The sequence below is a fragment of the Schistocerca gregaria genome, chromosome 6 (genome assembly GCF_023897955.1).
Source record: "Schistocerca gregaria isolate iqSchGreg1 chromosome 6, iqSchGreg1.2, whole genome shotgun sequence".
NCBI lineage: Eukaryota > Metazoa > Arthropoda > Insecta > Orthoptera > Acrididae > Schistocerca > Schistocerca gregaria.
Window position 1 is genome coordinate 580,141,727 of NC_064925.1, and position 72,089 is coordinate 580,213,815.

At 36.6% G+C, this 72,089-nt stretch overlaps 1 long non-coding RNA gene across 3 annotated transcripts; it reads right to left on the reverse strand.

Moving 5' to 3' along the window:
* Positions 1-9,139: 9,139 nt before the first annotated feature.
* On the reverse strand, positions 9,140-51,964 carry LOC126278324 (uncharacterized). Of its 3 annotated transcripts, none has more exons than XR_007550689.1 (3): positions 51,938-51,964; positions 33,287-33,364; positions 9,140-9,214 (listed from the first exon to the last, which is right to left on the reverse strand). It is a non-coding gene; the product is annotated as an uncharacterized LOC126278324 (long non-coding RNA). The 3 variants fall into 3 exon arrangements; XR_007550688.1 differs by lacking the exon at positions 51,938-51,964 and adding an exon at positions 46,802-46,828; XR_007550687.1 differs by lacking the exon at positions 51,938-51,964 and adding an exon at positions 41,666-41,692.
* Between the last annotated feature and the right edge of the window lie 20,125 nt (positions 51,965-72,089).

Consider the following 72,089-nt stretch of genomic DNA (forward strand, 5'->3'; position numbering starts at 1 on the left):
AGGAAACACCTAGCAAATGAAAGCAGTATTTCTAATAACTCCGATCGTCAGAACGCTCGGAGTGGTGAATTCCATCCAACATAATCACACTCGATGTTTGAATAAACATAGGAGTCATGAAACGGAATCTCCCTGTTGAGAGAGAAGAACCATGTACCACAATTTGTGCAGCACATTGATTATTTTTAGTGACCATTGCAATAAGATTTTTAAAAATTTAAAGCAACTGAAGGAGATACGAAATCAAGAATATTTATCAATTTCCTAACATTTGTTATTCAGTAAAATGCAAGTGGTGTCCAATCTGCACTAAAAACCCTTTGAATGGAGAATCTGTTTCTGGTCATACAACCAGATGACCCTGCTATAAACAAAAAACATTTACACACATTTAACGGTTCAAATACATTACTCCACTGCGAAACAGATGAATATAAGTTATAAGGGTAACAATCAAAAGAAGCAGCTAGGAAAAGAAACAGGTCCTTCCTAATAACTCCAATACTCAGGATGCTTGGAGTGGTAGTTGCCATCAGACAAAATCACACTCGATGTTTGAACAAACATAGCAAACATGAAAGAGAATCTCCCTGTTGAGAGGCAAGAAACATGTACCACAATTTGTGCATGTGGTGTCAAATATGCATCAAAAGACGACTGAATCGGGAATCTGCTTTCTAGCCATACAACCAGATGACCCTGCTGTAATCAACAAACATTTACCCACATTTCACAATTCAAATATATTATTCCACTGCGAAATTATTGAATATATGTGATGAGGGTAACAATCAAAACAAGGATTCAGCAAAAGAAAGAGGTCTTTCCTAATAACTCCAATTTTCAGAATGCTCGGAGTAGTGCTCGCCATCCAACAAAATCACACTCAAAAGTAGAACAAACATAGCAGGCATTAAACGGAAACTCCCTGTTGAGAGGGAAGGAACATGTACCACAATTTGTGCATGTGGAGTCAAATATCCACCAAAAGACGATTGAATGGGGAATCTGCCTTCTGGCCATACAACCAGATGACCCTGCTGTAACCAACCAACATTTACCCACATTTCACGAATCAAATACATTACTCCACTGTGAAATTGATGAATATAAGTGATAAAGGTATCAATCAAAGGAAGCACCTAGCAAAAGAAAACAAAATTTCTAATAACTCCAATCGTCAGAACGCTGGGAGTGGTGATTTCCATTCAACATAATCACACTCGATGTTTGAATAAACATAGCAGTCATGAAACGGAATCTCCCTGCTGAGAGGAAATAAACATGTCCCACAATTTGTGCAGCACATTTATTAACTTTTGGGACCATTGGAATAAAATTTTTAAAAATATAAAGCAAATGAAGGAGATACCTAAACAAGAAGATTTATCAAATTCCGTATAGCCGTTATTCAGTAAGCTGCATGTAGTGTCCAATCTGCACCAGAAACCGATTGAATGCAGAATCTGCATTTTGGCCATACAACCAGATGACCCTGCTGTAAACAACAAACACTTACACACATTTCACGATTCAAATACATAACTCCACTGTGAAATTTATGAATATAAGGGATAAAGGTACCAATCAATGGAATCACCTAGCAATACAATGAAGTCTTTCCCAATAACTCGAATGGTCAGAATGCTCAGAATGGTAGTTCCCATCCAACACAATGACACTCAATGGTAGAACAAACGTAGTCATGAAACGAAATCTCCCTATTGAGAGCGGGGAAACGTACCACAATTTGTGCAGCACATTGATTATTTTTTGTGACCATTGCAAGAAGATTTGTAAAAATTTAAAGTAATTGAAGGAGATACGAAAACAAGAAGATTTATCAAATTCCGAAGATTCGTTATTCAGTGAAATGCATGTGGTGTCCAATCTGCACCAAAAACCCACTGAATGGAGATTCTGCTTTCTGGCCATACAACCAGATGACCCTGCTCCAAAAAACAAACATTTACACATATTTAACTATTCAAATACATTACTCCACTGTAAATTTGATGAATATAAGTGATAAAGGTATCAAAGGAAGCACCTAGCAGAAGAAAAAAGATTTTCTAATAACTCCCATCGACAGAACGCTCGGAGTGGTGATCCCCATCCAACAAAATCACACTCGATGTTTGAACAAACATAGCAGCCATGAAACGGAATCTCTCTTTTGAGAGGGAAGAAACATGTACTACAATTTGTGCAGCACATTGTCTATTTTTAGTGACGATTGAAATAAGATTTTTAAAAATATAAATCAAATCAAGGAGCTAGCTAAACTAGAAGATTTATCAAATTGTGAACATCCGGTGTTCAGTAAGGAGCATATGGTGTCCAATCTGCACCAAAAACCGATTGAATGCAGAATCTGCTTTCTGGCCATACAAACAGATAACCCTGCTGTAAACAAATAACCCATAACCACATTTCACGATTCAAATATATTATTCCACTGTGAAATTGATGAATATATGTGATAAGGGTAACAAAAAAACAAGCACCTAACAAAACAATGAAGTCTTTCCTAATAAAACTCCAATACTCAGGATCCTCGGAGTGGTGGTTCCCATCCAACAAAATCACACTCGATGGTAGAACAACCTTAGCAGTCATGAAACGGAATCTCCATGTTGGGAGGGAAGAAACATATACCACAATTTGTGCAGCACATTGATTGTTTTTAGTGACCATTGAAATAAGATATTTAAAAATATAAAGCAAATGAAAGTGATACCTAAACAAGAAGATTTATCAAATTCTTAACAATAGATATTCAGTAAAGTGCATGTGGTGTCCAACCTGAACCAAAAACCCATTGAATGGAGAATCTGCTTTCTGCCCATACAACCAGATGACCCTGCTGTAATCGACAAATATTTACCCACATTTCACGATTCAAATATATTATTCCACTGTGAAATTGATGAATATATGTGATAAGTTGAAGAATAAAAATAAGCACCTAGCAAAACAATGAAGCCTTACTAAAAACTAATACACAGGATGCTTGGAGTGATACTTCCCATCGAACAAAATCACACTCGATGGAAGAACAAGCATAGCAGTCACGAAACGAATCTCCTTGCTGAGAGGGAATAAACATGTCCCACAATTTGTGCAGCACATTGATTACTTTTTGGGACCATTGGAATAACATTTTTACAAATATAAAGCAAATGAAGGAGATACCTAAACAAGAAGATTTATCAAATTCCGTACAGCCATTATTCAGTAAGGTGTAAGTGGTCTCCAATCTGCAACAAAAACCCACTGAGTGGAAAATCTGCTTTCTGGCCAAACAACCAGATGATGCTGCTGTAAACAACAAACACATAACCACATTTCAAGATTCAAATATATTAACCCACGGTGAAATTTATGAATATATGTCATAAGGGTAACAATCAAAACAAGCACCTAGCAAAACAATGAAATCTTTCTTAATAACTCCAATACTCAGGATGCTCGGAGTGGTGGTTCAAATCCAACAAAATCACACTCGATGTTTGAACAAACATAGCAGTCCTGAAACAGAATGTCCCTGTTGAGAGGGAAGAAACATGTACCACAATGTGTGCAGCACATTGATAATTTTTAGTGACCATTGCAACAAGATTTTTAAAAATATAAAGCAAATGAAGCAGATACCTAAAAACGAAGATATATCAAAACCCGAACTTTCGTTATTCAGTAAAGTACATGTGGTGTCCAATCTGCACCAACAGACCATTGAATAGAGAATCTGCTTTCTGGCCATACAACCAGATGACCCTGCTGTAAACAACAAACATTTAAGAACATTTCACGAAAGAAATACATTACCCCACTGTGAAACTGATGAATATAAGTGATAAAGGTATCTATGGAAGCACCTAGCAAAAGAAAACAGTCTTTCTAATAACTCCAATCGTCAGAACGCTACGAGTGGTGATTCCCATCCAACAAAATCACACTTGATGTTCTAACAAACATAAAAGTCATGAAATGGAATCTCCCTGATGAGAAGTACGAAACATGTACTACAATTTGTGCAGCACATTGTCTATTTTTAGTGACCATTGAAATAAGATTTTTAAAAATTTAAAGCAATTGAAGGAGATACCTAAAAACGAAGATATATCAAAATCCGAACATTCGTTTTTCAGTAAAGTGCATGTGGTGTCCAATCTGCACCAAAAGACCATTGAATAGAGAATCAGCTTTCTGGCCATACAATCAGATGACCCTGCTGTAAACAACAAACATTTAAAGAACCAAATACATCACTCCACTGTGAAATTGATGAATATAAGTGATAAAGGTATCAAAGGAAGCACCTAGCAAAAGAAAAAAGTCTTTCTAATGACTCCAATAGTCAGAATGCTCGGAGTTGTGGTTCCCATCCTACACAATCACACTCGATGGTGGAACAAACATAGCAGTCATTAAACGGAATCTCCCTGTTGAGAGGGAAGGAACATGTACCACAATTTGTGCAGCACCTTGATTATTTTTTGTGACCATCGAATAACATTTTTAAAAATATAAAGCAAACGAAGGAGCTACCTCAATTGTGATATTCTGAACAATCGTTATTCAGTAAAGAGTATGTCGTGTCCAATATGCAGCAATAACCCATTGAATGGAGAAACTGCTTTCTGGCCATACAACCAGATGACCATGCTGTATACAACAAACTCTTAACCACATTTCACTATTCAAATTCATTACTCCACTGTGAAATTGATGAATATAAAGTAACAATCAAAAGAAGCACTAGCATAACAATTAAGTAATTCCCTATAACTCCAATAGTCAAAATCATCGGAGTGGTGATCCCATCCAACAAAATCACACTCAATGGTTAAACAAACATAGCACTCATGAAACAGAATCTCCCTGCTGAGAGGGAAGAATCATGTACCACAATTTGCGCAGCACATTGATTATTTTTCGTGACCATGGAGTAACATTTTTAAAAACATAACACACATGAAAGAGATACCAAAATAAGAAGATTTATCAAATTCTGAACATTCGGTGTTCAGTAAGGTGCATGTGTTGTCCAATGTGCACCAAAAATGCATTGAATGCAGAATCTGCTTTATGGCCATACAACCAGATGACCCTGCTGTAAACAACAAACACATAACCACATTTAATGATTCAAATATATTAACCCACTGTGCAATTGATGAATATATGTGATAAGGGTAGCAATCAAAAGAAGCACCTAGCAAAACAATGAAGTCATTCCTAATAATTCCAACACTCAAGATGCTCGGAGTGGAGGTTCCCATTCAACAAAATCACACTCGATGTTTGAACAAACATAGCAGTCATGAAACGGAATCTCCCTGTTGAGAGGGAACAAACATGTACCACAATTTGTGCAGCACATTGATTATTTTTAGTGAACATTGGAATAAGATTTTTAAAAATATAAAGCAAATGAAGGGGACACCTAAACAAGAAGATTTATCAAATTCTGAACAGCCGTTATTCAGTAAGGTGCATGTGGTATCCAATCTGCACCAAAAACACATTTAATGGAGAATCTGCTTTGTGGCCATACAACCAGATGACCCTGCTGTAAACAACAAATACGTAACCTCATGTCACAATTCTAATACATTAATCCATAGTGGAATTGGTGAATATAAGTGATATGGGTAACAATCAAAGAAGCACCTAGCAAAACAATGAAGTCATTCCTAATAACTCCAATACTCAGGATGCTCAGAGTGGTGGTTCCCATCCAACAAAATCACACTCGATGCTAGAACAAACATAGCAGTCTTGAAACGGAATCTCCCTGCAGAGAAGGAAGAACCATGTACCACAAGTTGTGCAGCACTCCGATTACTTTTAGTGACCATGGAATAATTTTTTTTTTAAATATACAGCAAATGAAGGAGATACCAATACAAAAACATTTATCAAATTCCGAACATTCGATGTTCAGTAAGGTGCATGTGGTGTCCAATCTGCACCAAAAATCCATTGAATGTAGAATCTGCTTTCTGGCCATACAACCAGATGACCCTGCGGTAAACAACAAACACATAACCACATTTAATGATTCAAGTATATTAACCCACTGTGAAATTGATGAATGTATGTGATAAGGGTAACAATCATAAGAAGCACCTAGCAAAACAATGAAGTTTTTCGTAATAACTCCAACACTCAAGATGCTCGGAGTGGAGGTTCCCATTCAACAAAATCACACTCGATGTTTGAACAAACATAGCAGTCATGAAACGGAATCTCCCTGTAGAGAGGGAACAAACATGTACCACAATTTGTGCAGCACATTGATTATTTTTAGTGAACATTGGAATAAGATTTTTTAAAATATAAAGCAAATGAAGGAGATACCTAAACAAGAAGATTTATCAAATTCTAGACATTAGTTATTCAGTAAAGAGCATGTGGTGTCCAATTTGCACCAAAAACCCATTGAATGGAGAATCTGCATTCTGGCCATACAACCAGATGACCCTGCTGTAAACAACAAACTCTTAACCACATTTCATGATTCAAATACATTACTCCACTGTGAAATTGATGAATGTAAGTGAGAAGGGTAACAATCAAAAGAAGCAATTAGCATATCGTCGGATTGTAGATTATTCAAACTTATTTGTTCATAGACTTTCCATTTGGCATTTGTTTACTTTCAGGTAACGATTGTTTAAATTCACTTAACTCGTTAGATTACATCCATTGTAGGTTCATTATCTTACTGATTTAAGAATATAGTTTGTTGTATTAAGAGATCATTGTTTAAATTTTATTACTGTACATTGCCATGAGTACTAAGTGTGGAAGCTGCCGTAAGGAGATAGAATCGGGTGTGGTATGTGGAGGATGTGGGGGTGTTTTTCATTGGGGCTCATGTAGCGGGAAATTTGACGAGATTATGCTTTTGGCTCTTCCATGGAACTGTAGGTTCTGTAGTATAGAAAAAAGATTCGTACAACAGGAGGAAAAGATGTGTGCCCTTCAGGCTGAACTAGATTCGGTAAAAACTGAATTAACTAAGTTAAAGGGGGAAAAAGCCTGCGGGAAATGGGAATTGGTAACAAGGAAATCGCAAAAAGGGACCAGCCATGTAGATGTTGTCGAAGTTCCAGTTATGAATAAATTCTCCTTGTTACCTGGAGTAGGAAGGGAGGAGCCAAAAACAGGAGTAGTTGAAAGTAGGGTGCAGCAGACTACTAAAATTGGTAACAGCATTAGGTCGGGAAAATCTAGTAATAGGAAAAGAAAAGTCTTGCTGCCAGGGAGGGGTGTAGGCCAACTAGTGCAGGAGAAATTAGGAGCAGATTACCAGGTCACGAGTTTGTTTAAGCCAAGTGCTAGGCTTAGCCAGGTGATAGCAGAAATAGGACCACTCTGTAGGGACTTTGACAAGAATGATGAGGTGATAGTAATAGGTGGGGCAGGAAACAGCCTGGCTAAGGATAGGAATTATGATATTAAGAGTGACCTGGATAAAATATGAGCTGCAACAGGATGTGCGAATGTGGGTTTTGTTGAGGTATTGCAGCGTTACGATCAGCACTCGGTTAACCCTTCTGTGTGGCGAGTTAACAGAGAGTTGTGCGAGCAGCTGCTGGACGGTGCAAAAACACACATTTATACAGTGCCTGTTGGTAGCATTGGGAGATGGGGATACACTCGACATGGCCTGCACCTAAATAGTCTAGGGAAGGATAGATTAGCTGATTTAATTGTAGGTCGTCTAAAGGGGGCCACTAGCACTCAAGGCAAAACCCCTGTGACCCAAAAGGGCATAGGAGCACCTTTTTTTAGGTTGAACAAAATGTCCAGACGGGCAGCTCTTAAAGGTAAAAAAAATAAATGGTTCGAATAAAGGTAGAGGAAACAGTTATGTTAATATATTTCACCAAAATATCAGGGGATTAAGGAACAAAACAGACGAACTAATAATTTGTTTTGAGAATATTAAAAATACAACAGAAGTTGATGTACTGTGCCTGTCTGAACATCATATAACTACACAAATGGAAAATGGAAATATTAATGGGTATAAACTAGCAACTTATTTTTGTAGAGACAATATGGAGAAAGGAGGAGCTGCCATTTATGTTAAGGGGGAACATAGTTTTAAAAACAGAGAAACCGCAAAATTCTGTGTAGAACAGCACATTGAAGTATGCGCTTGTGAGCTTAAATTGGACAGTGGTAAATTCATAATTGTGACTGTGTATAGGTCCCCACTTGGAAATTTTCAAATGTTTCTTAAAAACCTAGATCTCTTGCTGTGTTATCTGTCAGAAAAGGGAAAACACATTATCATTTGTGGAGATTTTAACGTAGATTTTCTTAAACACTCAAGCAAGAAGAACGACCTTGAACTATTACTTTGCTCTTACAATCTGACATCAGTCATTGATCTTCCTACTCGTATTGTACAAGACAGTAGCACCCTGATAGATAACATTTTCATAGACCAAGATAAATTAAAAGAAGTAAGCACCTATCCTATTAAGAACGGGCTTTCTGATCACGATGCACAGCTACTTTCAATTCATGACTTTGCTCCATACAGTAATGTGAAAACAAACAAACAAAATAATACGCCCAATTAACCATATAACAATTCAACAATTTAAGGAAAGCTTGAAAAGGGTAGACTGGGAGGATGTTTATCGGGAACCTGATGCAAATGTTAAATTTAACTTATTCCATGATAAACTTGTGGGCATATTTGAAAGCAGTTTTCCTAAGAAATTAGTGAATCATAATTCAAATAAACTTGATAAAAAACCATGGCTGACTAAAGGGATTAAAATTTCTTGTAGCCGGAAATGGGAACTATACCAAGACACTAGAATAAGTCGAGATGAAGAAAAGCTCAACCATTATAAGAAATATTGTAATATATTAAGGAAAGTTATAAAAAAATCCAGAAGTATGTGTATCAAGTCTGAGATTAGCACCTCTGATGACAAAACAATATGGAATATAGTTAAAAGGGAAACAGAGCAACCAAGGTCACAGGACAACAGTATTACTGTTAAGCACAATGAAAAGCTTATAAATGAAAAATCACTGGTTGAAAATATTTTTAATAATCATTTTATAAATGTAGTGGAAAATATAGGCACCAGCTGCTCACCAGATAGGGCAGAACTCCATATGAAAGAGGCATTCCCGGTGCAAACAAATGAAATTGAAATCCTACCCATCTCACCGTCTGAAATTAAGAAAAAAATAAATTCACTTAAGAATAAAAACTCACATAGAACTGATGGTATCTCCAATAGAATACTAAAATCTTGTCCACACCTGATAAGTCGAGTTCTTAGCCACATATGTAATAGCTCATTGAATCAGGGAATATTTCCTGACAGATTGAAATAGGCCATAGTTAAACCCTTGTATAAAAAAGGTGACAAGACAGACGTCAACAATTATTGTCCTATTTCGCTTCTGACATCCTTCTCAAAAGTGTTTGGAAAAGTAATGTACTCAAGAGTAACTTTACACATTAGTGGGAATAACATTTCAACAAAATGTCAGTTCGGTTTTCAGAAAGGTGTTTCAACAGATAGTGCTATACACACTTTCACTGATCAAATTTTACATGCTCTGGATAGTAGAACATCACCAATTGGGATTTTCTGTGATCTCTCTAAGGCTTTTGATTGTGTGGGTCATGAAATCCTCTTAGATAAGCTGAAGTACTATGGAATGAATGGTTCAGTACACAGACGGTTCACTTCATATTTAACTGGTAGAATGCAGAAGGTTGAAACAGTAAACCCACATAGTACACAAAGGGCAGCAGATTATTCAGACTGGGGATGTATCAAGAATGGGGTACCACAGGGTTCTGTCTTGGGGAATTTATTGTTTTTAATATATGTTAATGACTTGCCTAATTATATTCATGAAGATGCAAACTTGGTCCTCTTTGCAGATGACACAAGTATTGTAATCAAGCCTAAAAAGCAAGAATCAGCTGAGGAAAATGCAAATAATGTTTTTCAAAGAGTTATTAGGTGGTTTTCCGCAAATGGACTTTCATTGAACTTTGGAAAAACACTGTACATACAGTTCAGTACAGGGAAAGGCATACCACCGGAAATAAATATAGAGTGTGGGGGAAAATCTTTAGCTAAAGCAGATCGTTCAAAATTTCTGGGTGTCTGTATTGATCAGAATTTAAAGTGGAAGACACACATTGACAATCTACTGAAACGATTGAGCTCAGCTACCTATGCTATTAGTGTCATTGCAAATTTTGGAGACAAGCACATCAGTAAGTTAGCTTACCACGCATATTTTCATTCGTTGCTTTCTTACAGAATCATCTTTTGGGGCAATTCATCACTAAGAAAGAAGGTATTTATTGCACAAAAACACGTGTTATCAGAATAATGTCTGGGGCTCATCCAAGATCATCTCGTAGACAATTATTTAAAGAATTAGGGATATTGCCAGTAGCTTCACAATATATATACAGCCTAATGAAATTTGTTGTTAGTAACCCAGATCACTTCAGAATTAATAGCACACTCCACAGCTACAATACTAGGGGACAGGGTGACCTTCACTACCGTTCATTGAATTTGACATTGGCACAAAAGGGGGTCAATTCTACTGCCACAAAGATTTTTGGTCAATTGCTAAACAATATCAAAAGTCTGACAGACAAACAATCGGCATTCAAAAGTAAGTTAAGAGAATTCCTGAATGACAACTCCTTCTCCTCCATAGATGAATTTTTTGACATAGGCCAAAGAAATACAGTAAGCTTTAACAATTGTACCATATATAAGACTAACAATGATTACTTGGGATAAATGAATCTTGTGTACCTTGACACGTTCCACATCATTACGAAAGAATCGTGTTCATGACCCATGGAACACGTAATATAACTAACTAAAACAGAATCTCCCTGATGAGTGGTATGAAACATGTACCACAATTTCTGCACCACATTGATTATTTTTAAACACCATTGAAATCAGGTATTTCAAAATATAAAGCAAACGAAGGAGCTAGCTAAACAAAAAACATTTATCAAATTCCGAACATTCGGTGTTCAGTAAGGTGCATGTGGTGTCCAATGTGCACCAAAAATCCATTGAATGTAGAATCTGCTTTCTGGCCATACAACCAGATGACCCTGCGGTAAACAACAAACACATAACCACATTTAATGATTCAAGTATATTAACCCACTGTGAAATTGATGAATGTATGTGATAAGGGTAACAATCAAAAGAAGCACCTAGCAAAACAATGAAGTTTTTCGTAATAACTCCAACACTCAAGATGCTCGGAGTGGAGGTTCCCATTCAACAAAATCACACTCGATGTTTGAACAAACATAGCAGTCATGAAACGGAATCTCCCTGTAGAGAGGGAACAAACATGTACCACAATTTGTGCAGCACATTGATTATTTTTAGTGAACATTGGAATAAGATTTTTTTAAATATAAAGCAAATGAAGGAGATACCTAAACAAGAAGATTTATCAAATTCTTAACAATAGATATTCAGTAAAGTGCATGTGGTGTCCAACCTGAACCAAAAACCCATTGAATGGAGAATCTGCTTTCTGGCCATACGACCAGATGACCCTGCTGTAATCGACAAATATTTACCCACATTTCACGATTCAAATATATTATTCCACTGTGAAATTGATGAATATATGTGATAAGTTGAAGAATAAAAATAAGCACCTAGCAAAACAATGAAGCCTTACTAAAAACTAATACTCAGGATGCTTGGAGTGATACTCCTCATCGAACAAAATCACACTCGATGGAAGAACAAGCATAGCAGTCACGAAACGAATCTCCTTGCTGAGAGGGAATAAACATGTCCCACAATTTGTGCAGCACATTGATTACTTTTTGGGACCATTGGAATAACATTTTTACAAATATAAAGCAAATGAAGGAGATACCTAAACAAGAAGATTTATCAAATTCCATACAGCCATTATTCAGTAAGGTGTAAGTGGTCTCCAATCTGCAACAAAAACCCACTGAGTGGAAAATCTGCTTTCTGGCCATACAACCAAATGATGCTGCTGTACAACAGGAGGAAAAGATGTGTGCCCTTCAGGCTGAACTAGATTCGGTAAAAACTGAATTAACTAAGTTAAAGGGGGAAAAAGCCTGCGGGAAATGGGAATTGGTAACAAGGAAATCGCAAAAAGGGACCAGCCATGTAGATGTTGTCGAAGTTCCAGTTATGAATAAATTCTCCTTGTTACCTGGAGTAGGAAGGGAGGAGCCAAAAACAGGAGTAGTTGAAAGTAGGGTGCAGCAGACTACTAAAATTGGTAACAGCATTAGGTCGGGAAAATCTAGTAATAGGAAAAGAAAAGTCTTGCTGCCATGGAGCAGTCATGGGAGGGGTGTAGGCCAACTAGTGCAGGAGAAATTAGGAGCAGATTACCAGGTCACGAGTTTGTTTAAGCCAAGTGCTAGGCTTAGCCAGGTGATAGCAGAAATAGGACCACTCTGTAGGGACTTTGACAAGAATGATGAGGTGATAGTAATAGGTGGGGCAGGAAACAGCCTGGCTAAGGATAGGAATTATGATATTAAGAGTGACCTGGATAAAATATGAGCTGCAACAGGATGTGCGAATGTGGGTTTTGTTGAGGTATTGCAGCGTTACGATCAGCACTCGGTTAACCCTTCTGTGTGGCGAGTTAACAGAGAGTTGTGCGAGCAGCTGCTGGACGGTGCAAAAACACACATTTATACAGTGCCTGTTGGTAGCATTGGGAGATGGGGATACACTCGACATGGCCTGCACCTAAATAGTCTAGGGAAGGATAGATTAGCTGATTTAATTGTAGGTCGTCTAAAGGGGGCCACTAGCACTCAAGGCAAAACCCCTGTGACCCAAAAGGGCATAGGAGCACCTTTTTTTAGGTTGAACAAAATGTCCAGACGGGCAGCTCTTAAAGGTAAAAAAAATAAATGGTTCGAATAAAGGTAGAGGAAACAGTTATGTTAATATATTTCACCAAAATATCAGGGGATTAAGGAACAAAACAGACGAACTAATAATTTGTTTTGAGAATATTAAAAATACAACAGAAGTTGATGTACTGTGCCTGTCTGAACATCATATAACTACACAAATGGAAAATGGAAATATTAATGGGTATAAACTAGCAACTTATTTTTGTAGAGACAATATGGAGAAAGGAGGAGCTGCCATTTATGTTAAGGGGGAACATAGTTTTAAAAACAGAGAAACCGCAAAATTCTGTGTAGAACAGCACATTGAAGTATGCGCTTGTGAGCTTAAATTGGACAGTGGTAAATTCATAATTGTGACTGTGTATAGGTCCCCACTTGGAAATTTTCAAATGTTTCTTAAAAACCTAGATCTCTTGCTGTGTTATCTGTCAGAAAAGGGAAAACACATTATCATTTGTGGAGATTTTAACGTAGATTTTCTTAAACACTCAAGCAAGAAGAACGACCTTGAACTATTACTTTGCTCTTACAATCTGACATCAGTCATTGATCTTCCTACTCGTATTGTACAAGACAGTAGCACCCTGATAGATAACATTTTCATAGACCAAGATAAATTAAAAGAAGTAAGCACCTATCCTATTAAGAACGGGCTTTCTGATCACGATGCACAGCTACTTTCAATTCATGACTTTGCTCCATACAGTAATGTGAAAACAAACAAACAAAATAATACGCCCAATTAACCATATAACAATTCAACAATTTAAGGAAAGCTTGAAAAGGGTAGACTGGGAGGATGTTTATCGGGAACCTGATGCAAATGTTAAATTTAACTTATTCCATGATAAACTTGTGGGCATATTTGAAAACAGTTTTCCTAAGAAATTAGTGAATCATAATTCAAATAAACTTGATAAAAAACCATGGCTGACTAAAGGGATTAAAATTTCTTGTAGCCGGAAATGGGAACTATACCAAGACACTAGAATAAGTCGAGATGAAGAAAAGCTCAACCATTATAAGAAATATTGTAATATATTAAGGAAAGTTATAAAAAAATCCAGAAGTATGTGTATCAAGTCTGAGATTAGCACCTCTGATGACAAAACAATATGGAATATAGTTAAAAGGGAAACAGAGCAACCAAGGTCACAGGACAACAGTATTACTGTTAAGCACAATGAAAAGCTTATAAATGAAAAATCACTGGTTGAAAATATTTTTAATAATCATTTTATAAATGTAGTGGAAAATATAGGCACCAGCTGCTCACCAGATAGGGCAGAACTCCATATGAAAGAGGCATTCCCGGTGCAAACAAATGAAATTGAAATCCTACCCACCTCACCGTCTGAAATTAAGAAAAAAATAAATTCACTTAAGAATAAAAACTCACATAGAACTGATGGTATCTCCAATAGAATACTAAAATCTTGTCCACACCTGATAAGTCGAGTTCTTAGCCACATATGTAATAGCTCATTGAATCAGGGAATATTTCCTGACAGATTGAAATAGGCCATAGTTAAACCCTTGTATAAAAAAGGTGACAAGACAGACGTCAACAATTATCGTCCTATTTCGCTTCTGACATCCTTCTCAAAAGTGTTTGGAAAAGTAATGTACTCAAGAGTAACTTTACACATTAGTGGGAATAACGTTTCAACAAAATGTCAGTTCGGTTTTCAGAAAGGTGTTTCAACAGATAGTGCTATACACGCTTTCACTGATCAAATTTTAAATGCTCTGGATAGTAGAACATCACCAATTGGGATTTTCTGTGATCTCTCTAAGGCTTTTGATTGTGTGGGTCATGAAATCCTCTTAGATAAGCTAAAGTACTATGGAATGAATGGTTCAGTACACAGACGGTTCACTTCATATTTAACTGGTAGAATGCAGAAGGTTGAAACAGTAAACCCACATAGTACACAAAGGGCAGCAGATTATTCAGACTGGGGATGTATCAAGAATGGGGTACCACAGGGTTCTGTCTTGGGGAATTTATTGTTTTTAATATATGTTAATGACTTGCCTAATTATATTCAAGAAGATGCAAACTTGGTCCTCTTTGCAGATGACACAAGTATTGTAATCAAGCCTAAAAAGCAAGAATCAGCTGAGGAAAATTCAAATAATGTTTTTCAAAGAGTTATTAGGTGGTTTTCCGCAAATGGACTTTCATTGAACTTTGGAAAAACACTGTACATACAGTTCAGTACAGGGAAAGGCATACCACCGGAAATAAATATAGAGTGTGGGGGAAAATCTTTAGCTAAAGCAGATCGTTCAAAATTTCTGGGTGTCTGTATTGATCAGAATTTAAAGTGGAAGACACACATTGACAATCTACTGAAACGATTGAGCTCAGCTACCTATGCTATTAGTGTCATTGCAAATTTTGGAGACAAGCACATCAGTAAGTTAGCTTACCACGCATATTTTCATTCGTTGCTTTCTTACAGAATCATCTTTTGGGGCAATTCATCACTAAGAAAGAAGGTATTTATTGCACAAAAACACGTGTTATCAGAATAATGTCTGGGGCTCATCCAAGATCATCTCGTAGACAATTATTTAAAGAATTAGGGATATTGCCAGTAGCTTCACAATATATATACAGCCTAATGAAATTTGTTGTTAGTAACCCAGATCACTTCAGAATTAATAGCACACTCCACAGCTACAATACTAGGAGACAGGGTGACCTTCACTACCGTTCATTGAATTTGACATTGGCACAAAAGGGGGTCAATTCTACTGCCACAAAGATTTTTGGTCAATTGCTAAACAATATCAAAAGTCTGACAGACAAACAATCGGCATTCAAAAGTAAGATAAGAGAATTCCTGAATGACAACTCCTTCTCCTCCATAGATGAATTTTTTGACATAGGCCAAAGAAATACAGTAAGCTTTAACAATTGTACCGTATATAAGACTAACAATGATTACTTGGGATAAATGAATCTTGTGTACCTTGACACGTTCCACATCATTACGAAAGAATCATGTTCATGACCCATGGAACACATAATATAACTAACTAAAACAGAATCTCCCTGATGAGTGGTATGAAACATGTACCACAATTTCTGCACCACATTGATTATTTTTAAACACCATTGAAATAAGGTATTTCAAAACATAAAGCAAACGAAGGAGCTAGCTAAACAAAAACATTTATCAAATTCCGAACATTCGGTGTTCAGTAAGGTGCATGTGGTGTCCAATCTGCACCAAAAATCCATTGAATGTAGAATCTGCTTTCTGGCCATACAACCAGATGACCCTGCGGTAAACAACAAACACATAACCACATTTAATGATTCAAGTATATTAACCCACTGTGAAATTGATGAATGTATGTGATAAGGGTAACAATCAAAAGAAGCACCTAGCAAAACAATGAAGTTTTTTGTAATAACTCCAACACTCAAGATGCTCGGAGTGGAGGTTCCCATTCAACAAAATCACACTCGATGTTTGAACAAACATAGCAGTCATGAAACGGAATCTCCCTGTAGAGAGGGAACAAACATGTACCACAATTTGTGCAGCACATTGATTATTTTTAGTGAACATTGGAATAAGATTTTTTTAAATATAAAGCAAATGAAGGAGATACCTAAACAAGAAGATTTATCAAATTCTTAACAATAGATATTCAGTAAAGTTCATGTGGTGTCCAACCTGAACCAAAAACCCATTGAATGGAGAATCTGCTTTCTGGCCATACGACCAGATGACCCTGCTGTAATCGACAAATATTTACCCACATTTCACGATTCAAATATATTATTCCACTGTGAAATTGATGAATATATGTGATAAGTTGAAGAATAAAAATAAGCACCTAGCAAAACAATGAAGCCTTACTAAAAACTAATACTCAGGATGCTTGGAGTGATACTTCCCATCGAACAAAATCACACTCGATGGAAGAACAAGCATAGCAGTCACGAAACGAATCTCCTTGCTGAGAGGGAATAAACATGTCCCACAATTTGTGCAGCACATTGATTACTTTTTGGGACCATTGGAATAACATTTTTACAAATATAAAGCAAATGAAGGAGATACCTAAACAAGAAGATTTATCAAATTCCGTACAGCCATTATTCAGTAAGGCGTAAGTGGTCTCCAATCTGCAACAAAAACCCACTGAGTGGTAAATCTGCTTTCTGGCCATACAACCAGATGATGCTGCTGTAAACAACAAACACATAACCACATTTCAAGATTCAAATATATTAACCCACTGTGAAATTTATGAATATATGTCATAAGGGTAACAATCAAAACAAGCACCTAGCAAAACATTGAAATCTTTCTTAATAACTCCAATACTCAGGATGCTCGGAGTGGTGGTTCAAATCCAACAAAATCACACTCGATGTTTGAACAAACATAGCAGTCCTGAAACAGAATGTCCCTGTTGAGAGGGAAGAAACATGTACCACAATGTGTGCAGCACATTGATAATTTTTAGTGAGCATTGCAACAAGATTTTTAAAAATATAAAGCAAATGAAGCAGATACCTAAAACCGAAGATATATCAAAATCCGAACATTCGTTATTCAGTAAAGTACATGTGGTGTCCAATCTGCACCAACAGACCATTGAATAGAGAATCTGCTTTCTGGCCATACAACCAGATGACCCTGCTGTGAACAACAAACATTTAAGAACATTTCACGAAAGAAATACATTACTCCACTGTGAAACTGATGAATATAAGTGATAAAGGTATCTATGGAAGCACCTAGCAAAAGAAAACAGTCTTTCTAATAACTCCAATCGTCAGAACGCTACGAGTGGTGATTCCCATCCAACAAAATCACACTTGATGTTCTAACAAACATAGCAGTCATGAAATGGAATCTCCCTGATGAGAAGTACGAAACATGTACTACAATTTGTGCAGCACATTGTCTATTTTTAGTGACCATTGAAATAAGATTTTTAAAAATTTAAAGCAATTGAAGGAGATACCTAAAAACGAAGATATATCAAAATCCGAACATTCGTTTTTCAGTAAAGTGCATGTGGTGTCCAATCTGCACCAAAAGACCATTGAATAGAGAATCAGCTTTCTGGCCATACAATCAGATGACCCTGCTGTAAACAACAAACATTTAAAGAACCAAATACATCACTCCACTGTGAAATTGATGAATATAAGTGATAAAGGTATCAAAGGAAGCACCTAGCAAAAGAAAAAAGTCTTTCTAATGACTCCAATAGTCAGAATGCTCGGAGTTGTGGTTCCCATCCTACACAATCACACTCGATGGTGGAACAAACATAGCAGTCATTAAACGGAATCTCCGTGTTGAGAGGGAAGGAACATGTACCACAATTTGTGCAGCACCTTGATTATTTTTTGTGACCATCGAATAACATTTTTAAAAATATAAAGCAAACGAAGGAGCTACCTCAATTGTGATATTCTGAACAATCGTTATTCAGTAAAGAGTATGTCGTGTCCAATATGCAGCAATAACCCATTGAATGGAGAAACTGCTTTCTGGCCATACAACCAGATGACCATGCTGTAAACAACAAACTCTTAACCACATTTCACTATTCAAAGTCATTACTCCACTGTGAAATTGATGAATATAAAGTAACAATCAAAAGAAGCACTAGCATAACAATTAAGTAATTCCCTATAACTCCAATAGTCAAAATCATCGGAGTGGTGATCCCATCCAACAAAATCACACTCAATGGTTAAACAAACATAGCACTCATGAAACAGAATCTCCCTGCTGAGAGGGAAGAATCATGTACCACAATTTGCGCAGCACATTGATTATTTTTCGTGACCATGGAGTAACATTTTTAAAAACATAACACACATGAAAGAGATACCAAAATAAGAAGATTTATCAAATTCCTAACATTCGGTGGTCAGTAATGTGCATGTGGTACTCACTCTGCACCAAAACAAGAAGATTTATCAAATTCTGAACATTCGGTGTTCAGTAAGGTGCATGTGTTGTCCAATGTGCACCAAAAATGCATTGAATGCAGAATCTGCTTTATGGCCATACAACCAGATGACCCTGCTGTAAACAACAAACACATAACCACATTTAATGATTCAAATATATTAACCCACTGTGCAATTGATGAATATATGTGATAAGGGTAGCAATCAAAAGAAGCACCTAGCAAAACAATGAAGTCATTCCTAATAATTCCAACACTCAAGATGCTCGGAGTGGAGGTTCCCATTCAACAAAATCACACTCGATGTTTGAACAAACATAGCAGTCATGAAACGGAATCTCCCTGTTGAGAGGGAACAAACATGTACCTCAATTTGTGCAGCACATTGATTATTTTTAGTGAACATTGGAATAAGATTTTTAAAAATATAAAGCAAATGAAGGGGACACCTAAACAAGAAGATTTATCAAATTCTGAACAGCCGTTATTCAGTAAGGTGCATGTGGTATCCAATCTGCACCAAAAACACATTTAATGGAGAATCTGCTTTGTGGCCATACAACCAGATGACCCTGCTGTAAACAACAAATACGTAACCTCATGTCACAATTCTAATACATTAATCCATAGTGGAATTGGTGAATATAAGTGATATGGGTAACAATCAAAGAATCACCTAGCAAAACCATGAAGTCATTCCTAATAACTCCAATACTCAGGATGCTCAGAGTGGTGGTTCCCATCCAACAAAATCACACTCGATGCTAGAACAAACATAGCAGTCTTGAAACGGAATCTCCCTGCAGAGAAGGAAGAACCATGTACCACAAGTTGTGCAGCACTCCGATTACTTTTAGTGACCATGGAATAATTTTTTTTTTAAATATACAGCAAATGAAGGAGATACCAATACAAAAACATTTATCAAATTCCGAACATTCGATGTTCAGTAAGGTGCATGTGGTGTCCAATCTGCAGCAAAAATCAATTAAATGTAGACTCTGCTTTCTGGCCATACAACCAGATGACCCTGCGGTAAACAACAAACACATAACCACATTTAATGATTCAAGTATATTAACCCACTGTGAAATTGATGAATGTATGTGATAAGGGTAACAATCATAAGAAGCACCTAGCAAAACAATGAAGTTTTTCGTAATAACTCCAACACTCAAGATGCTCGGAGTGGAGGTTCCCATTCAACAAAATCACACTCGATGTTTGAACAAACATAGCAGTCATGAAACGGAATCTCCCTGTAGAGAGGGAACAAACATGTACCACAATTTGTGCAGCACATTGATTATTTTTAGTGAACATTGGAATAAGATTTTTTAAAATATAAAGCAAATGAAGGAGATACCTAAACAAGAAGATTTATCAAATTCTTAACAATAGATATTCAGTAAAGTGCATGTGGTGTCCAACCTGAACCAAAAACCCATTGAATGGAGAATCTGCTTTCTGGCCATACGACCAGATGACCCTGCTGTAATCGACAAATATTTACCCACATTTCACGATTCAAATATATTATTCCACTGTGAAATTGATGAATATATGTGATAAGTTGAAGAATAAAAATAAGCACCTAGCAAAACAATGAAGCCTTACTAAAAACTAATACTCAGGATGCTTGGAGTGATACTTCCCATCGAACAAAATCACACTCGATGGAAGAACAAGCATAGCAGTCACGAAACGAATCTCCTTGCTGAGAGGGAATAAACATGTCCCACAATTTGTGCAGCACATTGATTACTTTTTGGGACCATTGGAATAACATTTTTACAAATATAAAGCAAATGAAGGAGATACCTAAACAAGAAGATATATCAAATTCCGTACAGCCATTATTCAGTAAGGCGTAAGTGGTCTCCAATCTGCAACAAAAACCCACTGAGTGGTAAATCTGCTTTCTGGCCATACAACCAGATGATGCTGCTGTAAACAACAAACACATAACCACATTTCAAGATTCAAATATATTAACCCACTGTGAAATTTATGAATATATGTCATAAGGGTAACAATCAAAACAAGCACCTAGCAAAACATTGAAATCTTTCTTAATAACTCCAATACTCAGGATGCTCGGAGTGGTGGTTCAAATCCAACAAAATCACACTCGATGTTTGAACAAACATAGCAGTCCTGAAACAGAATGTCCCTGTTGAGAGGGAAGAAACATGTACCACAATGTGTGCAGCACATTGATAATTTTTAGTGACCATTGCAACAAGATTTTTAAAAATATAAAGCAAATGAAGCAGATACCTAAAACCGAAGATATATCAAAATCCGAACATTCGTTATTCAGTAAAGTACATGTGGTGTCCAATCTGCACCAACAGACCATTGAATAGAGAATCTGCTTTCTGGCCATACAACCAGATGACCCTGCTGTAAACAACAAACATTTAAGAACATTTCACGAAAGAAATACATTACTCCACTGTGAAACTGATGAATATAAGTGATAAAGGTATCTATGGAAGCACCTAGCAAAAGAAAACAGTCTTTCTAATAACTCCAATCGTCAGAACGCTACGAGTGGTGATTCCCATCCAACAAAATCACACTTGATGTTCTAACAAACATAGCAGTCATGAAATGGAATCTCCCTGATGAGAAGTACGAAACATGTACTACAATTTGTGCAGCACATTGTCTATTTTTAGTGACCATTGAAATAAGATTTTTAAAAATTTAAAGCAATTGAAGGAGATACCTAAAAACGAAGATATATCAAAATCCGAACATTCGTTTTTCAGTAAAGTGCATGTGGTGTCCAATCTGCACCAAAAGACCATTGAATAGAGAATCAGCTTTCTGGCCATACAATCAGATGACCCTGCGGTAAACAACAAACACATAACCACATTTAATGATTCAAGTATATTAACCCACTGTGAAATTGATGAATGTATGTGATAAGGGTAACAATCATAAGAAGCACCTAGCAAAACAATGAAGTTTTTCGTAATAACTCCAACACTCAAGATGCTCGGAGTGGAGGTTCCCATTCAACAAAATCACACTCGATGTTTGAACAAACATAGCAGTCATGAAACGGAATCTCCCTGTAGAGAGGGAACAAACATGTACCACAATTTGTGCAGCACATTGATTGTTTTTAGTGAACATTGGAATAAGATTTTTTAAAATATAAAGCAAATGAAGGAGATACCTAAACAAGAAGATTTATCAAATTCTAGACATTAGTTATTCAGTAAAGAGCATGTGGTGTCCAATTTGCACCAAAAACCCATTGAATGGAGAATCTGCATTCTGGCCATACAACCAGATGACCCTGCTGTAAACAACAAACTCTTAACCACATTTCATGATTCAAATACATTACTCCACTGTGAAATTGATGAATGTAAGTGAGAAGGGTAACAATCAAAAGAAGCAATTAGCATATCGTCGGATTGTAGATTATTCAAACTTATTTGTTCATAGACTTTCCATTTGGCATTTGTTTACTTTCAGGTAACGATTGTTTAAATTCACGTAGCTCGTTAGATTACATCCATTGTAGGTTCATTATCTTACTGATTTAAGAATATAGTTTGTTGTATTAAGAGATCATAGTTTAAATTTTATTACTGTACATTGCCATGAGTACTAAGTGTGGAAGCTGCCGTAAGGAGATAGAATCGGGTGTGGTATGTGGAGGATGTGGGGGTGTTTTTCATTGGGGCTCATGTAGCGGGAAATTTGACGAGATTATGCTTTTGGCTCTTCCATGGAACTGTAGGTTCTGTAGTATAGAAAAAAGATTCGTACAACAGGAGGAAAAGATGTGTGCCCTTCAGGCTGAACTAGATTCGGTAAAAACTGAATTAACTAAGTTAAAGGGGGAAAAAGCCTGCGGGAAATGGGAATTGGTAACAAGGAAATCGCAAAAAGGGACCAGCCATGTAGATGTTGTCGAAGTTCCAGTTATGAATAAATTCTCCTTGTTACCTGGAGTAGGAAGGGAGGAGCCAAAAACAGGAGTAGTTGAAAGTAGGGTGCAGCAGACTACTAAAATTGGTAACAGCATTAGGTCGGGAAAATCTAGTAATAGGAAAAGAAAAGTCTTGCTGCCAGGGAGGGGTGTAGGCCAACTAGTGCAGGAGAAATTAGGAGCAGATTACCAGGTCACGAGTTTGTTTAAGCCAAGTGCTAGGCTTAGCCAGGTGATAGCAGAAATAGGACCACTCTGTAGGGACTTTGACAAGAATGATGAGGTGATAGTAATAGGTGGGGCAGGAAACAGCCTGGCTAAGGATAGGAATTATGATATTAAGAGTGACCTGGATAAAATATGAGCTGCAACAGGATGTGCGAATGTGGGTTTTGTTGAGGTATTGCAGCGTTACGATCAGCACTCGGTTAACCCTTCTGTGTGGCGAGTTAACAGAGAGTTGTGCGAGCAGCTGCTGGACGGTGCAAAAACACACATTTATACAGTGCCTGTTGGTAGCATTGGGAGATGGGGATACACTCGACATGGCCTGCACCTAAATAGTCTAGGGAAGGATAGATTAGCTGATTTAATTGTAGGTCGTCTAAAGGGGGCCACTAGCACTCAAGGCAAAACCCCTGTGACCCAAAAGGGCATAGGAGCACCTTTTTTTAGGTTGAACAAAATGTCCAGACGGGCAGCTCTTAAAGGTAAAAAAAATAAATGGTTCGAATAAAGGTAGAGGAAACAGTTATGTTAATATATTTCACCAAAATATCAGGGGATTAAGGAACAAAACAGACGAACTAATAATTTGTTTTGAGAATATTAAAAATACAACAGAAGTTGATGTACTGTGCCTGTCTGAACATCATATAACTACACAAATGGAAAATGGAAATATTAATGGGTATAAACTAGCAACTTATTTTTGTAGAGACAATATGGAGAAAGGAGGAGCTGCCATTTATGTTAAGGGGGAACATAGTTTTAAAAACAGAGAAACCGCAAAATTCTGTGTAGAACAGCACATTGAAGTATGCGCTTGTGAGCTTAAATTGGACAGTGGTAAATTCATAATTGTGACTGTGTATAGGTCCCCACTTGGAAATTTTCAAATGTTTCTTAAAAACCTAGATCTCTTGCTGTGTTATCTGTCAGAAAAGGGAAAACACATTATCATTTGTGGAGATTTTAACGTAGATTTTCTTAAACACTCAAGCAAGAAGAACGACCTTGAACTATTACTTTGCTCTTACAATCTGACATCAGTCATTGATCTTCCTACTCGTATTGTACAAGACAGTAGCACCCTGATAGATAACATTTTCATAGACCAAGATAAATTAAAAGAAGTAAGCACCTATCCTATTAAGAACGGGCTTTCTGATCACGATGCACAGCTACTTTCAATTCATGACTTTGCTCCATACAGTAATGTGAAAACAAACAAACAAAATAATACGCCCAATTAACCATATAACAATTCAACAATTTAAGGAAAGCTTGAAAAGGGTAGACTGGGAGGATGTTTATCGGGAACCTGATGCAAATGTTAAATTTAACTTATTCCATGATAAACTTGTGGGCATATTTGAAAACAGTTTTCCTAAGAAATTAGTGAATCATAATTCAAATAAACTTGATAAAAAACCATGGCTGACTAAAGGGATTAAAATTTCTTGTAGCCGGAAATGGGAACTATACCAAGACACTAGAATAAGTCGAGATGAAGAAAAGCTCAACCATTATAAGAAATATTGTAATATATTAAGGAAAGTTATAAAAAAATCCAGAAGTATGTGTATCAAGTCTGAGATTAGCACCTCTGATGACAAAACAATATGGAATATAGTTAAAAGGGAAACAGAGCAACCAAGGTCACAGGACAACAGTATTACTGTTAAGCACAATGAAAAGCTTATAAATGAAAAATCACTGGTTGAAAATATTTTTAATAATCATTTTATAAATGTAGTGGAAAATATAGGCACCAGCTGCTCACCAGATAGGGCAGAACTCCATATGAAAGAGGCATTCCCGGTGCAAACAAATGAAATTGAAATCCTACCCACCTCACCGTCTGAAATTAAGAAAAAAATAAATTCACTTAAGAATAAAAACTCACATAGAACTGATGGTATCTCCAATAGAATACTAAAATCTTGTCCACACCTGATAAGTCGAGTTCTTAGCCACATATGTAATAGCTCATTGAATCAGGGAATATTTCCTGACAGATTGAAATAGGCCATAGTTAAACCCTTGTATAAAAAAGGTGACAAGACAGACGTCAACAATTATTGTCCTATTTCGCTTCTGACATCCTTCTCAAAAGTGTTTGGAAAAGTAATGTACTCAAGAGTAACTTTACACATTAGTGGGAATAACGTTTCAACAAAATGTCAGTTCGGTTTTCAGAAAGGTGTTTCAACAGATAGTGCTATACACACTTTCACTGATCAAATTTTACATGCTCTGGATAGTAGAACATCACCAATTGGGATTTTCTGTGATCTCTCTAAGGCTTTTGATTGTGTGGGTCATGAAATCCTCTTAGATAAGCTGAAGTACTATGGAATGAATGGTTCAGTACACAGACGGTTCACTTCATATTTAACTGGTAGAATGCAGAAGGTTGAAACAGTAAACCCACATAGTACACAAAGGGCAGCAGATTATTCAGACTGGGGATGTATCAAGAATGGGGTACCACAGGGTTCTGTCTTGGGGAATTTATTGTTTTTAATATATGTTAATGACTTGCCTAATTATATTCATGAAGATGCAAACTTGGTCCTCTTTGCAGATGACACAAGTATTGTAATCAAGCCTAAAAAGCAAGAATCAGCTGAGGAAAATGCAAATAATGTTTTTCAAAGAGTTATTAGGTGGTTTTCCGCAAATGGACTTTCATTGAACTTTGGAAAAACACTGTACATACAGTTCAGTACAGGGAAAGGCATACCACCGGAAATAAATATAGAGTGTGGGGGAAAATCTTTAGCTAAAGCAGATCGTTCAAAATTTCTGGGTGTCTGTATTGATCAGAATTTAAAGTGGAAGACACACATTGACAATCTACTGAAACGATTGAGCTCAGCTACCTATGCTATTAGTGTCATTGCAAATTTTGGAGACAAGCACATCAGTAAGTTAGCTTACCACGCATATTTTCATTCGTTGCTTTCTTACAGAATCATCTTTTGGGGCAATTCATCACTAAGAAAGAAGGTATTTATTGCACAAAAACACGTGTTATCAGAATAATGTCTGGGGCTCATCCAAGATCATCTCGTAGACAATTATTTAAAGAATTAGGGATATTGCCAGTAGCTTCACAATATATATACAGCCTAATGAAATTTGTTGTTAGTAACCCAGATCACTTCAGAATTAATAGCACACTCCACAGCTACAATACTAGGGGACAGGGTGACCTTCACTACCGTTCATTGAATTTGACATTGGCACAAAAGGGGGTCAATTCTACTGCCACAAAGATTTTTGGTCAATTGCTAAACAATATCAAAAGTCTGACAGACAAACAATCGGCATTCAAAAGTAAGTTAAGAGAATTCCTGAATGACAACTCCTTCTCCTCCATAGATGAATTTTTTGACATAGGCCAAAGAAATACAGTAAGCTTTAACAATTGTACCATATATAAGACTAACAATGATTACTTGGGATAAATGAATCTTGTGTACCTTGACACGTTCCACATCATTACGAAAGAATCGTGTTCATGACCCATGGAACACGTAATATAACTAACTAAAACAGAATCTCCCTGATGTGTGGTATGAAACATGTACCACAATTTCTGCACCACATTGATTATTTTTAAACACCATTGAAATCAGGTATTTCAAAATATAAAGCAAACGAAGGAGCTAGCTAAACAAAAAACATTTATCAAATTCCGAACATTCGGTGTTCAGTAAGGTGCATGTGGTGTCCAATCTGCACCAAAAATCCATTGAATGTAGAATCTGCTTTCTGGCCATACAACCAGATGACCCTGCGGTAAACAACAAACACATAACCACATTTAATGATTCAAGTATATTAACCCACTGTGAAATTGATGAATGTATGTGATAAGGGTAACAATCAAAAGAAGCACCTAGCAAAACAATGAAGTTTTTCGTAATAACTCCAACACTCAAGATGCTCGGAGTGGAGGTTCCCATTCAACAAAATCACACTCGATGTTTGAACAAACATAGCAGTCATGAAACGGAATCTCCCTGTAGAGAGGGAACAAACATGTACCACAATTTGTGCAGCACATTGATTATTTTTAGTGAACATTGGAATAAGATTTTTTAAAATATAAAGCAAATGAAGGAGATACCTAAACAAGAAGATTTATCAAATTCTTAACAATAGATATTCAGTAAAGTGCATGTGGTGTCCAACCTGAACCAAAAACCCATTGAATGGAGAATCTGCTTTCTGGCCATACGACCAGATGACCCTGCTGTAATCGACAAATATTTACCCACATTTCACGATTCAAATATATTATTCCACTGTGAAATTGATGAATATATGTGATAAGTTGAAGAATAAAAATAAGCACCTAGCAAAACAATGAAGCCTTACTAAAAACTAATACTCAGGATGCTTGGAGTGATACTCCTCATCGAACAAAATCACACTCGATGGAAGAACAAGCATAGCAGTCACGAAACGAATCTCCTTGCTGAGAGGGAATAAACATGTACCACAATTTGTGCAGCACATTGATTACTTTTTGGGACCATTGGAATAACATTTTTACAAATATAAAGCAAATGAAGGAGATACCTAAACAAGAAGATTTATCAAATTCCGTACAGCCATTATTCAGTAAGGTGTAAGTGGTCTCCAATCTGCAACAAAAACCCACTGAGTGGAAAATCTGCTTTCTGGCCATACAACCAAATGATGCTGCTGTAAACAACAAACACATAACCACATTTCAAGATTCAAATATATTAACCCACTGTGAAATTTATGAATATATGTCATAAGGGTAACAATCAAAACAAGCACCTAGCAAAACAATGAAATCTTTCTTAATAACTCCAATACTCAGGATGCTCGGAGTGGTGGTTCAAATCCAACAAAATCACACTCGATGTTTGAACAAACATAGCAGTCCTGAAACAGAATGTCCCTGTTGAGAGGGAAGAAACATGTACCACAATGTGTGCAGCACATTGATAATTTTTAGTGACCATTGCAACAAGATTTTTAAAAATATAAAGCAAATGAAGCAGATACCTAAAAACGAAGATATATCAAAATCCGAACATTCGTTTTTCAGTAAAGTGCATGTGGTGTCCAATCTGCACCAAAAGACCATTGAATAGAGAATCAGCTTTCTGGCCATACAATCAGATGACCCTGCTGTAAACAACAAACATTTAAAGAACCAAATACATCACTCCACTGTGAAATTGATGAATATAAGTGATAAAGGTATCAAAGGAAGCACCTAGCAAAAGAAAAAAGTCTTTCTAATGACTCCAATAGTCAGAATGCTCGGAGTTGTGGTTCCCATCCTACACAATCACACTCGATGGTGGAACAAACATAGCAGTCATTAAACGGAATCTCCCTGTTGAGAGGGAAGGAACATGTACCACAATTTGTGCAGCACCTTGATTATTTTTTGTGACCATCGAATAACATTTTTAAAAATATAAAGCAAACGAAGGAGCTACCTCAATTGTGATATTCTGAACAATCGTTATTCAGTAAAGAGTATGTCGTGTCCAATATGCAGCAATAACCCATTGAATGGAGAAACTGCTTTCTGGCCATACAACCAGATGACCATGCTGTAAACAACAAACTCTTAACCACATTTCACTATTCAAATTCATTACTCCACTGTGAAATTGATGAATATAAAGTAACAATCAAAAGAAGCACTAGCATAACAATTAAGTATTTCCCTATAACTCCAATAGTCAAAATCATCGGAGTGGTGATCCCATCCAACAAAATCACACTCAATGGTTAAACAAACATAGCACTCATGAAACAGAATCTCCCTGCTGAGAGGGAAGAATCATGTACCACAATTTGTGCAGCACATTGATTATTTTTCGTGACCATGGAGTAACATTTTTAAAAACATAACACACATGAAAGAGATACCAAAATAAGAAGATTTATCAAATTCCTAACATTCGGTGGTCAGTAATGTGCATGTGGTACTCACTCTGCACCAAAACAAGAAGATTTATCAAATTCTGAACATTCGGTGTTCAGTAAGGTGCATGTGTTGTCCAATGTGCACCAAAAATGCATTGAATGCAGAATCTGCTTTATGGCCATACAACCAGATGACCCTGCTGTAAACAACAAACACATAACCACATTTAATGATTCAAATATATTAACCCACTGTGCAATTGATGAATATATGTGATAAGGGTAGCAATCAAAAGAAGCACCTAGCAAAACAATGAAGTCATTCCTAATAATTCCAACACTCAAGATGCTCGGAGTGGTGGTTCCCATCCAAAAAAATCACACTCGATGGTTGAACAAACATAGCAGTCATGAAAAGGAATCTCCCTGTTGAGAGGGAACAAACATGTACCACAATTTGTGCAGCACATTGATTATTTTTAGTGAACATTGGAATAAGATTTTTAAAAATATAAAGCAAATGAAGGGGACACCTAAACAAGAAGATTTATCAAATTCTGAACAGCCGTTATTCAGTAAGGTGCATGTGGTATCCAATCTGCACCAAAAACACATTTAATGGAGAATCTGCTTTGTGGCCATACAACCAGATGACCCTGCTGTAAACAACAAATACGTAACCTCATGTCACAATTCTAATACATTAATCCATAGTGGAATTAGTGAATATAAGTGATATGGGTAACAATCAAAGAAGCACCTAGCAAGACAATGAAGTCATTCCTAATAACTCCAATACTCAGGATGCTCAGAGTGGTGGTTCCCATCCAACAAAATCACACTCGATGCTAGAACAAACATAGCAGTCTTGAAACGGAATCTCCCTGCAGAGAAGGAAGAACCATGTACCACAAGTTGTGCAGCACTCCGATTACTTTTAGTGACCATGGAATAATTTTTTTTTAAATATACAGCAAATGAAGGAGATACCAAAACAAAAACATTTATCAAATTCCGAACATTCGTTGTTCAGTAAGGTGCATGTGGTGTCCAATCTGCAGCAAAAATCAATTGAATGTAGACTCTGCTTTCTGGCCATACAACCAGATGACCCTGCGGTAAACAACAAACACATAACCACATTTAATGATTCAAGTATATTAACCCACTGTGAAATTGATGAATGTATGTGATAAGGGTACCAATCATAAGAAGCACCTAGCAAAACAATGAAGTTTTTCGTAATAACTCCAACACTCAAGATGCTCGGAGTGGAGGTTCCCATTCAACAAAATCACACTCAATGTTTGAACAAACATAGCAGTCATGAAACGGAATCTCCCTGTAGAGAGGGAACAAACATGTACCACAATTTGTGCAGCACATTGATTATTTTTAGTGAACATTGGAATAAGATTTTTTAAAATATAAAGCAAATGAAGGAGATACCTAAACAAGAAGATTTATCAAATTCTAGACATTAGTTATTCAGTAAAGAGCATGTGGTGTCCAATTTGCACCAAAAACCCATTGAATGGAGAATCTGCATTCTGGCCATACAACCAGATGACCCTGCTGTAAACAACAAACTCTTAAGCACATTTCACGATTCAAATACATAACTCCACTGTGAAATTGATGAATGTAAGTGAGAAGGGTAACAATGAAAAGAAGCAATTAGCATATCGTCGGATTGTAGATTATTCAAACTTATTTGTTCATAGACTTTCCATTTGGCGTTTGTTTACTTTCAGGTAACGATTGTTTAAATTCACGTAGCTCGTTAGATTACATCCATTGTAGGTTCATTATCTTACTGATTTAAGAATATAGTTTGTTGTATTAAGAGATCATTGTTTAAATTTTATTACTGTACATTGCCATGAGTACTAAGTGTGGAAGCTGCCGTAAGGAGATAGAATCGGGTGTGGTATGTGGAGGATGTGGGGGTGTTTTTCATTGGGGCTCATGTAGCGGGAAATTTGACGAGATTATGCTTTTGGCTCTTCCATGGAACTGTAGGTTCTGTAGTATAGAAAAAAGATTCGTACAACAGGAGGAAAAGATGTGTGCCCTTCAGGCTGAACTAGATTCGGTAAAAACTGAATTAACTAAGTTAAAGGGGGAAAAAGCCTGCGGGAAATGGGAATTGGTAACAAGGAAATCGCAAAAAGGGACCAGCCATGTAGATGTTGTCGAAGTTCCAGTTATGAATAAATTCTCCTTGTTACCTGGAGTAGGAAGGGAGGAGCCAAAAACAGGAGTAGTTGAAAGTAGGGTGCAGCAGACTACTAAAATTGGTAACAGCATTAGGTCGGGAAAATCTAGTAATAGGAAAAGAAAAGTCTTGCTGCCATGGAGCAGTCATGGGAGGGGTGTAGGCCAACTAGTGCAGGAGAAATTAGGAGCAGATTACCAGGTCACGAGTTTGTTTAAGCCAAGTGCTAGGCTTAGCCAGGTGATAGCAGAAATAGGACCACTCTGTAGGGACTTTGACAAGAATGATGAGGTGATAGTAATAGGTGGGGCAGGAAACAGCCTGGCTAAGGATAGGAATTATGATATTAAGAGTGACCTGGATAAAATATGAGCTGCAACAGGATGTGCGAATGTGGGTTTTGTTGAGGTATTGCAGCGTTACGATCAGCACTCGGTTAACCCTTCTGTGTGGCGAGTTAACAGAGAGTTGTGCGAGCAGCTGCTGGACGGTGCAAAAACACACATTTATACAGTGCCTGTTGGTAGCATTGGGAGATGGGGATACACTCGACATGGCCTGCACCTAAATAGTCTAGGGAAGGATAGATTAGCTGATTTAATTGTAGGTCGTCTAAAGGGGGCCACTAGCACTCAAGGCAAAACCCCTGTGACCCAAAAGGGCATAGGAGCACCTTTTTTTAGGTTGAACAAAATGTCCAGACGGGCAGCTCTTAAAGGTAAAAAAAATAAATGGTTCGAATAAAGGTAGAGGAAACAGTTATGTTAATATATTTCACCAAAATATCAGGGGATTAAGGAACAAAACAGACGAACTAATAATTTGTTTTGAGAATATTAAAAATACAACAGAAGTTGATGTACTGTGCCTGTCTGAACATCATATAACTACACAAATGGAAAATGGAAATATTAATGGGTATAAACTAGCAACTTATTTTTGTAGAGACAATATGGAGAAAGGAGGAGCTGCCATTTATGTTAAGGGGGAACATAGTTTTAAAAACAGAGAAACCGCAAAATTCTGTGTAGAACAGCACATTGAAGTATGCGCTTGTGAGCTTAAATTGGACAGTGGTAAATTCATAATTGTGACTGTGTATAGGTCCCCACTTGGAAATTTTCAAATGTTTCTTAAAAACCTAGATCTCTTGCTGTGTTATCTGTCAGAAAAGGGAAAACACATTATCATTTGTGGAGATTTTAACGTAGATTTTCTTAAACACTCAAGCAAGAAGAACGACCTTGAACTATTACTTTGCTCTTACAATCTGACATCAGTCATTGATCTTCCTACTCGTATTGTACAAGACAGTAGCACCCTGATAGATAACATTTTCATAGACCAAGATAAATTAAAAGAAGTAAGCACCTATCCTATTAAGAACGGGCTTTCTGATCACGATGCACAGCTACTTTCAATTCATGACTTTGCTCCATACAGTAATGTGAAAAAAAAAAAAACAAAATAATACGCCCAATTAACCATATAACAATTCAACAATTTAAGGAAAGCTTGAAAAGGGTAGACTGGGAGGATGTTTATCGGGAACCTGATGCAAATGTTAAATTTAACTTATTCCATGATAAACTTGTGGGCATATTTGAAAACAGTTTTCCTAAGAAATTAGTGAATCATAATTCAAATAAACTTGATAAAAAACCATGGCTGACTAAAGGGATTAAAATTTCTTGTAGCCGGAAATGGGAACTATACCAAGACACTAGAATAAGTCGAGATGAAGAAAAGCTCAACCATTATAAGAAATATTGTAATATATTAAGGAAAGTTATAAAAAAATCCAGAAGTATGTGTATCAAGTCTGAGATTAGCACCTCTGATGACAAAACAATATGGAATATAGTTAAAAGGGAAACAGAGCAACCAAGGTCACAGGACAACAGTATTACTGTTAAGCACAATGAAAAGCTTATAAATGAAAAATCACTGGTTGAAAATATTTTTAATAATCATTTTATAAATGTAGTGGAAAATATAGGCACCAGCTGCTCACCAGATAGGGCAGAACTCCATATGAAAGAGGCATTCCCGGTGCAAACAAATGAAATTGAAATCCTACCCATCTCACCGTCTGAAATTAAGAAAAAAATAAATTCACTTAAGAATAAAAACTCACATAGAACTGATGGTATCTCCAATAGAATACTAAAATCTTGTCCACACCTGATAAGTCGAGTTCTTAGCCACATATGTAATAGCTCATTGAATCAGGGAATATTTCCTGACAGATTGAAATAGGCCATAGTTAAACCCTTGTATAAAAAAGGTGACAAGACAGACGTCAACAATTATTGTCCTATTTCGCTTCTGACATCCTTCTCAAAAGTGTTTGGAAAAGTAATGTACTCAAGAGTAACTTTACACATTAGTGGGAATAACGTTTCAACAAAATGTCAGTTCGGTTTTCAGAAAGGTGTTTCAACAGATAGTGCTATACACACTTTCACTGATCAAATTTTACATGCTCTGGATAGTAGAACATCACCAATTGGGATTTTCTGTGATCTCTCTAAGGCTTTTGATTGTGTGGGTCATGAAATCCTCTTAGATAAGCTGAAGTACTATGGAATGAATGGTTCAGTACACAGACGGTTCACTTCATATTTAACTGGTAGAATGCAGAAGGTTGAAACAGTAAACCCACATAGTACACAAAGGGCAGCAGATTATTCAGACTGGGGATGTATCAAGAATGGGGTACCACAGGGTTCTGTCTTGGGGAATTTATTGTTTTTAATATATGTTAATGACTTGCCTAATTATATTCATGAAGATGCAAACTTGGTCCTCTTTGCAGATGACACAAGTATTGTAATCAAGCCTAAAAAGCAAGAATCAGCTGAGGAAAATGCAAATAATGTTTTTCAAAGAGTTATTAGGTGGTTTTCCGCAAATGGACTTTCATTGAACTTTGGAAAAACACTGTACATACAGTTCAGTACAGGGAAAGGCATACCACCGGAAATAAATATAGAGTGTGGGGGAAAATCTTTAGCTAAAGCAGATCGTTCAAAATTTCTGGGTGTCTGTATTGATCAGAATTTAAAGTGGAAGACACACATTGACAATCTACTGAAACGATTGAGCTCAGCTACCTATGCTATTAGTGTCATTGCAAATTTTGGAGACAAGCACATCAGTAAGTTAGCTTACCACGCATATTTTCATTCGTTGCTTTCTTACAGAATCATCTTTTGGGGCAATTCATCACTAAGAAAGAAGGTATTTATTGCACAAAAACACGTGTTATCAGAATAATGTCTGGGGCTCATCCAAGATCATCTCGTAGACAATTATTTAAAGAATTAGGGATATTGCCAGTAGCTTCACAATATATATACAGCCTAATGAAATTTGTTGTTAGTAACCCAGATCACTTCAGAATTAATAGCACACTCCACAGCTACAATACTAGGGGACAGGGTGACCTTCACTACCGTTCATTGAATTTGACATTGGCACAAAAGGGGGTCAATTCTACTGCCACAAAGATTTTTGGTCAATTGCTAAACAATATCAAAAGTCTGACAGACAAACAATCGGCATTCAAAAGTAAGTTAAGAGAATTCCTGAATGACAACTCCTTCTCCTCCATAGATGAATTTTTTGACATAGGCCAAAGAAATACAGTAAGCTTTAACAATTGTACCATATATAAGACTAACAATGATTACTTGGGATAAATGAATCTTGTGTACCTTGACACGTTCCACATCATTACGAAAGAATCGTGTTCATGACCCATGGAACACGTAATATAACTAACTAAAACAGAATCTCCCTGATGAGTGGTATGAAACATGTACCACAATTTCTGCACCACATTGATTATTTTTAAACACCATTGAAATCAGGTATTTCAAAATATAAAGCAAACGAAGGAGCTAGCTAAACAAAAAACATTTATCAAATTCCGAACATTCGGTGTTCAGTAAGGTGCATGTGGTGTCCAATCTGCACCAAAAATCCATTGAATGTAGAATCTGCTTTCTGGCCATACAACCAGATGACCCTGCGGTAAACAATAAACACATAACCACATTTAATGATTCAAGTATATTAACCCACTGTGAAATTGATGAATGTATGTGATAAGGGTAACAATCAAAAGAAGCACCTAGCAAAACAATGAAGTTTTTCGTAATAACTCCAACACTCAAGATGCTCAGAGTGGAGGTTCCCATTCAACAAAATCACACTCGATGTTTGAACAAACATAGCAGTCATGAAACGGAATCTCCCTGTAGAGAGGGAACAAACATGTACCACAATTTGTGCAGCACATTGATTATTTTTAGTGAACATTGGAATAAGATTTTTTTAAATATAAAGCAAATGAAGGAGATACCTAAACAAGAAGATTTATCAAATTCTTAACAATAGATATTCAGTAAAGTGCATGTGGTGTCCAACCTGAACCAAAAACCCATTGAATGGAGAATCTGCTTTCTGGCCATACGACCAGACGACCCTGCTGTAATCGACAAATATTTACCCACATTTCACGATTCAAATATATTATTCCACTGTGAAATTGATGAATATATGTGATAAGTTGAAGAATAAAAATAAGCACCTAGCAAAACAATGAAGCCTTACTAAAAACTAATACTCAGGATGCTTGGAGTGATACTCCTCATCGAACAAAATCACACTCGATGGAAGAACAAGCATAGCAGTCACGAAACGAATCTCCTTGCTGAGAGGGAATAAACATGTACCACAATTTGTGCCGCACATTGATTACTTTTTGGGACCATTGGAATAACATTTTTACAAATATAAAGCAAATGAAGGAGATACCTAAACAAGAAGATTTATCAAATTCCGTACAGCCATTATTCAGTAAGATGTAAGTGGTCTCCAATCTGCAACAAAAACCCACTGAGTGGAAAATCTGCTTTCTGGCCATACAACCAAATGATGCTGCTGTAAACAACAAACACATAACCACATTTCAAGATTCAAATATATTAACCCACTGTGAAATTTATGAATATATGTCATAAGGGTAACAATCAAAACAAGCACCTAGCAAAACAATGAAATCTTTCTTAATAACTCCAATACTCAGGATGCTCGGAGTGGTGGTTCAAATCCAACAAAATCACACTCGATGTTTGAACAAACATAGCAGTCCTGAAACAGAATGTCCCTGTTGAGAGGGAAGAAACATGTACCACAATGTGTGCAGCACATTGATAATTTTTAGTGACCATTGCAACAAGATTTTTAAAAATATAAAGCAAATGAAGCAGATACCTAAAAACGAAGATATATCAAAATCCGAACATTCGTTTTTCAGTAAAGTGCATGTGGTGTCCAATCTGCACCAAAAGACCATTGAATAGAGAATCAGCTTTCTGGCCATACAATCAGATGACCCTGCTGTAAACAACAAACATTTAAAGAACCAAATACATCACTCCACTGTGAAATTGATGAATATAAGTGATAAAGGTATCAAAGGAAGCACCTAGCAAAAGAAAAAAGTCTTTCTAATGACTCCAATAGTCAGAATGCTCGGAGTTGTGGTTCCCATCCTACACAATCACACTCGATGGTGGAACAAACATAGCAGTCATTAAACGGAATCTCCCTGTTGAGAGGGAAGGAACATGTACCACAATTTGTGCAGCACCTTGATTATTTTTTGTGACCATCGAATAACATTTTTAAAAATATAAAGCAAACGAAGGAGCTACCTCAATTGTGATATTCTGAACAATCGTTATTCAGTAAAGAGTATGTCGTGTCCAATATGCAGCAATAACCCATTGAATGGAGAAACTGCTTTCTGGCCATACAACCAGATGACCATGCTGTAAACAACAAACTCTTAACCACATTTCACTATTCAAATTCATTACTCCACTGTGAAATTGATGAATATAAAGTAACAATCAAAAGAAGCACTAGCATAACAATTAAGTATTTCCCTATAACTCCAATAGTCAAAATCATCGGAGTGGTGATCCCATCCAACAAAATCACACTCAATGGTTAAACAAACATAGCACTCATGAAACAGAATCTCCCTGCTGAGAGGGAAGAATCATGTACCACAATTTGTGCAGCACATTGATTATTTTTCGTGACCATGGAGTAACATTTTTAAAAACATAACACACATGAAAGAGATACCAAAATAAGAAGATTTATCAAATTCCTAACATTCGGTGGTCAGTAATGTGCATGTGGTACTCACTCTGCACCAAAACAAGAAGATTTATCAAATTCTGAACATTCGGTGTTCAGTAAGGTGCATGTGTTGTCCAATGTGCACCAAAAATGCATTGAATGCAGAATCTGCTTTATGGCCATACAACCAGATGACCCTGCTGTAAACAACAAACACATAACCACATTTAATGATTCAAATATATTAACCCACTGTGCAATTGATGAATATATGTGATAAGGGTAGCAATCAAAAGAAGCACCTAGCAAAACAATGAAGTCATTCCTAATAATTCCAACACTCAAGATGCTCGGAGTGGTGGTTCCCATCCAAAAAAATCACACTCGATGGTTGAACAAACATAGCAGTCATGAAAAGGAATCTCCCTGTTGAGAGGGAACAAACATGTACCACAATTTGTGCAGCACATTGATTATTTTTAGTGAACATTGGAATAAGATTTTTAAAAATATAAAGCAAATGAAGGGGACACCTAAACAAGAAGATTTATCAAATTCTGAACAGCCGTTATTCAGTAAGGTGCATGTGGTATCCAATCTGCACCAAAAACACATTTAATGGAGAATCTGCTTTGTGGCCATACAACCAGATGACCCTGCTGTAAACAACAAATACGTAACCTCATGTCACAATTCTAATACATTAATCCATAGTGGAATTAGTGAATATAAGTGATATGGGTAACAATCAAAGAAGCACCTAGCAAAACAATGAAGTCATTCCTAATAACTCCAATACTCAGGATGCTCAGAGTGGTGGTTCCCATCCAACAAAATCACACTCGATGCTAGAACAAACATAGCAGTCTTGAAACGGAATCTCCCTGCAGAGAAGGAAGAACCATGTACCACAAGTTGTGCAGCACTCCGATTACTTTTAGTGACCATGGAATAATTTTTTTTTAAATATACAGCAAATGAAGGAGATACCAAAACAAAAACATTTATCAAATTCCGAACATTCGATGTTCAGTAAGGTGCATGTGGTGTCCAATCTGCAGCAAAAATCAATTGAATGTAGACTCTGCTTTCTGGCCATACAACCAGATGACCCTGCGGTAAACAACAAACACATAACCACATTTAATGATTCAAGTATATTAACCCACTGTGAAATTGATGAATGTATGTGATAAGGGTACCAATCATAAGAAGCACCTAGCAAAACAATGAAGTTTTTCGTAATAACTCCAACACTCAAGATGCTCGGAGTGGAGGTTCCCATTCAACAAAATCACACTCAATGTTTGAACAAACATAGCAGTCATGAAACGGAATCTCCCTGTAGAGAGGGAACAAACATGTACCACAATTTGTGCAGCACATTGATTATTTTTAGTGAACATTGGAATAAGATTTTTTAAAATATAAAGCAAATGAAGGAGATACCTAAACAAGAAGATTTATCAAATTCTAGACATTAGTTATTCAGTAAAGAGCATGTGGTGTCCAATTTGCACCAAAAACCCATTGAATGGAGAATCTGCATTCTGGCCATACAACCAGATGACCCTGCTGTAAACAACAAACTCTTAAGCACATTTCACGATTCAAATACATAACTCCACTGTGAAATTGATGAATGTAAGTGAGAAGGGTAACAATGAAAAGAAGCAATTAGCATATCGTCGGATTGTAGATTATTCAAACTTATTTGTTCATAGACTTTCCATTTGGCGTTTGTTTACTTTCAGGTAACGATTGTTTAAATTCACGTAGCTCGTTAGATTACATCCATTGTAGGTTCATTATCTTACTGATTTAAGAATATAGTTTGTTGTATTAAGAGATCATTGTTTAAATTTTATTACTGTACATTGCCATGAGTACTAAGTGTGGAAGCTGCCGTAAGGAGATAGAATCGGGTGTGGTATGTGGAGGATGTGGGGGTGTTTTTCATTGGGGCTCATGTAGCGGGAAATTTGACGAGATTATGCTTTTGGCTCTTCCATGGAACTGTAGGTTCTGTAGTATAGAAAAAAGATTCGTACAACAGGAGGAAAAGATGTGTGCCCTTCAGGCTGAACTAGATTCGGTAAAAACTGAATTAACTAAGTTAAAGGGGGAAAAAGCCTGCGGGAAATGGGAATTGGTAACAAGGAAATCGCAAAAAGGGACCAGCCATGTAGATGTTGTCGAAGTTCCAGTTATGAATAAATTCTCCTTGTTACCTGGAGTAGGAAGGGAGGAGCCAAAAACAGGAGTAGTTGAAAGTAGGGTGCAGCAGACTACTAAAATTGGTAACAGCATTAGGTCGGGAAAATCTAGTAATAGGAAAAGAAAAGTCTTGCTGCCATGGAGCAGTCATGGGAGGGGTGTAGGCCAACTAGTGCAGGAGAAATTAGGAGCAGATTACCAGGTCACGAGTTTGTTTAAGCCAAGTGCTAGGCTTAGCCAGGTGATAGCAGAAATAGGACCACTCTGTAGGGACTTTGACAAGAATGATGAGGTGATAGTAATAGGTGGGGCAGGAAACAGCCTGGCTAAGGATAGGAATTATGATATTAAGAGTGACCTGGATAAAATATGAGCTGCAACAGGATGTGCGAATGTGGGTTTTGTTGAGGTATTGCAGTGTTACGATCAGCACTCGGTTAACCCTTCTGTGTGGCGAGTTAACAGAGAGTTGTGCGAGCAGCTGCTGGACGGTGCAAAAACACACATTTATACAGTGCCTGTTGGTAGCATTGGGAGATGGGGATACACTCGACATGGCCTGCACCTAAATAGTCTAGGGAAGGATAGATTAGCTGATTTAATTGTAGGTCGTCTAAAGGGGGCCACTAGCACTCAAGGCAAAACCCCTGTGACCCAAAAGGGCATAGGAGCACCTTTTTTTAGGTTGAACAAAATGTCCAGACGGGCAGCTCTTAAAGGTAAAAAAAATAAATGGTTCGAATAAAGGTAGAGGAAACAGTTATGTTAATATATTTCACCAAAATATCAGGGGATTAAGGAACAAAACAGACGAACTAATAATTTGTTTTGAGAATATTAAAAATACAACAGAAGTTGATGTACTGTGCCTGTCTGAACATCATATAACTACACAAATGGAAAATGGAAATATTAATGGGTATAAACTAGCAACTTATTTTTGTAGAGACAATATGGAGAAAGGAGGAGCTGCCATTTATGTTAAGGGGGAACATAGTTTTAAAAACAGAGAAACCGCAAAATTCTGTGTAGAACAGCACATTGAAGTATGCGCTTGTGAGCTTAAATTGGACAGTGGTAAATTCATAATTGTGACTGTGTATAGGTCCCCACTTGGAAATTTTCAAATGTTTCTTAAAAACCTAGATCTCTTGCTGTGTTATCTGTCAGAAAAGGGAAAACACATTATCATTTGTGGAGATTTTAACGTAGATTTTCTTAAACACTCAAGCAAGAAGAACGACCTTGAACTATTACTTTGCTCTTACAATCTGACATCAGTCATTGATCTTCCTACTCGTATTGTACAAGACAGTAGCACCCTGATAGATAACATTTTCATAGACCAAGATAAATTAAAAGAAGTAAGCACCTATCCTATTAAGAACGGGCTTTCTGATCACGATGCACAGCTACTTTCAATTCATGACTTTGCTCCATACAGTAATGTGAAAACAAACAAACAAAATAATACGCCCAATTAACCATATAACAATTCAACAATTTAAGGAAAGCTTGAAAAGGGTAGACTGGGAGGATGTTTATCGGGAACCTGATGCAAATGTTAAATTTAACTTATTCCATGATAAACTTGTGGGCATATTTGAAAACAGTTTTCCTAAGAAATTAGTGAATCATAATTCAAATAAACTTGATAAAAAACCATGGCTGACTAAAGGGATTAAAATTTCTTGTAGCCGGAAATGGGAACTATACCAAGACACTAGAATAAGTCGAGATGAAGAAAAGCTCAACCATTATAAGAAATATTGTAATATATTAAGGAAAGTTATAAAAAAATCCAGAAGTATGTGTATCAAGTCTGAGATTAGCACCTCTGATGACAAAACAATATGGAATATAGTTAAAAGGGAAACAGAGCAACCAAGGTCACAGGACAACAGTATTACTGTTAAGCACAATGAAAAGCTTATAAATGAAAAATCACTGGTTGAAAATATTTTTAATAATCATTTTATAAATGTAGTGGAAAATATAGGCACCAGCTGCTCACCAGATAGGGCAGAACTCCATATGAAAGAGGCATTCCCGGTGCAAACAAATGAAATTGAAATCCTACCCACCTCACCGTCTGAAATTAAGAAAAAAATAAATTCACTTAAGAATAAAAACTCACATAGAACTGATGGTATCTCCAATAGAATACTAAAATCTTGTCCACACCTGATAAGTCGAGTTCTTAGCCACATATGTAATAGCTCATTGAATCAGGGAATATTTCCTGACAGATTGAAATAGGCCATAGTTAAACCCTTGTATAAAAAAGGTGACAAGACAGACGTCAACAATTATCGTCCTATTTCGCTTCTGACATCCTTCTCAAAAGTGTTTGGAAAAGTAATGTACTCAAGAGTAACTTTACACATTAGTGGGAATAACGTTTCAACAAAATGTCAGTTCGGTTTTCAGAAAGGTGTTTCAACAGATAGTGCTATACACGCTTTCACTGATCAAATTTTAAATGCTCTGGATAGTAGAACATCACCAATTGGGATTTTCTGTGATCTCTCTAAGGCTTTTGATTGTGTGGGTCATGAAATCCTCTTAGATAAGCTGAAGTACTATGGAATGAATGGTTCAGTACACAGACGGTTCACTTCATATTTAACTGGTAGAATGCAGAAGGTTGAAACAGTAAACCCACATAGTACACAAAGGGCAGCAGATTATTCAGACTGGGGATGTATCAAGAATGGGGTACCACAGGGTTCTGTCTTGGGGAATTTATTGTTTTTAATATATGTTAATGACTTGCCTAATTATATTCATGAAGATGCAAACTTGGTCCTCTTTGCAGATGACACAAGTATTGTAATCAAGCCTAAAAAGCAAGAATCAGCTGAGGAAAATGCAAATAATGTTTTTCAAAGAGTTATTAGGTGGTTTTCCGCAAATGGACTTTCATTGAACTTTGGAAAAACACTGTACATACAGTTCAGTACAGGGAAAGGCATACCACCGGAAATAAATATAGAGTGTGGGGGAAAATCTTTAGCTAAAGCAGATCGTTCAAAATTTCTGGGTGTCTGTATTGATCAGAATTTAAAGTGGAAGACACACATTGACAATCTACTGAAACGATTGAGCTCAGCTACCTATGCTATTAGTGTCATTGCAAATTTTGGAGACAAGCACATCAGTAAGTTAGCTTACCACGCATATTTTCATTCGTTGCTTTCTTACAGAATCATCTTTTGGGGCAATTCATCACTAAGAAAGAAGGTATTTATTGCACAAAAACACGTGTTATCAGAATAATGTCTGGGGCTCATCCAAGATCATCTCGTAGACAATTATTTAAAGAATTAGGGATATTGCCAGTAGCTTCACAATATATATACAGCCTAATGAAATTTGTTGTTAGTAACCCAGATCACTTCAGAATTAATAGCACACTCCACAGCTACAATACTAGGAGACAGGGTGACCTTCACTACCGTTCATTGAATTTGACATTGGCACAAAAGGGGGTCAATTCTACTGCCACAAAGATTTTTGGTCAATTGCTAAACAATATCAAAAGTCTGACAGACAAACAATCGGCATTCAAAAGTAAGATAAGAGAATTCCTGAATGACAACTCCTTCTCCTCCATAGATGAATTTTTTGACATAGGCCAAAGAAATACAGTAAGCTTTAGCAATTGTACCGTATATAAGACTAACAATGATTACTTGGGATAAATGAATCTTGTGTACCTTGACACGTTCCACATCATTACGAAAGAATCGTGTTCATGACCCATGGAACACATAATATAACTAACTAAAACAGAATCTCCCTGATGAGTGGTATGAAACATGTACCACAATTTCTGCACCACATTGATTATTTTTAAACACCATTGAAATAAGGTATTTCAAAACATAAAGCAAACGAAGGAGCTAGCTAAACAAAAACATTTATCAAATTCCGAACATTCGGTGTTCAGTAAGGTGCATGTGGTGTCCAATCTGCACCAAAAATCCATTGAATGTAGAATCTGCTTTCTGGCCATACAACCAGATGACCCTGCGGTAAACAACAAACACATAACCACATTTAATGATTCAAGTATATTAACCCACTGTGAAATTGATGAATGTATGTGATAAGGGTAACAATCAAAAGAAGCACCTAGCAAAACAATGAAGTTTTTCGTAATAACTCCAACACTCAAGATGCTCGGAGTGGAGGTTCCCATTCAACAAAATCACACTCGATGTTTGAACAAACATAGCAGTCATGAAACGGAATCTCCCTGTAGAGAGGGAACAAACATGTACCACAATTTGTGCAGCACATTGATTATTTTTAGTGAACATTGGAATAAGATTTTTTAAAATATAAAGCAAATGAAGGAGATACCTAAACAAGAAGATTTATCAAATTCTAGACATTAGTTATTCAGTAAAGAGCATGTGGTGTCCAATTTGCACCAAAAACCCATTGAATGGAGAATCTGCATTCTGGCCATACAACCAGATGACCCTGCTGTAAACAACAAACTCTTAACCACATTTCATGATTCAAATACATTACTCCACTGTGAAATTGATGAATGTAAGTGAGAAGGGTAACAATCAAAACAAGCAATTAGCATATCGTCGGATTGTAGATTATTCAAACTTATTTGTTCATAGACTTTCCATTTGGCATTTGTTTACTTTCAGGTAACGATTGTTTAAATTCACTTAACTCGTTAGATTACATCCATTGTAGGTTCATTATCTTACTGATTTAAGAATATAGTTTGTTGTATTAAGAGATCATTGTTTAAATTTTATTACTGTACATTGCCATGAGTACTAAGTGTGGAAGCTGCCGTAAGGAGATAGAATCGGGTGTGGTATGTGGAGGATGTGGGGGTGTTTTTCATTGGGGCTCATGTAGCGGGAAATTTGACGAGATTATGCTTTTGGCTCTTCCATGGAACTGTAGGTTCTGTAGTATAGAAAAAAGATTCGTACAACAGGAGGAAAAGATGTGTGCCCTTCAGGCTGAACTAGATTCGGTAAAAACTGAATTAACTAAGTTAAAGGGGGAAAAAGCCTGCGGGAAATGGGAATTGGTAACAAGGAAATCGCAAAAAGGGACCAGCCATGTAGATGTTGTCGAAGTTCCAGTTATGAATAAATTCTCCTTGTTACCTGGAGTAGGAAGGGAGGAGCCAAAAACAGGAGTAGTTGAAAGTAGGGTGCAGCAGACTACTAAAATTGGTAACAGCATTAGGTCGGGAAAATCTAGTAATAGGAAAAGAAAAGTCTTGCTGCCATGGAGCAGTCATGGGAGGGGTGTAGGCCAACTAGTGCAGGAGAAATTAGGAGCAGATTACCAGGTCACGAGTTTGTTTAAGCCAAGTGCTAGGCTTAGCCAGGTGATAGCAGAAATAGGACCACTCTGTAGGGACTTTGACAAGAATGATGAGGTGATAGTAATAGGTGGGGCAGGAAACAGCCTGGCTAAGGATAGGAATTATGATATTAAGAGTGACCTGGATAAAATATGAGCTGCAACAGGATGTGCGAATGTGGGTTTTGTTGAGGTATTGCAGCGTTACGATCAGCACTCGGTTAACCCTTCTGTGTGGCGAGTTAACAGAGAGTTGTGCGAGCAGCTGCTGGACGGTGCAAAAACACACATTTATTCAGTGCCTGTTGGTAGCATTGGGAGATGGGGATACACTCGACATGGCCTGCACCTAAATAGTCTAGGGAAGGATAGATTAGCTGATTTAATTGTAGGTCGTCTAAAGGGGGCCACTAGCACTCAAGGCAAAACCCCTGTGACCCAAAAGGGCATAGGAGCACCTTTTTTTAGGTTGAACAAAATGTCCAGACGGGCAGCTCTTAAAGGTAAAAAAAATAAATGGTTCGAATAAAGGTAGAGGAAACAGTTATGTTAATATATTTCACCAAAATATCAGGGGATTAAGGAACAAAACAGACGAACTAATAATTTGTTTTGAGAATATTAAAAATACAACAGAAGTTGATGTACTGTGCCTGTCTGAACATCATATAACTACACAAATGGAAAATGGAAATATTAATGGGTATAAACTAGCAACTTATTTTTGTAGAGACAATATGGAGAAAGGAGGAGCTGCCATTTATGTTAAGGGGGAACATAGTTTTAAAAACAGAGAAACCGCAAAATTCTGTGTAGAACAGCACATTGAAGTATGCGCTTGTGAGCTTAAATTGGACAGTGGTAAATTCATAATTGTGACTGTGTATAGGTCCCCACTTGGAAATTTTCAAATGTTTCTTAAAAACCTAGATCTCTTGCTGTGTTATCTGTCAGAAAAGGGAAAACACATTATCATTTGTGGAGATTTTAACGTAGATTTTCTTAAACACTCAAGCAAGAAGAACGACCTTGAACTATTACTTTGCTCTTACAATATGACATCAGTCATTGATCTTCCTACTCGTATTGTACAAGACAGTAGCACCCTGATAGATAACATTTTCATAGACCAAGATAAATTAAAAGAAGTAAGCACCTATCCTATTAAGAACGGGCTTTCTGATCACGATGCACAGCTACTTTCAATTCATGACTTTGCTCCATACAGTAATGTGAAAACAAACAAACAAAATAATACGCCCAATTAACCATATAACAATTCAACAATTTAAGGAAAGCTTGAAAAGGGTAGACTGGGAGGATGTTTATCGGGAACCTGATGCAAATGTTAAATTTAACTTATTCCATGATAAACTTGTGGGCATATTTGAAAACAGTTTTCCTAAGAAATTAGTGAATCATAATTCAAATAAACTTGATAAAAAACCATGGCTGACTAAAGGGATTAAAATTTCTTGTAGCCGGAAATGGGAACTATACCAAGACACTAGAATAAGTCGAGATGAAGAAAAGCTCAACCATTATAAGAAATATTGTAATATATTAAGGAAAGTTATAAAAAAATCCAGAAGTATGTGTATCAAGTCTGAGATTAGCACCTCTGATGACAAAACAATATGGAATATAGTTAAAAGGGAAACAGAGCATTCAAGGTCACAGGACAACAGTATTACTGTTAAGCACAATGAAAAGCTTATAAATGAAAAATCACTGGTTGAAAATATTTTTAATAATCATTTTATAAATGTAGTGGAAAATATAGGCACCAGCTGCTCACCAGATAGGGCAGAACTCCATATGAAAGAGGCATTCCCGGTGCAAACAAATGAAATTGAAATCCTACCCACCTCACCGTCTGAAATTAAGAAAAAAATAAATTCACTTAAGAATAAAAACTCACATAGAACTGATGGTATCTCCAATAGAATACTAAAATCTCGTCCACACCTGATAAGTCGAGTTCTTAGCCACATATGTAATAGCTCATTGAATCAGGGAATATTTCCTGACAGATTGAAATAGGCCATAGTTAAACCCTTGTATAAAAAAGGTGACAAGACAGACGTCAACAATTATCGTCCTATTTCGCTTCTGACATCCTTCTCAAAAGTGTTTGGAAAAGTAATGTACTCAAGAGTAACTTTACACATTAGTGGGAATAACGTTTCAACAAAATGTCAGTTCGGTTTTCAGAAAGGTGTTTCAACAGATAGTGCTATACACGCTTTCACTGATCAAATTTTAAATGCTCTGGATAGTAGAACATCACCAATTGGGATTTTCTGTGATCTCTCTAAGGCTTTTGATTGTGTGGGACATGAAATCCTCTTAGATAAGCTGAAGTACTATGGAATGAATGGTTCAGTACACAGACGGTTCACTTCATATTTAACTGGTAGAATGCAGAAGGTTGAAACAGTAAACCCACATAGTACACAAAGGGCAGCAGATTATTCAGACTGGGGATGTATCAAGAATGGGGTACCACAGGGTTCTGTCTTGGGGAATTTATTGTTTTTAATATATGTTAATGACTTGCCTAATTATATTCATGAAGATGCAAACTTGGTCCTCTTTGCAGATGACACAAGTATTGTAATCAAGCCTAAAAAGCAAGAATCAGCTGAGGAAAATGCAAATAATGTTTTTCAAAGAGTTATTAGGTGGTTTTCCGCAAATGGACTTTCATTGAACTTTGGAAAAACACTGTACATACAGTTCAGTACAGGGAAAGGCATACCACCGGAAATAAATATAGAGTGTGGGGGAAAATCTTTAGCTAAAGCAGATCGTTCAAAATTTCTGGGTGTCTGTATTGATCAGAATTTAAAGTGGAAGACACACATTGACAATCTACTGAAACGATTGAGCTCAGCTACCTATGCTATTAGTGTCATTGCAAATTTTGGAGACAAGCACATCAGTAAGTTAGCTTACCACGCATATTTTCATTCGTTGCTTTCTTACAGAATCATCTTTTGGGGCAATTCATCACTAAGAAAGAAGGTATTTATTGCACAAAAACACGTGTTATCAGAATAATGTCTGGGGCTCATCCAAGATCATCTCGTAGACAATTATTTAAAGAATTAGGGATATTGCCAGTAGCTTCACAATATATATACAGCCTAATGAAATTTGTTGTTAGTAACCCAGATCACTTCAGAATTAATAGCACACTCCACAGCTACAATACTAGGAGACAGGGTGACCTTCACTACCGTTCATTGAATTTGACATTGGCACAAAAGGGGGTCAATTCTACTGCCACAAAGATTTTTGGTCAATTGCTAAACAATATCAAAAGTCTGACAGACAAACAATCGGCATTCAAAAGTAAGTTAAGAGAATTCCTGAATGACAACTCCTTCTCCTCCATAGATGAATTTTTTGACATAGGCCAAAGAAATACAGTAAGCTTTAACAATTGTACCGTATATAAGACTAACAATGATTACTTGGGATAAATGAATCTTGTGTACCTTGACACGTTCCACATCATTACGAAAGAATCGTGTTCATGACCCATGGAACACGTAATATAACTAACTAAAACAGAATCTCCCTGATGAGTGGTATGAAACATGTACCACAATTTCTGCACCACATTGATTATTTTTAAACACCATTGAAATAAGGTATTTCAAAACATAAAGCAAACGAAGGAGCTAGCTAAACAAAAACATTTATCAAATTCCGAACATTCGGTGTTCAGTAAGGTGCATGTGGTGTCCAATCTGCACCAAAAATCCATTGAATGTAGAATCTGCTTTCTGGCCATACAACCAGATGACCCTGCGGTAAACAACAAACACATAACCACATTTAATGATTCAAGTATATTAACCCACTGTGAAATTGATGAATGTATGTGATAAGGGTAACAATCAAAAGAAGCACCTAGCAAAACAATGAAGTTTTTCGTAATAACTCCAACACTCAAGATGCTCGGAGTGGAGGTTCCCATTCAACAAAATCACACTCGATGTTTGAACAAACATAGCAGTCATGAAACGGAATCTCCCTGTAGAGAGGGAACAAACATGTACCACAATTTGTGCAGCACATTGATTATTTTTAGTGAACATTGGAATAAGATTTTTTAAAATATAAAGCAAATGAAGGAGATACCTAAACAAGAAGATTTATCAAATTCTAGACATTAGTTATTCAGTAAAGAGCATGTGGTGTCCAATTTGCACCAAAAACCCATTGAATGGAGAATCTGCATTCTGGCCATACAACCAGATGACCCTGCTGTAAACAACAAACTCTTAACCACATTTCATGATTCAAATACATTACTCCACTGTGAAATTGATGAATGTAAGTGAGAAGGGTAACAATCAAAAGAAGCAATTAGCATATCGTCGGATTGTAGATTATTCAAACTTATTTGTTCATAGACTTTCCATTTAGCATTTGTTTACTTTCAGGTAACGATTGTTTAAATTCACGTAGCTCGTTAGATTACATCCATTGTAGGTTCATTATCTTACTGATTTAAGAATATAGTTTGTTGTATTAAGAGATCATTGTTTAAATTTTATTACTGTACAATGCCATGAGTACTAAGTGTGGAAGCTGCCGTAAGGAGATAGAATCGGGTGTGGTATGTGGAGGATGTGGGGGTGTTTTTCATTGGGGCTCATGTAGCGGGAAATTTGACGAGATTATGCTTTTGGCTCTTCCATGGAACTGTAGGTTCTGTAGTATAGAAAAAAGATTCGTACAACAGGAGGAAAAGATGTGTGCCCTTCAGGCTGAACTAGATTCGGTAAAAACTGAATTAACTAAGTTAAAGGGGGAAAAAGCCTGCGGGAAATGGGAATTGGTAACAAGGAAATCGCAAAAAGGGACCAGCCATGTAGATGTTGTCGAAGTTCCAGTTATGAATAAATTCTCCTTGTTACCTGCAGTAGGAAGGGAGGAGCCAAAAACAGGAGTAGTTGAAAGTAGGGTGCAGCAGACTACTAAAATTGGTAACAGCATTAGGTCGGGAAAATCTAGTAATAGGAAAAGAAAAGTCTTGCTGCCATGGAGCAGTCATGGGAGGGGTGTAGGCCAACTAGTGCAGGAGAAATTAGGAGCAGATTACCAGGTCACGAGTTTGTTTAAGCCAAGTGCTAGGCTTAGCCAGGTGATAGCAGAAATAGGACCACTCTGTAGGGACTTTGACAAGAATGATGAGGTGATAGTAATAGGTGGGGCAGGAAACAGCCTGGCTAAGGATAGGAATTATGATATTAAGAGTGACCTGGATAAAATATGAGCTGCAACAGGATGTGCGAATGTGGGTTTTGTTGAGGTATTGCAGCGTTACGATCAGCACTCGGTTAACCCTTCTGTGTGGCGAGTTAACAGAGAGTTGTGCGAGCAGCTGCTGGACGGTGCAAAAACACACATTTATACAGTGCCTGTTGGTAGCATTGGGAGATGGGGATGCACTCGACATGGCCTGCACCTAAATAGTCTAGGGAAGGATAGATTAGCTGATTTAATTGTAGGTCGTCTAAAGGGGGCCACTAGCACTCAAGGCAAAACCCCTGTGACCCAAAAGGGCATAGGAGCACCTTTTTTTAGGTTGAACAAAATGTCCAGACGGGCAGCTCTTAAAGGTAAAAAAAATAAATGGTTCGAATAAAGGTAGAGGAAACAGTTATGTTAATATATTTCACCAAAATATCAGGGGATTAAGGAACAAAACAGACGAACTAATAATTTGTTTTGAGAATATTAAAAATACAACAGAAGTTGATGTACTGTGCCTGTCTGAACATCATATAACTACACAAATGGAAAATGGAAATATTAATGGGTATAAACTAGCAACTTATTTTTGTAGAGACAATATGGAGAAAGGAGGAGCTGCCATTTATGTTAAGGGGGAACATAGTTTTAAAAACAGAGAAACCGCAAAATTCTGTGTAGAACAGCACATTGAAGTATGCGCTTGTGAGCTTAAATTGGACAGTGGTAAATTCATAATTGTGACTGTGTATAGGTCCCCACTTGGAAATTTTCAAATGTTTCTTAAAAACCTAGATCTCTTGCTGTGTTATCTGTCAGAAAAGGGAAAACACATTATCATTTGTGGAGATTTTAACGTAGATTTTCTTAAACACTCAAGCAAGAAGAACGACCTTGAACTATTACTTTGCTCTTACAATCTGACATCAGTCATTGATCTTCCTACTCGTATTGTACAAGACAGTAGCACCCTGATAGATAACATTTTCATAGACCAAGATAAATTAAAAGAAGTAAGCACCTATCCTATTAAGAACGGGCTTTCTGATCACGATGCACAGCTACTTTCAATTCATGACTTTGCTCCATACAGTAATGTGAAAAAAAAAAAACAAAATAATACGCCCAATTAACCATATAACAATTCAACAATTTAAGGAAAGCTTGAAAAGGGTAGACTGGGAGGATGTTTATCGGGAACCTGATGCAAATGTTAAATTTAACTTATTCCATGATAAACTTGTGGACATATTTGAAAACAGTTTTCCTAAGAAATTAGTGAATCATAATTCAAATAAACTTGATAAAAAACCATGGCTGACTAAAGGGATTAAAATTTCTTGTAGCCGGAAATGGGAACTATACCAAGACACTAGAATAAGTCGAGATGAAGAAAAGCTCAACCATTATAAGAAATATTGTAATATATTAAGGAAAGTTATAAAAAAATCCAGAAGTATGTGTATCAAGTCTGAGATTAGCACCTCTGATGACAAAACAATATGGAATATAGTTAAAAGGGAAACAGAGCAACCAAGGTCACAGGACAACAGTATTACTGTTAAGCACAATGAAAAGCTTATAAATGAAAAATCACTGGTTGAAAATATTTTTAATAATCATTTTATAAATGTAGTGGAAAATATAGGCACCAGCTGCTCACCAGATAGGGCAGAACTCCATATGAAAGAGGCATTCCCGGTGCAAACAAATGAAATTGAAATCCTACCCACCTCACCGTCTGAAATTAAGAAAAAAATAAATTCACTTAAGAATAAAAACTCACATAGAACTGATGGTATCTCCAATAGAATACTAAAATCTTGTCCACACCTGATAAGTCGAGTTCTTAGCCACATATGTAATAGCTCATTGAATCAGGGAATATTTCCTGACAGATTGAAATAGGCCATAGTTAAACCCTTGTATAAAAAAGGTGACAAGACAGACGTCAACAATTATCGTCCTATTTCGCTTCTGACATCCTTCTCAAAAGTGTTTGGAAAAGTAATGTACTCAAGAGTAACTTTACACATTAGTGGGAATAACGTTTCAACAAAATGTCAGTTCGGTTTTCAGAAAGGTGTTTCAACAGATAGTGCTATACACGCTTTCACTGATCAAATTTTAAATGCTCTGGATAGTAGAACATCACCAATTGGGATTTTCTGTGATCTCTCTAAGGCTTTTGATTGTGTGGGTCATGAAATCCTCTTAGATAAGCTAAAGTACTATGGAATGAATGGTTCAGTACACAGACGGTTCACTTCATATTTAACTGGTAGAATGCAGAAGGTTGAAACAGTAAACCCACATAGTACACAAAGGGCAGCAGATTATTCAGACTGGGGATGTATCAAGAATGGGGTACCACAGGGTTCTGTCTTGGGGAATTTATTGTTTTTAATATATGTTAATGACTTGCCTAATTATATTCATGAAGATGCAAACTTGGTCCTCTTTGCAGATGACACAAGTATTGTAATCAAGCCTAAAAAGCAAGAATCAGCTGAGGAAAATTCAAATAATGTTTTTCAAAGAGTTATTAGGTGGTTTTCCGCAAATGGACTTTCATTGAACTTTGGAAAAACACTGTACATACAGTTCAGTACAGGGAAAGGCATACCACCGGAAATAAATATAGAGTGTGGGGGAAAATCTTTAGCTAAAGCAGATCGTTCAAAATTTCTGGGTGTCTGTATTGATCAGAATTTAAAGTGGAAGACACACATTGACAATCTACTGAAACGATTGAGCTCAGCTACCTATGCTATTAGTGTCATTGCAAATTTTGGAGACAAGCACATCAGTAAGTTAGCTTACCACGCATATTTTCATTCGTTGCTTTTTTACAGAATCATCTTTTGGGGCAATTCATCACTAAGAAAGAAGGTATTTATTGCACAAAAACACGTGTTATCAGAATAATGTCTGGGGCTCATCCAAGATCATCTCGTAGACAATTATTTAAAGAATTAGGGATATTGCCAGTAGCTTCACAATATATATACAGCCTAATGAAATTTGTTGTTAGTAACCCAGATCACTTCAGAATTAATAGCACACTCCACAGCTACAATACTAGGAGACAGGGTGACCTTCACTACCGTTCATTGAATTTGACATTGGCACAAAAGGGGGTCAATTCTACTGCCACAAAGATTTTTGGTCAATTGCTAAACAATATCAAAAGTCTGACAGACAAACAATCGGCATTCAAAAGTAAGTTAAGAGAATTCCTGAATGACAACTCCTTCTCCTCCATAGATGAATTTTTTGACATAGGCCAAAGAAATACAGTAAGCTTTAACAATTGTACCGTATATAAGACTAACAATGATTACTTGGGATAAATGAATCTTGTGTACCTTGACACGTTCCACATCATTACGAAAGAATCGTGTTCATGACCCATGGAACACGTAATATAACTAACTAAAACAGAATCTCCCTGATGAGTGGTATGAAACATGTACCACAATTTCTGCACCACATTGATTATTTTTAAACACCATTGAAATAAGGTATTTCAAAACATAAAGCAAACGAAGGAGCTAGCTAAACAAAAACATTTATCAAATTCCGAACATTCGGTGTTCAGTAAGGTGCATGTGGTGTCCAATCTGCACCAAAAATCCATTGAATGTAGAATCTGCTTTCTGGCCATACAACCAGATGACCCTGCGGTAAACAACAAACACATAACCACATTTAATGATTCAAGTATATTAACCCACTGTGAAATTGATGAATGTATGTGATAAGGGTAACAATCAAAAGAAGCACCTAGCAAAACAATGAAGTTTTTCGTAATAACTCCAACACTCAAGATGCACGGAGTGGAGGTTCCCATTCAACAAAATCACACTCGATGTTTGAACAAACATAGCAGTCATGAAACGGAATCTCCCTGTAGAGAGGGAACAAACATGTACCACAATTTGTGCAGCACATTGATTATTTTTAGTGAACATTGGAATAAGATTTTTTAAAATATAAAGCAAATGAAGGAGATACCTAAACAAGAAGATTTATCAAATTCTAGACATTAGTTATTCAGTAAAGAGCATGTGGTGTCCAATTTGCACCAAAAACCCATTGAATGGAGAATCTGCATTCTGGCCATACAACCAGATGACCCTGCTGTAAACAACAAACTCTTAACCACATTTCATGATTCAAATACATTACTCCACTGTGAAATTGATGAATGTAAGTGAGAAGGGTAACAATCAAAAGAAGCAATTAGCATATCGTCGGATTGTAGATTATTCAAACTTATTTGTTCATAGACTTTCCATTTAGCATTTGTTTACTTTCAGGTAACGATTGTTTAAATTCACGTAGCTCGTTAGATTACATCCATTGTAGGTTCATTATCTTACTGATTTAAGAATATAGTTTGTTGTATTAAGAGATCATTGTTTAAATTTTATTACTGTACAATGCCATGAGTACTAAGTGTGGAAGCTGCCGTAAGGAGATAGAATCGGGTGTGGTATGTGGAGGATGTGGGGGTGTTTTTCATTGGGGCTCATGTAGCGGGAAATTTGACGAGATTATGCTTTTGGCTCTTCCATGGAACTGTAGGTTCTGTAGTATAGAAAAAAGATTCGTACAACAGGAGGAAAAGATGTGTGCCCTTCAGGCTGAACTAGATTCGGTAAAAACTGAATTAACTAAGTTAAAGGGGGAAAAAGCCTGCAGGAAATGGGAATTGGTAACAAGGAAATCGCAAAAAGGGACCAGCCATGTAGATGTTGTCGAAGTTCCAGTTATGAATAAATTCTCCTTGTTACCTGGAGTAGGAAGGGAGGAGCCAAAAACAGGAGTAGTTGAAAGTAGGGTGCAGCAGACTACTAAAATTGGTAACAGCATTAGGTCGGGAAAATCTAGTAATAGGAAAAGAAAAGTCTTGCTGCCAGTGAGGGGTGTAGGCCAACTAGTGCAGGAGAAATTAGGAGCAGATTACCAGGTCACGAGTTTGTTTAAGCCAAGTGCTAGGCTTAGCCAGGTGATAGCAGAAATAGGACCACTCTGTAGGGACTTTGACAAGAATGATGAGGTGATAGTAATAGGTGGGGCAGGAAACAGCCTGGCTAAGGATAGGAATTATGATATTAAGAGTGACCTGGATAAAATATGAGCTGCAACAGGATGTGCGAATGTGGGTTTTGTTGAGGTATTGCAGCGTTACGATCAGCACTCGGTTAACCCTTCTGTGTGGCGAGTTAACAGAGAGTTGTGCGAGCAGCTGCTGGACGGTGCAAAAACACACATTTATACAGTGCCTGTTGGTAGCATTGGGAGATGGGGATGCACTCGACATGGCCTGCACCTAAATAGTCTAGGGAAGGATAGATTAGCTGATTTAATTGTAGGTCGTCTAAAGGGGGCCACTAGCACTCAAGGCAAAACCCCTGTGACCCAAAAGGGCATAGGAGCACCTTTTTTTAGGTTGAACAAAATGTCCAGACGGGCAGCTCTTAAAGGTAAAAAAAAATAAATGGTTCGAATAAAGGTAGAGGAAACAGTTATGTTAATATATTTCACCAAAATATCAGGGGATTAAGGAACAAAACAGACGAACTAATAATTTGTTTTGAGAATATTAAAAATACAACAGAAGTTGATGTACTGTGCCTGTCTGAACATCATATAACTACACAAATGGAAAATGGAAATATTAATGGGTATAAACTAGCAACTTATTTTTGTAGAGACAATATGGAGAAAGGAGGAGCTGCCATTTATGTTAAGGGGGAACATAGTTTTAAAAACAGAGAAACCGCAAAATTCTGTGTAGAACAGCACATTGAAGTATGCGCTTGTGAGCTTAAATTGGACAGTGGTAAATTCATAATTGTGACTGTGTATAGGTCCCCACTTGGAAATTTTCAAATGTTTCTTAAAAACCTAGATCTCTTGCTGTGTTATCTGTCAGAAAAGGGAAAACACATTATCATTTGTGGAGATTTTAACGTAGATTTTCTTAAACACTCAAGCAAGAAGAACGACCTTGAACTATTACTTTGCTCTTACAATCTGACATCAGTCATTGATCTTCCTACTCGTATTGTACAAGACAGTAGCACCCTGATAGATAACATTTTCATAGACCAAGATAAATTAAAAGAAGTAAGCACCTATCCTATTAAGAACGGGCTTTCTGATCACGATGCACAGCTACTTTCAATTCATGACTTTGCTCCATACAGTAATGTGAAAAAAAACAAACAAAATAATACGCCCAATTAACCATATAACAATTCAACAATTTAAGGAAAGCTTGAAAAGGGTAGACTGGGAGGATGTTTATCGGGAACCTGATGCAAATGTTAAATTTAACTTATTCCATGATAAACTTGTGGGCATATTTGAAAACAGTTTTCCTAAGAAATTAGTGAATCATAATTCAAATAAACTTGATAAAAAACCATGGCTGACTAAAGGGATTAAAATTTCTTGTAGCCGGAAATGGGAACTATACCAAGACACTAGAATAAGTCGAGATGAAGAAAAGCTCAACAATTATAAGAAATGTTGTAATATATTAAGGAAAGTTATAAAAAAATCCAGAAGTATGTGTATCAAGTCTGAGATTAGCACCTCTGATGACAAAACAATATGGAATATAGTTATAAGGGAAACAGGGCAACCAAGGTCACAGGACAACAGTATTACTGTTAAGCACAATGAAAAGGTTATAAATGAAAAATCACTGGTTGAAAATAGTTTTAATAATCATTTTATAAATGTAGTGGAAAATATAGGCACCAGCTGCTCACCAGATAGTGCAGAACTCCATATGAAAGAGGCATTCCCAGTGCAAACAAATGAAATTGAAATCCTACCCATCTCACCGTCTGAAATTAAGAAAAAAATAAATTCACTTAAGAATAAAAACTCACATAGAACTGATGGTATCTCCAATAGAATACTAAAATCTTGTCCACACCTGATAAGTCGAGTTCTTAGCCACATATGTAATAGCTCATTGAATCAGGGAATATTTCCTGACAGATTGAAATAGGCCATAGTTAAACCCTTGTATAAAAAAAGTGACAAGACAGACGTCAACAATTATCGTCCTATTTCGCTTCTGACATCCTTCTCAAAAGTCTTTGGAAAAGTAATGTACTCAAGAGTAACTTTACACATTAGTGGGAATAACGTTTCAACAAAATGTCAGTTCGGTTTTCAGAAAGGTGTTTCAACAGATAGTGCTATACACACTTTCACTGATCAAATTTTAAATGCTCTGGATAGTAGAACATCACCAATTGGGATTTTCTGTGATCTCTCTAAGGCTTTTGATTGTGTGGGTCATGAAATCCTCTTAGATAAGCTGAAGTACTATGGAATGAATGGTTCAGTACACAGACGGTTCACTTCATATTTAACTGGTAGAATGCAGAAGGTTGAAACAGTAAACCCACATAGTACACAAAGGGCAGCAGATTATTCAGACTGGGGATGTATCAAGAATGGGGTACCACAGGGTTCTGTCTTGGGGAATTTATTGTTTTTAATATATGTTGCAAATAATGTTTTTCAAAGAGTTATTAGGTGGTTTTCCGCAAATGGACTTTCATTGAACTTTGGAAAAACACAGTTCAGTACAGGGAAAGGCATACCACCAGAAATAAATATAGAGTGTGGGGGAAAATCTTTAGCTAAAGCAGATCGTTCAAAATTTCTGGGTGTCTGTATTGATCAGAATTTAAAGTGGAAGACACACATTGACAATCTACTGAAACGATTGAGCTCAGCTACCTATGCTATTAGTGTCATTGCAAATTTTGGAGACAAGCACATCAGTAAGTTAGCTTACCACGCATATTTTCATTCGTTGCTTTCTTACAGAATCATCTTTTGGGGCAATTCATCACTAAGAAAGAAGGTATTTATTGCACAAAAACACGTGTTATCAGAATAATGTCTGGGGCTCATCCAAGATCATCTCGTAGACAATTATTTAAAGAATTAGGGATATTGCCAGTAGCTTCACAATATATATACAGCCTAATGAAATTTGTTGTTAGTAACCCAGATCACTTCAGAATTAATAGCACACTCCACAGCTACAATACTAGGAGACAGGGTGACCTTCACTACCGTTCATTGAATTTGACATTGGCACAAAAGGGGGTCAATTATACTGCCACAAAGATTTTTGGTCAATTGCTAAACAATATCAAAAGTCTGACAGACAAACAATCGGCATTCAAAAGTAAGTTAAGGGAATTCCTGAATGACAACTCCTTCTCCTCCATAGATGAATTTTTAGACATAGACCAAAGAAATACAGTAAGCATTAACAATTGTACCGTATATAAGACTAACAATGATTACTTGGGATAAATGAATCTTGTGTACTTTGATACGTTCCACATCATTACGAAAGAATCGTGTTCATGATCCATGGAACAAGTAATATAACTAACTAAAACAGAATCTCCCTGATGAGAGGTACGAAACATGTACCACAATTTCTGCACCACATTGATTATTTTTAAACACCATTCAAATAAGATATTTAAAAATATAAAGCAAATGAAGGAGCTAGCTAAACAAGAACATTTATCAAAGTCCGAACATTCGTTATTCAGTAAAATGCATGTGGTGTCCAATCTGCACCAAAAACCCATTAATGGAGAATCTGTTTTCTGGCCATACAACAAGATGACCCTGCTCTATACAACAAACATTTACACACATTTAACGATTCAAATACATTACCCCACTGCGAAATACATGAATATAAGTTATAAGGGTAACAATCCAATGAAGGTCCTAGCAAAAGAAACAGGACTTTCCTAATAACTCCGATACTCAGGATGCTCTGAGTGGTGGTTCCCATCCAACAAAACCACACTCGATGTTTGAACAAACATAGCAGTCACGAAACAGAATCTCTCTGCTGAGAGGGAAGAAACATGTACTACAATTTGTGCAGCACATTGATTATTTTTAATGACCACTGCAATAAGATTTTTGAAAATATAAAGCAAATTAAGGAGATACCTAAAAACGAAGATATATCAAATTCCGAACACCTGTTATTGAGTAAAGTGCATGTGGTGTCTAATCTGCACCAAAAACCCATTTAATGGAGAATCTGCTTTCTGGCCTTACAACCAGATGACCCTGCTGTAAACAACAAACATTTACCCACATTTCACGATTCAAATAAATTACTCCACTGTGAAATCAATGAATATAGGTGATAAAAGTATCAATCAAAGGAAGCACCTAGCAAAACAATGAAGTCTTTCCTAATAATTCGATGGTCAAAATACTCGGAGTGGTGGTTCCCATCCAACAAAATCACACTTGATGTTTGAACAAACATAGCAGTCATGAAACGGAATATCCCTGATGAGAGGTACGAAACATGTACTACAATTTGTGCAGCGCAATGTTTATTTTTAGTGACCATTGAAATAAGATTTTTAAAAATATAAAGCAAATGAAGGAGATACCAAAACAAGAAGATTTATCAAATTCCGAATATTCGGTGTTCAGTAAGGTGCATGTGGTGTAAAATATCACCAAAAACCCATTGAATGGACAATCTGCTTTCTGGCCATACAACCAGATGACCCTGCTGTAAACAACAACCATTTACCCACATTTCACGATTCAAATAAATTACTCCACTGTGAAATTGATGAATATAAGTGATAAAGGTATTAATCAAAGGAAGAAACTAGCAAAAGAAAAAAAGTCTTTCTAATAACTCCAATCGTCAGAACGTTCGGAGATGTGATTCACATCCAAGAAAATCACACTCGATGTTTGAACAAACGTAGCAGTCATGAAACGGAATCTCCCTGATGAGAGGGAATAAACATGTACTACAATTTGTGCAGCACATTGTCTACTTTTTGTGACCATTGAAATAAGATTTTTAAAAATATAAAGCAAATGAAGAAGATACCTAAAAACGAAGATATATCAAAATCCGAACATTCGTTATCCAGTAAAGTGCATGTGGAGTCCAATCAGCACCAATAGACCATTCAATAGAGAATCTGCTTTCTGGCCATACAACCAGATGACCCTGCTGTAAACAACAAACATTTACGAACATTTCACGAAAGAAATACATTACTCCACTGTGAAATTGATGAATATAAGTGATAAAGGTAACAATCAAAAGAAGCAATTAGCATAACAATTAAGTCTTTCCTAATAACACCAATAGTCAGAATGCTCGGAGTGCTGGTTCCCATCCAACAAATTCACACTCAATGTTTGAACAAACATAGCAGTCATAAAACAGATTCTCCCTGTTGAGAGGGAAGAAACATGTATCATAAGTTGTGCAGCACATTGATTATTTTTAGTGACCATTGCAATACGATTTTTACAAATATAAAGCAAATGAAGGAGATACCTAAACAAGAAGATTTATCAAATTCAGAACATTAGATATTCAGTAAAGTGCACGTGGTGTCCAATCTGCAGCAAAAACGCATTGAATGGAGAATCTGCTTTCTGGCCATGCAACCAGATGACCCTACTGTAAACACCAAACTCTTAACCACATTTCACGATTCAAATACATTACTCAACAGTGAAATCGATGAATATAAGTGATAAGGGTAACAATGCAAACCAGCACCTAGTAAAAAGAAGTCTTTCCTAATAAATCCAATACTCAGGATGCTCGGAGTGGTTGTTCGCATCCAACAAAATCACACTCGATGGTAAAACAAACATAGCAATCATGAAACGGAATCTCCCTGTTGAGAGGGAAGAAACTTGTACTACAATTTGTGCAGCACATTGTATATTTTTAGGGACCATTGAAATAAGATTTTTTAAAATATAAAGTAAATGAAGGAAATACCAAAACAAGGAGATTTATCAAATTCCGAACAGCCATTACTCAGTAAGGTGCATGTTGTGTCCAATCTGCACCAAAACACATAGAATGGAGAATCTGCTTTGTGGCCATACAACCAGATGACCCTGCTGTAAACAAAAAGCACATAACTACATTTAATGATTCTAATATATTAACATACTGTGAAATTGATGAATATAAGTGATAAGGATGACAATCAAGAGAAGCACCTAGCAAAATAATGAAGTCGTTCCTATTAACTGCAACACTCAAGATGCTCGGAGTGGTGGTTTCCATCCAATAAATATCACACTCGATGCTAGAACAAACATTAGACGGAAGGAACATGTACCACAATTTGTGCAGGACATTGATTATTTTTAGTGACCATTGCAATACGATTTTTAAAAATATAAAGCAAATCAAAGAGCTACCTAAACAAGAGGATTTATCAAATTCTGAACATTTGTTATTCATTAAAGAGCATGTGGTGTCCAATCTGCACCAAAAACCAACTGAATTGAGAATTCTGCTTTCTGGCCAAACAACCAGTTGATGCTGATGTAAACAACAATCACTGAACCACATTTCATTAATCAAATACAATACTCCACTGTGAAATTGATGAATATAAGTGTTAAAGATAACAATCAAAAGAAGCATCTAGCAAAAGAACAAACTCTTTCCTAATAACTCAAATAGTCAGAATGCTCGGAGAGGTGGTTCCCATCCAACAATATCACACAGTAAGGTAGAACAAACACAGCAGTCATTAAACTGAATCTTCCTGTTGAGAGGGAAGAAACATGTACCACAATTTGAGCAGCACGTTGAATATTTCTAATGACCATTGCAAGAAGATTTTTAAAAATTTAAAGCAGTTGAAGGAGATACCAAAACAAGAAGATTTATTAATCTGCGAACATTCGTTATTCAGTAAAATGCATGTGTTGTGCAATCTGCACCAAAAACACATTGAATGGAGAATCTGCTTTCTGGCCATACAACCAGATGACCCTGCTGTAAACAACAAACATTTACCCACATTTCACAATGCAAATACATTACTCCACTGTGAAATTGATGAATATAAGTGATAAGAATAACAATTAAAAGAAATACCTAGCAAAAAAAAAAAAAAAAGGCTTTCCTAATAACTCCAATACTCAAGATCTCAGAGTGGTGGTTCCCATCCTACAAAAACACACTCGATGGCAGAACAAGGATAGCAGTCATGAAACGGAATCTCCCAGCTGAGAGGAAAGAAACATGTACCACAATTTATGCAGCATCATTGATTACTTTCAGTGACCATAGAATAACATTTTTTAAAATATAAAGGAAATAAAGGAAATACCGAAACTAGACGATTTATCAAATTCCGAACATTCATTATTCAGTAAGGGGCATATGGTTTCCAATCTGCACGAAAAACCCATTGAATGGAGAATTTGCTTTCTGGCCATACAAGCTGATGATGCTGATGTAAAGAACTACTTAACCACATTCCATGATTCAAATACGTTACTCCACTGTGAATTTTATGATTATAAATGTTAAGGGTAACAATCAAAAGCAGCACCTACCAGAAGAAAGAAGTCTTTCCTTATAACTCCAATAGTCAAAATGCTCGCAGTGGTGGTTCCCATCCAACAAAATCACACTTAATGGTTGAACAAACATAGCACTCATGAAACGGAATCTCCCTGCCCGGAGGGAAGAAACATGTACCACAATATGTGCAACACATTGATTACTTTTAGTGACCACTGGAATAAGATTTTTTAAAACATAAAGCAAATTAAGGAGATACCAAAACAAGAAGATTTATAAAATTCCGAACAACCCTTATTCAAAAAAGTGGATGTGGTGTCCCATCGGCACAAAAACCCATTGATAGTATAAAATGCTTTCTGGCAATACCACTAGATGACCCTGCTGTAATGAAGAAACTCTTAACCACATTTCACGATTCAAATACATTACTCCACTGTGAAATTGATGAATGTAAGTGATAAGGGTATCAATCAAAAGAAGCACCTAGCAAAAGAAAGAAGTCTTTCCTTATAACTCCAATAGTCAAGATGCTCGGAGTGGAAATACCTAAACAAGAAGATTTATCAAATTCCAAACATTCGTTATTCAGTAAAGAGGACTTGTGGTGTCCAATCTGCACCCTAAACCCATTGAATGGAGAATCTGCTTTCTCGCCACACAACGAAATGACACTGATGTAAACAACAAACATTTACCCTGCTGTAAACAACAAACACATAACCACATTTCACGATTCAAATATATATTAACCCACAGTGAAATTGATGAATATAAGTGACAAGTGTAACAATCAAAACAAGCACCTAGCAAAACAATGAAGTCATGTCATGGTTCAAATACATTACTCCACTGCGTATTTCATGAATATAAGTGACAAGGGTAACAATCAAAATAAGCACCTAGCAAAAGAAAGAAGTCATTCCTAATAACTACAATCTTCAAGATGCTCGGAGTGGTGGTTCCCATTCAATGAAATCACACTCGATGGTTGAACAAACATAGCAGTCATGAAACGGAATCTCCCTAATGAGAGGGAAGAAACATGTACTGCAATTTGTGCAGCACATTGATTATTTTTTGTGACCATTGAAATAAGATATTTAAAAATAAAAAGCAAATAAGGAGATACGAAAACAAGGAGATTTATCAAATTCCGAACATTCGGTGTTCAGTAAGGTGCATGTGGTGTCCAATGTGCACCAAAAACCCATTGAATGCAGAATCTGCTTTCTGACCATACAACCAAATGACTCTGCTCTAAACAACAAACTCTTAACCACATATCACAATTCAAATACATTACTCTACTGTGAAATTGATGAATATAAGTGATAAGGGTAACAATCAAAAGAAGCACCTAGCAAAAGAATGAAGTCTTTCCTTATAACTCCAATAGTCAAATTGCTCGCAGTGGTGGTTCCCATCCACCAAAATCACACTTGATGGTGGAACAAACATAGCAATCATGAAACGGAATCTCCCTCCAGAGAGGGAAGAACCTTGTACCACATCTTGACCAGCATTTTGATTATTTTAGCTACCATGGAATAAAATTTTTAAAAATATACAGCAAATGAAGGAGATACCAAAAAAGAAGATTTATCAAATTCCAAACATTCGGTGTTCAGTAAAATGCAAGTGGTGTCCAATCTGCACCAAAAACCCATTGAATGAAGAATCTGCTTTCTGGCCATACAAGCAGATGATGCTGATGTAAGGAACTACTTAACCACATTCCATGATTCAAATACATTACTTCACTGTGAATTTAATGATTATAAGTGTTAAGGGTAACAATCAAAAGAAGCACCCAGCAAAAGAAAGAAGTCTTTCCTTGTAACTCCAATATTCAAGATGCTTGGAGTGGTGGGTCCCATCCAACAAAATCACACTCAATGGTTGAACAAACATAGCACTCATGAAACGGAATCTCCCTGCTGAGAGGGTAGGACCATGTGGCACAAATTGTGCAGCAAATTGATTATTTATAATGAACATGGAATAATATTTTAAAAAAATAAATTAAATGAAGGAGATACCTAAACACGAAGATTTATCAAATTCCGAACATTCGTTAATCAGTAAGGGGCATGTGGTGTCCAATCTGCACCAAAAACCCATTGAATGGAGAATCTGCTTTCTGGCCATAAAACCAGATGACCCTGCTTTAAACAAAAAATACTTAACCATATATTGCAATTTAAATAAATTCTTCCACTGTGAATGTGATGAATTAAACTGATAAGAATTTCAATAAAAAGAAGCACCTACTGCTCTACCATCAACAGCCTCTTCCTCAGAATCCTTCAATACCTCAACACATGACTCAAGTTCCCTAACGTCATCCACTTCAACATTATCTCTCACATCATGAGCACAACCTCCTGCCTTGAATTCTACAACTCTATTATGCAGTATTTTTTTCTCATTCTCACTGACAGAAGCCTCCACATCATTCAGATGTCAATTTACTACAATTTTATCACAATACATTAATTCCATAAGTATCACAGGTGTCATTAGTATTATTAACATAGCAACAGCCCCCCACATCACCTCTTATAACATTTTCTTCCTCCGTAAACAAATTCTTCATTACATCTCCACAGATTCCTGAATACTAATGTGTCTACAATTATCTTTGCTTGTCCCCCTTCACTTATTTGTGCCAAAATTGTTTATCAAATGGTCTCTTACAACTTCCGGTGCCCTACTTGTATAATCATGACAGTAATAAACCTATATATTTATTATGTTTTAATCTACACAAAAAAGAACTTACCTAAAGTATAACGCAGAGCAAATATACATTGTTACAGCACTAGGACAAACAGCTCTATCTATATGCCCTACCACAGACTGTCAAAATCAGTTAACGGTTATGAACTTATGGGCCACAAATTATTTAACAAACTTCCACAAGCTACACAAAATTTATCATAGCAACATTACAAACAAACACTTTGTGACTTGTTAGTTGTAAGCCCATTTTACAATATAAAGGATTTCATGACCTGTGATATAAACACTGTAACGTTCTTAACAATTCTGTTCTTTTAAAGCATTTACTGTCATGTATTGTATTATGTGTATGACTTTGTCTATTGCTGTAATGGCTTAAAGACAATAAAATTATATTATTATTATTAACCACCTGTCTTTTTCCATAATTAGTATGTAGATGGCGTCAGTTACGGAAGTATTGAATATAGGAGTTCGCAAAAATAGTGTTATACAGTGTCAATCTTGCAAAAAGTGCACGAGACCTGTTAAAAGTGGCTTCGTCTGTGTCCAGTGTAACCATAACTTTAATTTTCGTTGGGGAAAGGTTGACCCTTCCCTGAGATGCGACGATAATTGTGCGACTATGTGGAACTGTGCAGATTGTAAACAAAAGGCTGTGTCCCTTAATGATCAAGAAATGTGTATGTGTGATGCAGCAAGGAAGACCGACAGTATCAAAAAGGAAAACCTATCATATATTACAATTATTGGACTCTTACAGGACGAATTAAAAAAACAGTACGAGAAATATGAATTAAATCCACACAAGTCAGAGCAATGCCGTGGTAAAACAAAAATCAAAGATGTGAAAATAGAGGCTTCATCCTCCGAAAATGATCTGTTGTTAATTATTGCTGAGCTATGAGAGGACACAAAAATCCTGAGTGATGAAAACAGAAGACTCAAGCTTAAATTGGAAGAGAGTGGTCATCAGGTATGTCTTCATATCTCTAAACCTATGGAAGGATTGCCTGAAAGTGAAGCTATGACTAAAACGGCTTACAACAGGCCTAGTAGTAGATGGGTAACTGTAAAATCGAAGGGGAGCGCTTACAAACATATTAACAATAAACATAGGCAGGACTTTGTGTTACCATTAAATAACAAATATAATTCGCTTCAAAACACAGATGACATAGAAATGGTATCAGCACACTCATCTGATAAGGTGGTGCATGACTCTCACAACTTAGCGAACAGCCAAGTAAGGTATAAGAAAAAATGCAAAATCAAGATTTATTCAGACAGTTACGCCAGAGGACTGGCAGCTATGTTAACAGAAAGCGGACCTCGTGTGATTAACGAGTTCGAAATAGAAGGTACCGTTAAATCAGGAGCTGGTTTACGAGATGTTTCAACATCAATCGAGAAAGAAAGCACAGTCCTCTCGGACAGAGACTTTGTAGTGGTAATGGCCGGAGCGAACGACGTCAGCACAAATGAAAGGAAGATTGCTACTTCGACACTGAAGGAGACTCTCGGAATGTTAACCCACACCAACGTGATTGTTGTTAATGTGCCACATTGACATGATTTGCCCCAGTGGTCATGTGTGAATAAGGAAGTGGAGCAGACAAACAAGGAGTACAAAGCTATCTGTAAGCACTTTTAAGAATGTTTCCTTAATTAACACCAGTAGTTGTAGCAGAGAATGGCGTACCAAGCATGGTCAACATTTCTGTTATCTAGGTAAACGTGTTTTAAGTGATACAATTATCGGAATAGTATTGGATAAGCTAGAGAAGGAAAAAAGACCAGTAATGTGTTTGGATTATGTTTCAACTGAGATGACAAAAAACTTGTATGCATAGACCAGGTTGGGTGTCCTAGTGACATAAGGACACAATCTGGTCAACTTTCATGCAGTAACAGTACGTCATGTCAACTAAGAGAATATGCAAAAAAAGAAATGCCTAAAGTAGAGTTCAAAATATGCTACCTCAATATTCAGGGCATGGCAGACAAAAACTTAATTGTCAACAAATTTTCAAATGAAAACGTGATAGACGTTCTATGTTTAAGTCAATATTGGTGTAAAGAGGATGAGCTTGGGTACAAAGTATTGGATGATTACACAGTACTTAGTTGCTGTTGCAGAAAACAGCACTTACGTGGTGGTGTAGGAATATATGCAAAAACACCTCTTGCACCAAACTGAGGCAGGATAGATCTCAATACCCTTTGTAATGAAATGCATTTTGAAATATCAGGTCTAGTAATTGAGAGCCTTAAGGTAATGGTAGTAGTAGCGTACAGGCCACCTAGTGGTGACCCCCATATCTTTCTGGAGGAACTTGAGGAACTCTTAATGTACATATGTATACCGAAATGGAAACAGTACAATGTTGTCATTGAGGGGATATCAATTCAAGTTTTGATGTCCTGCAGGACAGAAAAACTGTGACAGAGCTCAAAAATGTGATTCGACAATTTAACCTGTACTGTGTTAACTGCAAACCTACCAGAGGCTCATCCTGTCTAGACAATATATTTACAAATATTAAGAGAACTTGTATGTCCACTGATGTAATTAGTGTGGTGTCACCGCCAGACACCACACTTGCTGGGTGGTAGCCTTTAAATCGGCCGCGGTCCATTAGTATACGTCGGACACGCATGTCGCCACTATCAGTGATTGCAGACCGAGCGCCGCCACACGGCAGGTCTAGAGAGGCTCCCTAGCACTCGCCCCAGTCGGCAGCCGACTTTGCTAGCGATGGATCACTGACTTGTACGCTCTCATTTGCCGAGACGATAGTTAGCATAGCCTTCAGCTACGTCATTTGCTACGATCTAGCAAGGCGCCAGTATCCGTACTATTGATATTGTGAATCATGTACCATAAAGAGTGATGTTCGTCATTAATGGATTAAAGTTAAGTATTCCACCAGCTACATCGGTTTTTCTCAATTCTAATTCCCTTGTCATGTTCCAGACCTCACGGCAGCCTGCGTGAGCTGAGACGAGTGCATTTCGGCCTGCTTTAGCAATACGGTGTTGGCTCTCCTGCCAACCACAACAATTAGTTTCCCTTTCTCAGACCACGATGCAGTATATCTTAGTCTTAATAATGTAACTTCGGACTGCACCAAACCAGAATCTACAACTGTGATTAGTAGACCAGTGAGCAGAGAGAGGATGGATAGGATTAATCAGGCCCTCACTTATTTCAGTTGGGACACATCTTTTATTAGGCTTCAACACTGTTCAGCTGATATTGTATTCACAAAGTTTTTCTCTGTCTTTTTAAATGTATTTGAAAATAACATCCCTCTAAAAAAATGTACTGTGAATATTAGTAGTAATTACAAGAAAAGGAAAACGAAGGAATGGTATACTCCACAGTTAGGGCAACTGAAAAATACTGTTATGCTGTATTCTAGTCTATACAAAACTGGTAAATCAGAACTGTATAAAGAACTGTATGATAAAGCTAAATGCAAGTATAGGAAGACAATAAATGAAGCAAAGAAACTGCATAACATAGTACACATTGAAAAATCTAACAATAAATGCAAGAAGGCCTGGAGGGTAATAAACTCCATTGCACACGCTAAACACAAAGAGGAAATTGCCATTACTCCAGAAGAATTTAATAAATATTGCAGTCAGTCCATTGAAGAAATTAGTAGTTCAATAATCAAACCACCTGAAAATGCACTTAGTATTATGGACAGCTGGTTTAAAAAGCTTCCCTCAGGCACCCTCACTTTCACAGGAGCCCAAATAACATCCTAAAAATAGTGAAAAATTTCAAACCTTCAGTTAGCGTTGATTTCTATGATATGTCATGAAATTTGTTGAAAGATGTTATTGATTGTGTGATTTATCCTTTAACCTTTTGTGTTAACAAATGCCTAGTTGAAAGTTCCCCGACATACTAAAAATTTCTAGAGTTGTGCCCATATACAAAAAAGGGGAAAAGAACTGTCCCGCTAGTTACAGACCTATATCCATAACCACAGTTTTAAAAAAAATAATTTAGAAATGATTATGTATGAACAAGTTAGTGCCTACTTGGGTAAACTAAATATAATTAGTGATAAACAGTTTGGATTTAGGAAAGGTAAATCCACAACGGATTCAATGGACTCCCTCGTAAAATTAGTCCTAGATGTGTTCGAGGCTAGGGACTATACCCAGGCTACATTTTGTGACCTGATCAGACCCTTTGACTGTGTATAGCACGACACTGTGCTCAATAAGCTAGTTTGCTATGGTTTCGATGACAACAGTATAAATATGTTCAGGTCTTTTCTAGAGAACCGTCAACAAGTTGTGTGCATTGGTAGGGAGAAATCAAATTTGGTTAATGTTAGGTACGGAGTGCCCCAAGGGTCGGTGCTTGGACCTTTACTGTTTGTACTAATGATTATTGACCTGCCATAATTCATAAATTCTCATACAATATTGTATGCTGATGACACAACTTTTCTACATAAAAGCTCTGATCTAGGTACACTGAAAACACTGACCGAAAATACCCTTGCTCAGTCCTCATTATGGTTCAAAGATAATGGCTTCTTCATAAATGAAAACAAAACCCAGACACTTTACTTTAGCCTCAAAGAGATTCCCAACTACCAGGAATTAGAAACTGTTAAATTTTTAGGTGTTACTACTGACAATAAATTGACGTGGGAAGCACACATTAAAAATATACTGGCTAGGCTTTCAAGAGTTATTTATCTAATTAGAAATTTACAAAGACATGTACCCAATGACTATGTGAGATCAGCATATTTTGCCTTCTTCCAAAGCATCATCTCTTATGGAATTTTACTGTGGGGTAGTAGCTGTCATGTAAATGACATTTTACTTTTACAGAAGAAAATAACAACAGATTCTGATAAAACAGAACATTGTAAACCTCTGTTTATTAAATTGCAATGTCTTACAGTAGTAAACTTATTCATCTACAATGTTTTAATGTACATGAGAAACAATGTGTCTAATTTTGAGTTGAGAAATGATATTCATAGCCATAATACTAGAAACAGAACATCTGTAGACGTATCATATCATAGATTATCAAAACCGCATAACTCTTACCTAGTTCTTGAACTAAGGATGTTTAATAGATTAAGTGCTGACTTTAAAGAACTGCCTGTTAATATCTTTAAAGCTAAATTATACAAGCTACTAGTGAACAATCCATTTTATACCATTTATGAATTCTTTGAAGATGAAAATACTGTATTCTAACGTGTACCTATTTTATGTTAACCAAATTACATCAATATAGTAGTTTATATAGAAATATATGCTCTTGACTTTGCTATTGCTGTAATCAGCCGAACGACAATAAAATTATTATTATTATATGCCTACTTTGGTTTCTAATAGCCGGATTTCTGAAGTTATATCTGTTCGTCCCAAACTGACGGGCCCTCATCGGAATGGCTCGTAGTTTAACCACCCTTGCACAATCCCATCTTGTCTCCTCTCTGAATTTTCCCATTGTCTATTCCCGTTCCACCCATAATTATTTCTTGCCCTGTTCTCATTTCGTCTCCAGTTGCCCTTGTTTTCAGTATTGGACTTTCCCTGGCAGTTATAATGTTGATTTTGCTGATAATTTTGATTGTTCCCATTATAATTACTTCGATAATTTCCACTCTTTCATTTCATACCAAAATTGTCACTACTATTCACAATCAAGTCAACCGGGTGTAATTTTTCGACCCTGGAAAATTACGCACGTCAACACCTGGCCAAAATCCGCTAAAAGGAGTCACCACCGATTTCATTGCTACATTATCCCGAATCTCAGTTGTTTCTGTAATCGTGCTACCTCATTCTCATTGTCTTTAATTACGGCGTGACAACACTCTACATGATTCCCGACAGTCTTTACTTTTTCCACAACATTGTTTTCAAGTATTGACAATTTGCCATAGAAATTTTTCGTATCCAACTCCATTCTGGTAACCATTTCCCCCTCTGTAAGTTTAGAAATTTTTCGTATGCAACTCAATTCCGGTAATCATTACCCCCCCTATCTAATTTTCCTTTAATTTGCAAATACTTCGAAATTTTTTACGGTTTCTTCCGCTTACCGTTTGATCGTTAGTTTGACTATATTGAGCGTAACTTCTACGTCGACACCCTATCTTCAATCTTATTTGCACGTTATTCTAAATTAATTTTCATTAATTCCATGTCAGATCTGATACCTTCACTTCCTTTAACGAATTGCTGAGCCACTTGGCTATTTTCTTTCGAAAGTTTTACTTCTACACGTTTTGCATTTGCTAACAATTCGAGACACTTTTATTTTCAATTACGTTCTTCAATTCAGATTTTTTTTTAAAAAAGTAATCGCAACATCGTGGATGTATCTAATTCTTCAACAACATTTTTTGATAACTCTATTCCTGTACTGGTACTAACCTCGCCACTTGCATTCGAATTTGCCTACCCAATCCCACCCAGCAACAAGATAGTATGTCATATCCTCCGTTAACGTCATTTTAAAGCAAGAAATTTTTAAACTTATTAACCCACAAAATACGCCTAAAAACAGCCAACAATATGAACAAATCAATATATGCACTTACCTTTTTTTCGCGTGGTCTTGCCGTTAAGTGTAGGCCTAATTTTGTTGTTTCTTAATTGC